At 33.1% G+C, this 71134-nt stretch overlaps 8 protein-coding genes and 2 pseudogenes across 9 annotated transcripts in view; 8 read left to right on the top strand and 2 right to left on the bottom strand.

Moving 5' to 3' along the window:
• The first annotated feature begins 8953 nt into the window (after positions 1–8953).
• LOC130956591 (CBL-interacting serine/threonine-protein kinase 8-like) lies at positions 8954–10866 on the top strand (annotated as a pseudogene).
• Positions 10867–19461: 8595 nt separating this feature from the next.
• Positions 19462–20973, bottom strand: LOC130956590 (pentatricopeptide repeat-containing protein At1g59720, chloroplastic/mitochondrial-like; annotated as a pseudogene).
• Positions 20974–23026: 2053 nt separating this feature from the next.
• LOC130958021 (zinc finger protein CONSTANS-LIKE 4-like) lies at positions 23027–24177 on the top strand. The gene has a single exon (XM_057884896.1). It carries the CDS (start codon positions 23285–23287, stop codon positions 23756–23758), a length of 474 nt encoding a protein of 157 aa, XP_057740879.1. The 5' UTR covers positions 23027–23284; the 3' UTR covers positions 23759–24177.
• Positions 24178–28914: 4737 nt separating this feature from the next.
• LOC130955850 (E3 ubiquitin-protein ligase CSU1) lies at positions 28915–31327 on the top strand. Its single transcript, XM_057882832.1, has 2 exons — positions 28915–29267; positions 30418–31327. The coding sequence occupies exons 1-2, from the start codon at positions 29029–29031 to the stop codon at positions 31091–31093; spliced, it is 915 nt and encodes a 304-aa protein (XP_057738815.1). The 5' UTR covers positions 28915–29028; the 3' UTR covers positions 31094–31327.
• A 1967-nt stretch (positions 31328–33294) lies between these two features.
• On the top strand, positions 33295–36609 carry LOC130954993 (cell number regulator 5-like). Its single transcript, XM_057881769.1, has 5 exons — positions 33295–33875; positions 34476–34539; positions 34705–34869; positions 35699–35764; positions 35920–36609. The coding sequence occupies exons 1-5, from the start codon at positions 33577–33579 to the stop codon at positions 36088–36090; spliced, it is 765 nt and encodes a 254-aa protein (XP_057737752.1). The 5' UTR covers positions 33295–33576; the 3' UTR covers positions 36091–36609.
• Positions 36610–37227: 618 nt separating this feature from the next.
• LOC130954218 (putative cyclin-D6-1) lies at positions 37228–38705 on the bottom strand. Its single transcript, XM_057880946.1, has 6 exons — positions 38516–38705; positions 38348–38434; positions 38183–38278; positions 37886–38084; positions 37647–37777; positions 37228–37556 (listed from the first exon to the last, which is right to left on the bottom strand). The coding sequence occupies exons 1-6, from the start codon at positions 38681–38683 to the stop codon at positions 37413–37415; spliced, it is 825 nt and encodes a 274-aa protein (XP_057736929.1). The 5' UTR covers positions 38684–38705; the 3' UTR covers positions 37228–37412.
• Positions 38706–44768: 6063 nt separating this feature from the next.
• On the top strand, positions 44769–47793 carry LOC130958101 (cation/H(+) antiporter 15-like). The gene is made up of 3 exons (XM_057885001.1): positions 44769–45136; positions 45219–46229; positions 46327–47793. The coding sequence occupies exons 1-3, from the start codon at positions 44888–44890 to the stop codon at positions 47617–47619; spliced, it is 2553 nt and encodes an 850-aa protein (XP_057740984.1). The 5' UTR covers positions 44769–44887; the 3' UTR covers positions 47620–47793.
• Positions 47794–48832: 1039 nt separating this feature from the next.
• LOC130956166 (equilibrative nucleotide transporter 3-like) lies at positions 48833–53566 on the top strand. The gene is made up of 11 exons (XM_057883208.1): positions 48833–49098; positions 49591–49824; positions 50774–50825; positions 50928–51032; positions 51414–51569; positions 51681–51824; positions 51985–52090; positions 52293–52468; positions 52556–52716; positions 52866–53124; positions 53339–53566. The coding sequence occupies exons 2-11, from the start codon at positions 49805–49807 to the stop codon at positions 53447–53449; spliced, it is 1290 nt and encodes a 429-aa protein (XP_057739191.1). The 5' UTR covers positions 48833–49098; positions 49591–49804; the 3' UTR covers positions 53450–53566.
• A 5777-nt stretch (positions 53567–59343) lies between these two features.
• Positions 59344–62002, top strand: LOC130956265 (equilibrative nucleotide transporter 3-like). The gene is made up of 10 exons (XM_057883310.1): positions 59344–59460; positions 59587–59656; positions 59744–59848; positions 60132–60287; positions 60378–60521; positions 60616–60721; positions 60856–61034; positions 61116–61279; positions 61363–61621; positions 61867–62002. Exons 1-10 carry the CDS (start codon positions 59444–59446, stop codon positions 61975–61977), a joined length of 1311 nt encoding a protein of 436 aa, XP_057739293.1. The 5' UTR covers positions 59344–59443; the 3' UTR covers positions 61978–62002.
• A 5292-nt stretch (positions 62003–67294) lies between these two features.
• The window catches only part of LOC130958001 (lysine-specific demethylase JMJ28), a 6082-nt gene continuing 2242 nt past the window's right edge, over positions 67295–71134 (top strand). The window contains exons 1-7 of one of the 2 annotated variants that reach the window (XM_057884874.1): positions 67295–68270; positions 68352–68488; positions 68865–68970; positions 69068–69200; positions 69280–69343; positions 69440–70148; positions 70395–70718. In XM_057884874.1, the coding sequence (XP_057740857.1) occupies positions 67572–68270; positions 68352–68488; positions 68865–68970; positions 69068–69200; positions 69280–69343; positions 69440–70148; positions 70395–70718 (2172 nt within the window). In that variant the 5' untranslated portion in view covers positions 67295–67571. The remainder of the gene's footprint in view (positions 68271–68351; positions 68489–68864; positions 68971–69067; positions 69201–69279; positions 69344–69439; positions 70149–70394; positions 70719–71134) is intronic. The other variant, XM_057884873.1, reaches the window with a different exon arrangement.

Genomic DNA, 71134 nt, shown 5'->3' with positions numbered 1-71134 from the left:
TGGTAACAAATAAGGGTTTCAAGCCCAAACAGAAAATGGTGGACAAGGAATCATTATCCTTAGGGGTTGCTCTCAATAGAATGGAAAACGCGGCTTTTTCCTCCTCCAAGAACACAGATCGAGAGCTCATGGAAGGGGTTATTCTTGATAGGATGAGTTAAGTCACGAAACAGCAATGGGAAGACTACCAATCTGCAAAGAACTCTAACAGAGTCCCTGAGGCCAATGTTAACCATAATCCCCTTTTAACCCAGGCCATTCTGTACCGTAAAACCCCTGTGTTGACGGTGGAGGACGAAGATGGTAGAGGGGCTTCAAGCGAGCAACCGGACACAGGCAAGGAGGGACATAAGAAGTCCACACCAAGGGTAAGGAACCGATGTTCCATGCAGAAGCTTTCGAGGATATGGGGAGGCAGCGCCTAGTCCTTTTAGTTGAGGTATCTTTGGTCTTGAATGGCCATCTTTTTTGTCTGGGTTCTCATGAATATTGTAGCATGGAACTGTAGAGGAGTTGAGGGTAAGGATTTTTTTTCTCTTATTAGAGATCTGAGAAAGGACCTTGATGTGAATTTTGTCATCTTGCTGGAAACCCATATTAGCGGTGTTCGGGGAGAGAGGGTTAGAAATAGACTTGGTCTAAATGGTAGCTTTGTGGTGGAGGCTAGAAGGCAGTCAGAAGGTATTTGGTGTATGTGGGATTCTAACCTTTGTAAGGTGGAGGTTCTGAGCCATAATTTCCAAACTATCCACATGAAGATAAAGGATAGGAATGTGAATCAGTGATCGCTTACAGCCGTTTATGGGAGCCCGAATAGGAGTTTTAGGAAATCTCTCTGGGAAGATCTTCGCAATATCGGTAGGGAAGTTAACATTCCTTGGTGCGTTATAGGCGATTTTAACGCCATTCTGAATGATCATGAACGGAGTGGGGGGCTATGTTACGACATGGCGGGGCTTGCCCCGACTTCAATGCTTGCTTGTCTGATTGTGGCTTAATTGATCTTGGGTAATTGGGCTGTCCGTATACTTGGAAAAGAAGATCTCTGGTGGAAAGGCTTGATAAGGGGCTCGCTATTCCTGATTGGCTAATCACCTTCCCAGGGGCTTCCACCCAACACTTGCCAAGCCTGAAGTCTGATCATTCTCCTCTCCTTCTTCGTCTTTCCTCTCAGGCCTCTCCTAATAAGGGAAGAAGGCCTTTCATATTTTTGGCCGCCTGGTTGGACCACCCTGACTTCGATAATATCGTTAACAGAGGTTGAAACCTTCAGGGGAACTGGAATACGTGTATGGAAGATTTTCAGCAGGTGTTAAAAGATTGGAATCACAATGTCTTTGCCAATATTCATTGCAGAAAATCAAAGATTTTGAGGAGGATTCAAGGCATTAAAAACAATCTCACTATGAACCCGAACCTCTATCTGGAGAAACTGTAGAGGGATCTTTGGGAGGAATATGAGGAGATCGTGGCCCAAGAGGAATTGCTTTGGCTTCAAAAATCTCGTTGTAATTGGTTAGAGTTTGGGGACCGTAACACCAAGTTTTTCCATGGCTCAACTATGGCCCGCAGAAGGAGGAATCGGATTGAGGCTTTGCAGGATGACAATGGGTATTGGGTGCATGACCGCACAACCCTGGAAAGAATGGCAACTAGCTTCTATAGCCGGTTGTACACCAAGGATGCTCCAAACACCCCTTTTGTTTTGAAAAATTGCTTCCCACCTCTTGATACAGATGACCTTGCAAGCATTGGTAGTAACATCTCCTAGATGGAAATAAAGAGCGCTCCGTTCTCTATGGGGAGCCTTAAGGCCCCAGAGAAAGATGGAATCCAGGCTATTTTCTATCAGAAGAAATGGGAGAGTGTAGCAACGGACCTGTGCAGACTGGTTGAAAGAATTTTCAGCAGACCCTTGGAGGTCTGGGATATTAATAAGACCCTTATCACTCTCATTCCGAAGGTCGAGCCTATAGTTTTTCTGAAGCAAATGCATCCTATCTCTTTATGCAATGTCTCCTATAAAAGTCATTACTAAAGTTTTATCTAGAAGACTGAGAAGAATCATGAAAAAAGTAGTGAAGCCGACTCAAAGCAGCTTTGTCCTAGGAAGGCATACCTTGGACAATATTATTATCACCCAGGAAGTCATTAACTCCATGCGGAGTAGGAAAGGCAAGAAAGGTTGGATGGTGATCAAAATCAACTTAGAGAAGGCTTATGACAAGCTGAAGTGGAGCTTTATCAAGGATACCTTGTAGGACATTGGTCTTCGAGAGCATATGGTGAACATTATTTATGCTTGTATTTCGACTGCTAGGATGAGGGTTTTACAGAATGGAGAAGCTTTAGAGGAGTTCGCCCCTCTAGAGGCATTCGGCAAGGGGACCGTCTCTCTCCTTACTTGTTTGTTCTCTGTATTGAGCGCCTATCTCACTGACAAACCCCAATTTGACGGTTTGTCTTGTATTGATTTTAGGGGATTCTATAACCTTTTACCCACATTTATTCAATGAAATAGCATGGTTTTGTATATTCTCCTTTAATTATGCTTAAGAGTGAAAACATGCTTTTTAGGTCTTAAAATAGATAAATTTAATTCTCCTTGATTCCATTAGATGCCTTGATATGTTTGCTAAGTGATTTCAGATTTAGAAGGCAAAGATTGGATCAAGGGAATGAAGAAAGAAGCATGAAAAGTTGGAGAACTCATGAAGAAATGAAAGAACCGGAAAGCTGTCAAGCCGACCTCTTCGCACTTAAACGACCATAACTTGAGCTACAGAGGTCCAAATGATGCGGTTCCAGTTGGGTTAGAAAGCTAACATCCGGGGCTTCGAAACGATATAAGATTTGCCATAGTTGCTTCACGTATGGTGGCGCGCACGCGCAAAGCACGCGCACGCGCCGTTGCTGCCACCTAGTTCACTTAAAGCAACATGTGGCCAGCGATTTTAGAAGCCTAGTGGGCCCAATCCAACTCATTTCTGATGCTATTTAAGCCAAGGATTGAAGGGGAATCAAGATACTTTTCATACTTTTCACACTTTAGAACTTTTAACCATTAGTTTAGTTTAGTTTAGAAGTTAGTTTCTAGAGAGAGAAGCTCTCACTTCTCTCTAGAATTAGGATTAGGATTAGGATTAATTCTTAGATCTAGGTTTTAATCGTTGCTTTCTTCTACTTCTACCTTTCAATTCTTTGTTGTTAGATTCATCTTCCTCTATTCTTTTGTTGTAATTTCCTTTATGTTGCTCTTATGCTTTGTTGTAGATCTACTATTGTTCCTTCCATTTTCTTTCAATTCAATAAGAGGTAATTCATAATAATTGTTCTTCTTTGCTTTTCCATTGTTAATCTCTTGCCTTTGTAGTTAGATCTCTCTTTAATTCTTGCAATTTATGTTGTTTACTTTTATTGCACTCTATGTGTTTGTTAAAATGTCTCTTTTAGTTTTAGTGTAGATTTTGTTCCTCTTGGCCTAGGTAGAGTAATTAGTGACACTTGAGTTATCTAATTCCTTTGTTGATTGGTAATTGGAGAGATTGCTAATTGGTTTGGAGTGCACTAAAGCTAGTCTTTCCTTGGGAGTTGGCTAGAACTTGTGGCTCAAGTCAATTCATCCACTTGACTTTCCTTTCTTTAGTAAGGGTTAACTAAGTGGTAGCAATGAACAATTCTCATCACAATTGAGAAGGATAACTAGGATAGAACTTCTAATTTTCATACCTTGCCAAGAGCCTTTTATAGTTGTTAGTTTACTTTCTTGCCATTTACTTCCATGCCTCTCATCTAAAACCCCAAAATAACTCACAACCAATAACAAGACACTTTATTGTAATTCCTAGGGAGAACGACCCGAGGTTTGAATACTTCGGTTATTAATTTAGGGGTTTGTTACTTGTGACAAACAATCTTTTGTACGAAAGGATTATTGTTGGTTTAGAAACTATACTTTCAACGAGAATTCATTTGTGAAATTCTAAACCGTCAAAAATCCAATCGTCACTCACCTTATCAGTATGGCAGTGAAGATGGATGTATGGAAACCTATTAAACTATGTAAGGAGGGTCCTGTCCTCTCACACATATGCTTTGCGGACGACCTTATCCTCTTTGCAAAAGCTTCAGTTGGGTAGGCTGAGATTATTGATAAAGTGTTAACTGCCTTCTGTGATAGCTCTGGCCAAAAAGTGAATAAGGAGAAGACACATATGCTCTTCTCAAAAAATGTTAGTCACACTATTAAGGATGATATTAGTCTGGTCCTTCGATTCTCTATCAAGAAGGACTTGGGTAAATATCTGGGAGTTACGATCCTCTACTCCAGAGTCAGAAAGAATACTTATAATGATATCATGATCAAGCTCCAATCGTGCTTGAATAATTGGAAGGCCTCTTCCCTCTCCTTGGCAGGGAGATCAACCCTGGTGAAATCTGTGCTTACTTCCTTACCTAGTTATACTATGCAAACTGCTTTTCTGCCTGTATCTACTTGTAATATCATAGATTCTAAATGCAAGAACTTTTTATGGGGAAAAATAGAGAATGTCAAAAAGGTCCACCTTGTTAGCTGGAAGAAAGTTAATATGCCTAAAGCAAAAGGCAGCTTGGGCATCCGGCATGCGAGAAGCTTAAACCATGCTTTTATGATGAAGGTTGGTTGGGGTTTGGTTGAGAAAAGAGATAGTGTTTGGCTAAGGTGCTGAGGACTAAATACAAATGCAGTAATGACATCATTCCAGACATAAGGAGGAGACCTAAGGATTCAAACCTTAGGAAGGGGGTCTGTTCAGCTTGGAAGGATGTTGAGAGGAACACGTCTTGGCGTATAGGAGATGGTGCAAGCATAAACTTTTAGAACCATAATTGGGTGGCAAAAGCAGGGCATTTGGACTAATACACAAAAAAGATAATTAGTCCTAATAATTATAAATGGATGTTGAATGATTTCCTCCTTGCAGGTGATTGGCACTTGGAAAAGCTTCATGAATGGATCCCGGAGGATTGGGTTTCTAAGATTGCTGCTATGGCCCCCCATCCCCGAGGAAGAATGCGAATCAGGCTGCCTAGGAACCTAGTGCAGATGGAACGTTTATTGTGAAATCTGCTTTTGAAGCTTTGAATAGGAACTCCACTGAAAATGATCGTGTGTTTCGGTATATTTAAGATTGGAAAGGGCCTGAGAGGATTAGAACATTTCTGTGCTTACTGGCTAATGATGCTCTTCTTACTAATCACAACCGAAGACGGAGAAACATCCCAAGTGAAGCAGGCTATCCAAGATGCAATACCAATGAGGAAACTGCCTTACATGCGATCAGGGATTGCCCTACAGCAAGGTTGGTTTGGTGAGTTCCTCTCCCCCATCATAGGAATCAACACTTCTTCAACTTGGATATTCGTGATTGGATATGCTCGAACCTGGAGGCTAAGGACTCCTGGTCCATTACCTTCGGTGTTGGAGTTTCTTCCCTTTGGTATTTCCGAAACAAGTTTGTTTTTGAAGGTTCTTTCACTATACCAAAAGATGTCGCTGTCTCTATTATGGTTTGCGCCAAAGAAATTTCAAACTGGTGCCGAAGAAAAGTCATCTCAAGCTCGATTAATACCAATTATGAGTTGTTCATTAGATGGCTCCCTCCTGATGGGAGTGCTATTGAAATAAATGTGGATGGTTCGGTCTTTGTTTAGACAAATAATGCTATGTGGGGGGCGTTTTCAGAGATTCAATGGGAACTTGCTTCATGAGTTTCACCTGTAATTTGGGAAATTGCTCGATCATGCACGCCAAACTTTGGGCTATTATCAAGGGTCTTCAAATTGCAGTTGCTAATGAGATGAATGATGTGATTATAGAATCGGAGTCGTAAATGGCCATTAAACTTGTCTGAGAAGGATGTCCCCTGTCGCACCCGTGCTATTCTCTACTGCAAGACATTAATATTCTGGTCCGGCGAATCCATCATATGAGTATGAGCCACACCCTCCGTGAAGCGAACTTTTGTACAAACGTCATGGCCAAGAAGGGACACCAACTTAAAATTGGTTTGTATTTGTTTGATCATCCTATTTCTGAGTTCTATTCTAACTATGTTATTTGATTGTGTGGGGTCTTACAGATTTAGAGGCTTTGGGTAGTCGAATTTGTTATCTGTTTTCCGGGTCCCTGACCCCCGCTCACCAAAAAAAGATATTAGAAGTAAAGTGTTTAGTATTTTTGTTCAATATATTCTTTCACATTTCTTCTCACTAGGAAATTATTCGTTAAGGCTATTGATGAATTTTTAGAATGTAGGGTATATTTAATTTAATTTAGTTATCATGCAATCTAATGAATCCAATATATGTAACACTTCTATAGTTGAAAGTTGGAACCCATGATTATGAAATGTGACTAGCTCCAAACATTTATTTTGTTCCTTAGCTTGTTTTATTTGATACCACTACACACCATCGCACATGGCTACTACTAGAATCTTAGGATGGAAAATCTGATGCGGTCAAACCTATTCGATCATATTCCCTATTGCATTTTCACTTTTAAGTGTAAGGCTATTAATTTCTCATTTCTTTTTTTTCCCCTTTCTTTCTTTGTTTTCGCAGCCCCTCTGTTGTTTGTTTCTCTTTGTATAATTTTGATGAGTTGCAAAAAAAATAATTCGAGTCTTATATTAGCTTCTACTGAATTTCTGTTTTCAGTAACGAAAATTATCAAGATGAATGTTGAAAATTGAGATAACATATGGCTCACTGCAAATAAATAAAAGTCTAGGAGGCAAACATATTTTAGTAATTTTAATAAAAAATTGATTAATATAAACATCAAATTATCTTAAATAAATAAATATAATTATAAATAAGGTTAATTTATGTGTGCAAATTCTGATAAATATAAATATAAATTATGTGCTTTATATGTACAAATTTTTGTAAATATAAATATAAATTATTGTTGATTAAATATTAATCTTAAACAATAATACTTATTAATCATATATATAGCATTGCTGGGAAGTAATGAAAAAACAATAAGATAAGGGGAGAGTATAGAATATATTTTATTTTTTAATTTATTTTGAGTAATACTACATTTTCTTAAATATTGTTTATTTGTTAGTATAAAAGGGTTCATAATATGGTGTAATTATGTGTGGCTAATGTTAAACCAATAAATACTACAATAGCAAGTGCTTTGGATATGTTTGGTTGAAAAGTAACGATACTGAAGTCCAATGATCCATGTTGAAAAGATATGAAGCTCTAAACCAAAACCAGCGAAGGAAGCCCACAGAAAATGGGTTATTGACACGTGTCTAGTTTGACCGTTTGACTTTGACATGCTTCTTCCAAATTAATGCCATCTTATCTGATGTGGCGAGCTTAATAGGTAAGACACTTGAATAATTTCACCTAATCCCCCCTAAAAAATGCTACAATACAGAGAGACATTAATATCAAGATTTTTGTGGTCAGGCTAAGAAAAAGAAAAACATCAAAACAAAGTGACTGTGAACTAGAATTGAAGCAAGAGTTTCCTAGACCTGATGCAGTTGCACAGTGAAACATCCAATTGAGGCCACTAAATTCAAACGTGGATGCTAAAATCACTAGAAATGGAAATAAAAATCATCACCAATGCGTTGAAATTAAACGAGAAACAACTTGTTTGACTTCATGTCATTCACAACTCGTATAGCTTCACCAACATGATCAAGGTAATTTTTCCGGCAATATCTCTAAATTAATGGATAAATAAAATATAATAATATTCGTACTCGAAGTGAAGTTATGGTGAAAATAAAAAATTTTAACTTCGTCAAATATAGAATTAGATTGGAAGAACAACTTATAAGAGATTCTGATGTCAAAATTAGCAGTGTATTAACTAATAAAATAAATTTTTTATGTATTTATCCGTTGATTGTTTTTTCCTTTTTATCATGTAGGGCTGTGTTATTTTGATATTTAGTATGGTGTTTGCTACGGTACGATGATAAATTTATACGTACCGATACGTTAAAATATGGACAAATAACAATAAGACATGTGGAATTTATTTTCCACGTCAGCATTTAATTTTTTCTTTTTTAAATATATAGTATATCACCACTTTTATTAAAATACCCTTTTAATTAAATAAAAATAAAAAATATTTATTTATTTAATTTTATAAAAAGTCTTAAACATTCTTTTTTTTTATTTGATTAGACAAAAATATCCTTTTAAATTAATCAAATTTTAAAATTCAATTAATCTTAATTTTATAGTTTCAAATAATTAAAACAACAAAATAAAAACATATTAAAAAAACAAAAAAACAAAATTGTTCTTCATCTGGATTCAAAACCCTTTTCGTTCATGCCTCTGAAGATTTCAGTCTTCTCCATCTTCTTCTCTCCTCTTCATATCCTCTTTATCTCTCTCATCTGTCTCAGTGTACGTTGCACACAAGACGCCATCGTTTTGCTGGGATGTCCTAGCCAATTACTCAACCCAGCAACCTTAACTCCACACAACCTAATCGCGAACTCATCCCTCCCATCACCCTCGAGCTCCTCCTTCCTCTCTCCGTCATCGATCTCACTCCCTCACCTCCGTTCATCTCCCGCCGCCGTCGCCGAAACGAGCTTCGAAGCCACCGTCGTTATCGTGCAGCTCTGTTCCACCATCGTGCAGCTACTGTTTCAGCTTTGAAAGCACCGTCGCGCAGCTCTATTCCATCGTCACCGGCGCTATCTCTGTTCCACCTGTCATCCCTCCGGTCGTGCCCTTGCCCCCCTCTTGTCCCCCTCTTACTCAGGATCTGCTCTGTTCTAGGACTTCTAGCTTATAGGTATTTTTTTTATAACAATTATTGAATAATTGTTGTTAGTTAATTTGTGAACTTGTTATGGGTTGAATAATTGTTGAATAAGTGTTAATTAATCTGTGAATCTTACTGTTTTATATCATATTGGAGTTCATTACAGGTGGTGAATTATTCGATAAAATTGTGAGTAGCGTAAGAGGGTCCCTCTTTGCCATATATTTGCTTAATTACCATATATGATATTGGTGATGATGAATATAGATAATTTTGCAGATACATCATGGACGTCTTAGTGAGGCTGAAGCTAGAAGATATTTCTAACAGCTTATTGATGGCGTAGATTATTGCCACAGCAAGGGAGTCTATCACAGAGATTTGAAGGTTGGTGGTGTTGAGTTGGTTCAGGAAATTTTGTGCTCATCCTAATCATGATTCCTTCTAAATTTTTTGTTTTCTCCTTGTGCAGCCAGAGAATCTTTTACTTGATTCACAAGGCAATATAAAAATTTCATATTTTAGTTTAAGCGCATTACCAGAACAGGTGAGATTGTTATCTAGTAGTTTTCATGTATGACTTCCGTACATGTAGATGAATTGATACCAATGACCTTGGTGAATTTCTTCTTAGGGTGTGAGTCTCCTTCGGACAACTTGGGGCACTCCAAACTATGTAGCCCCTGAGGTAAAACACAGCAGTGCTTGATGTTTGGTTAAATTTCAATTTCAGTCATGTGCAAATACTAACTATTCTTATGTTGGGTTCTGTTTTTTGAATTTGTGAGCTTAGGTACTCAGTCACAAGGGTTACAATGGTGCTGTGGCAGATGTTTGGTCCTGTGGGGTTATCCTCTATGTCCTATTGGCTGGATACCTTCTCTTTGATGAGCTTGATCTAACCACCTTATACAGCAAGGTATAAATTCAAACTTGTTAAATATATATTTTTCAATTTTGACTAGATTGAACTGTAGTCAAAATATTTGTCTTAAATATTTATTTTGCTCGTAGTGGCATTCATCAGTTAGTATTATCTAGAAATTTAGGATGATAATACATAGTAATGCCTGGTTTTATCTGGATGAACTTCTTAGCAAATATCATTTTTGTATTTTGTTTGGATGTAAATTTGGTTCGATCTGTTTATTCACTTTGTATTGTAGGAGTGCTAGAGCAGCAATTAGTGGGGGCTGGAAACAAATATTTTTCATCTATATTAGTCTTTTCTCCATCATTTGATAGGTGCTAACTGCAGTAGTGTCAAGCTACAAGTTTTTGTAGCTACCTCTTCTCTTCTCAAGCAGAAGCAAGAGTGTTTTTCATCAAATAAGATGTCGGATTGTTAGTAATGCTAATGAACTTTCCTTGGTTTTCTTGTTAACTCTTGTAGATTAATAAAGCAGGCTTTTCATGCCCTTCTTGGTTTCCTGTAGGGGCAAAATCATTGATATGTAGAATTTTGGACACAAATCCTGAAACGATGAGTATTGGTTGCAAAGATTAGTTGTGACTTCTATTACAAAATGAATGTTGTATGACCACAGAGCAGAAATAATTGTGTGTTTGATGTGGTTGATATTTTGATGCTAAGCATCTGAACAAATTGTGATGATGTGTAGTTCACAATCCTATGTGTGATTGTGATTTATAGGACTGTTTTCCTTTAATAGAAAATCCAATTGTGAAAAAGTTTGGAATTTTATTGAAACTTGAAAGCATCTAATAGCCTGCAATTTATGAGCAAGGCCTTGGCAGAGAAGGGGTACTACAAGAAAAAGAGTGTGGTGAGAAAGGTGATTGACAAATATGTTGGGGAATTTGAGATGCTTGAAAGCAAGCATGTGCTGAGAGTCGAGCAGGAAGAGCTTGAAACTGTGATTCCACAAGTCGGGGGCCGTGTAAAAATTGTCAATGGTGCATATTGTGGATCAACTGCGAAACTTTTGGGAGTAGATACGGATCATTTTTGTGCAAAGGTGCAGATAGAGAGAGGTGCCTATGATGGCAGGGTACTCAAAGCTATGGAATATGAAGACATTTGTAAAATAGCACAATGAGTTTGATGAGAATAATAACCAAGTGATTCTGCGACCAAGTGATTCTGTGTTAAGTTGATTGAATAACATTGTTTGTTCTTATGTATCTGTCTGTAGTTTATCAGTTTTATCTATATGTGAGATCAATCATGTCGATATTCTTCCCTGTTATAAGATTGAATGCATGCTTGATTGGCAATGGAGAAACTTTTTACTTTTCGGTAGTAAGAAAATTGCGGGGAGATGGTGACCATAAGCTCCAAACTACAATGTTATACGTGCAATTAAATGATTAATGAACTTCTGGATTTAGAACATAATGGTTCAATGTTCACAAGGTTGAGATGTTCTTCTGCTTACATGTATATACATTGGATTATTCTTATATCAGTTGCACATATGAAGAAAAAGGATATGATTATGAATTTATTTTCTTCTGCTTCACATGTATTTTTATGGACCAAATAGCGAGCTTTTATCGACAGTATTTATTTATTTATGTACTTCAAATCGTCTAACAGTTTTTGGATGGAAGTTCAAAACACAACAATAATAAAAAGTTGAGTCCTTACATATTGGACTAAAATCCTCCCTACTTGTAAAGCTCACAAGATCACAACGATTTCTTAATTTTCAATATATAACAAGGCACCAAAGCCATGATAATGATACATTAAAATAACATAAACAGTAACGGCAACTGAACATGCTTCAAATATACAACCAAACTTCTAGGAGGCTACCTAGTTCAATAGAATGAGACGCATGATCAAAAGATGTATCTCAACTCTAGAAGCAGACAATACCCCAAATAGCATGAAAATAACTATAACTATAACCATAACCATCGTATGGCAGTTTTTTGCTTTCTCTGAAGATCCACTGATGAGCAACATACTAATTGTATCCAATATGGTCTGCTCTTGGCTTTCCTCTTTTCCCTCTTCATTTCCGTAGGATATCTTGCCGGTGAGTTCCATTCTTTTGCAGCGTCGTTTATCAGAGCTTGAGATGAAGGTGAATCAGGACCTAGAATGGAGTTAACAGTTGTCAATCCAGAACCATTATTTTGTGGAAGTTTACCTTCTTTCTGCTTGCCAAGTTTTCTTCCAATTTTGGAGAACTTAGGCTGTGGCTGTGAGCAGCCTCACCTAAGAGGCTCTTCAGAGGGGTGTGCTCCTTAGGGGTGCTCCAGTTTGTGACCTTTGCTATTATCTCTTCATTCTTGTTTCTCGCTTGAGACTCATTCATGACCTGAGTTTGAGAGGTAAACCAACCAGCATGAATAAAGTGTCAACAAACAGTTTCTAGAATCCTCATCTCCGCTTTTGTAAAGAAAATATTTTGATAATATTGATAGCAACATGAATAAAGAATGAGCATAGCATGTTGAAGTTTGGGTAGCATGAATAAACTTAGAGCACTTAATGATAAATGCAATGTTTACTTTTATCCCAGTTGCTCCGGGGAAATATATTCTATTTCTATCGTACTTTTCAAGCTATCATTTCCAGCAAACTAACTCCTCCTCTACAACCTATACCAAACATATATGCCAATTCATAGCCATTGAAATCATTTGATAAAATGTGTATGCAAGCATCAATCCGAAATACCAATTAACAAAATACTCACCAATAAACTCAACAGGGATAACAGAACATTTCTTTGCTATGGTAACATTAGGATCAGGAGTGGACGCAACGGCATTAGCAGTTATATGCTGGGTTCTCTCAAACCACCACAAGCTTGTCTGGTTAAGAACCTGCAAGTGGGAATAAAGAACATTGAGTGTGATCCATGATCAACCAAGTAAACTGTTCATACAAAGAACAAGGTTAGAGAATAAGAACACAAAACCTGTCCCTTGAAGGGAATTGAAGCAAGGATTCTATCAAATGCACTCTGGCAATCACTGTAACCAAAACAAGGTACTCTCCACTATCATATATGTCTCTAACCTGTGCCATAAGACCACAAGTAACCAAATTCATCAATTTTTCAAATGATTTTTTTTAGTACAATGTTTTCTGCTTTTATATTACTGTTGCAATTTTACTAGAAATCTCGACTTCCATTCATTTGTATTAATGAGTAGATAAATTGAAGAGGGATTAAAGAAGGAAATATGCACCTTTCCCCTGGTTTTGGAGGTGAGGGCGAGAACCGTATGGTGAAGATTTGTTTCGGAGAGGCAGTTGAAGAGGGAGGTGGTTCTGATGGATTGGAGCACTTGGTTCTTGTGTGTGCTGTTGCGAAGAGTGTCGAGCAGAGCGGCGTGTTCTTGTTGTTGTGGTTGTGCGGCGGCGGAGAGTGTGGGGAAGTTGTTGTTTGGTTTGAAAGTGAGTGCGGAAGAGGTTGGGGGAGGCGGAAGAGCGGGTGTGAGGTTGATTTTGAAGGGGGTTTTGGGAGGGTTTAACACAGCAGCCATAAACATGGATTCACTCATCGCACTGCAGGCTTCAGGTACCGTTTATTGCAAAGAATAATGCCACTTTTTCAACGCATAAGCAACAAAAACTAAATTGAATCCAATTCGAAACTCAGAATGAAAATTAAATTGAATTTAGAATCGCACCGGCATTCAACAAATTAAATAAATTAACCATCAATAAAATTAACTCATGAAATTAGAAAATCAAAAATCCGGCAACAATATTATTTCAGAAAATAAGCAACTCAGAATAAGCAAAAATTAACAAAATCATTAATTCAGTATCATTATCTCAGCAACTCAGAATCAGCATTATTACAAAACAAGCAAAAAATATATTGAAGCAGCAGCGCTTACCGGCGGCGAGGGAGGAAAGGAAGTGGCGGCGACGGAAGAATGAGAAGTGATGGCGACAACGGCAGTTCCACCAGGCGGCAAGGGTTCGGCGATGAAAGTGGGATGGTGGCTGGGTATCGAAGAGGGTTTAGGGATGGGTTTTTGAGTTCTATACTTCTTTCCAAGTTTTCAGAGGGAGAAAGGGCCAAAGGGTATCTATCGAGGAGGGGATTTTGATTTCTGAAAACAACAATTGTTATTTTAGGATGGGTAGTGCTAGGGAGCCAATGGCTTAAGTGTACAATGTGTACAATGGGCTAAATTTTTGGTCCATGAATAAAATGAACATCACCATACTAGCTAGAATAACCATCCGATACCAAGGATAACTATCCGGATACCAAGGATAATAAACATCTCAATAAAAAATTAAACCTGACAGGACAATGTAACACTAATGGTCATATCTCTAATACTTCTTAAACCTCCATTGTACACATTGTACGCTTAGGCCATTGGCTCCCTAGACTTTTTCTTTTAGGATTTGGATTCTCTAAATTTTGAATTTTTACTTTAGAGGGTAAAGTATGATCTTCTACCTTTGAATGGTTTCTCTCTCATATTTACTCTTGGCCCCACCTATAAAATAAATGGTGAGAGATCACACTTTACTCTCTAAAGTGAAATTCAAACTTTAGAGAATCCAAATCCGTTATTTTATACTTGTAAATAAGGTTCTAAAAATCGAACCGATCATCAAACCGCTCTAGTAACTGGTTTATTGGTTTACGATCCAATCGGTCCAACCGATAGTTCAACCGAAAAAATCGCTATAGAATAAAATAATAAATAAATTATAAATAAACATCCTAAAATATCTTCCAAATTTAAAACACTACACAAAAAATCATCAACCAAATTCATATGATCTTATCAAAATACAAACTCAAAAGTTAAATAGTAAAAAGAAATATCTAAATATTAAATTTTGACTTTGAGGGTTAACAAGATCACTTAACACCTCATATTCTAATTTAGAAATGTCAGGAGATAAAGGATTATCAATTTTAAAAGAATGTTGAGATAGAAAATGTTGATCATTCTGTGGTATTATGCTAACTGAACATGAACCTGAACCTTGCAAGATGACCTTTTCAGTTTAATCTTAGGCAGCGTTGCGTTCATCTGTTGTAAGAGAGCTCTCTTAGCAACAGATTCTTCTTGCTGAGCAAGCCATAAACGGGATCTAGTGTTGTTTCCAAGTTGAGGTATCAACATAACAAGTAGTCATTGAATAAGAAAGCATAACATATCACCAACTACCTATATACTTTGGCATTTATCTTTATGAACTGATCTATACCTTTAATTTTTTAAAAAAAAATTGTATCTAGTAATATTCTAATACGTGAAAGTTGGTACTAGATTTTTTTACCTGTCAACGAGAACAACACACAATGATATCTGTTGTTTTTTATTTGTGCAATCATCAAACAATTCTGCTAGACTCCATACCGATTGCTACAGATAAAGAGCAAAAGAGATCGAGTATAGTAAAGCTGGTAAATCAACTTTCCCCATTTTCACTTTTATGACATTTTTTTTAGGTTTCAAATATCGGCCTTTATTTAATTTTTTTCCTATATAAATAGGCAAAATATTTGGAAGATATACTTAAGTATGACTCGTTCTATAAATACAACACTCCGTTCAGGCCAAGAATACTTGATTTTTCATTTGTGGATATGCTAGAAACAGGAGAACAAGCTCTTGGCTTGTAAGGAATATCTGTATTTGTATTTTCCTCTTTCAAATTTTTATCTGCAAAAGCTAACTGCGTCTTATTTAACACAGTAATGATTGTGAGGTATGGGTGGCAACCTGGATGACAAGCTACAGGAAGACGTATAGTTATACAATAAATGTAATTTTCTTTTGCTAAAAAAGATAGTACTTCAATTGCTAATGTGTATGGTTTTGTTGGTAACCTAAAATATTTATATTTTTCATGTTAATGATGGTACAAGGATGCGACTCGCGTTGGATTTGATTCTAAGGCCCCACAACTTGATGCTGCGTAATGTCATTGAATCTGCTACCAGGAATTAATGTAAGTATAAACAAAAGGAGTCAAACAAAAATTAAATAATCGTAATTGTCATGTAATCATGTTTAGTTTATATTAACTACTAAGACTTGTTAGTTTCATCTCTTTTACTTAAAAAATTATTATGCACTATATTTTTTATGGACTCTTGTTGAAAATTAATTTTTCTGTCTTTCGTTCGATTTTAGTTGGATTTTGGTGAAGTTTAATTTTCACTCTAGCATTTAGATTCCTTAAACCACTTCTGTGTTGTAAGCTTAATTGAAAATTTGATACTAAAATATATTAAGCATTTTAAAATAAAAACAACATGAAAGAATGGTTATAATCTATCTTCTGAAAATCAGTTCGGACCGACCGGTTGAACCGATTGAACTATGAATCGCTACAAAAAACAACTCGGACAAATGTTAAAACCCCCAATTTCAAAAACCGCAATTAAACCGTCGAACCGGCCAAGAACTGGTCGGTCAAACTGAACCGTCACCTGGCCGGATTTTTGGAATAAGAAAAAAATGCAAAGCTCTGAAAATGGTTCGAATCGACTGGTCGAACCGGTCAAATCGTAAACCGAAGAAATAAGCAATTCAGACCAAGATTCTGAAAACCGGTTCAAACCGTGAACCGGTATAAAAAACGAATCAGTCATATATCAAAACCGAAAGATTCAAAAATCGTCGTTGGACCGTCGAACCGGTCAAAAACCATTCGGTCGAACCGAACCGGGACCCGACCAATTTTCTAAACTTTGCTCAAAACGGTGCCGTTGGTTAGAGGAACCCTAACCAGTAACCAAAATGCGCAGCACCTTCTTGGCCTCTCCTCTCTCACAGTGTCACTCAGCCGCTCTCCTCCTTCCTCTCATCGAGCTCCTCCTCACTCCCTCACTTCCCTCTCTTTGGCCTCTGAACGAACACACTGAAGAACGCAGAGAAGACAGAAGAGAACTCGAACGCAGCTTGGAGGAAGCACCGAAGCAGCCATCTCTCGTCGCCGTTCCTCAACGTCCAGCCACCGCCGCTGCTACAGCTTCGGCGCAACGTCGCCCTTGTTCGCCGCGCATCCGCCTCCTTTTTGGCCAAGCTTCTGCGTCTGTTTTTTGGCCAACCCTTGTTCTGCCCTTTTTGGCCAACCCTTGTTCGAGCTGCTTAGCCCTCTGTTCAGTCCTCTACGTCGCGTGTTCGAGCCTCTGTTCCGCCATTGTCTGCCTCCATTCAGCCATCTCCGTCGCGATTTAAAGCTCCTCCCTTTCCCTGTACTGTTTGAATTTCAGAACGCTCCATCCTACGGTGATTTTTTCCTTCTTCTTGTTCTTTCTTGTATTAATTATTCAGCTATTGTTTTTTTTATTGTTGTTTTCATGGTTAGTATGTTTTCTAGTTCTTATTTTGTTGTTAGTTTGCTGTAGTTTAAAATGTTAATTGTTCTTGTTATTTTGATTTTCAGTTTTAATTGATCTTATTAACTTGTTAATTTGATAAATTATTGTTTTGGTGTTGTACTCTACCTTTTGATTGTTATATTGTGTTTTCCTGTGGTTGATTTAATAAATTGTTCATTGAGTGGAAGATGAAAACTTGCCATGGTAAAATTGCTCCTGCCATGTTAAAACTGCTCCTATTGGTTTAGTATGGCTCAATCCATGCTTCTAAAGAGATTCTACCACCATGCTTGGACCTTCTCTCTGAGGTTGGTCCTGTGATGATTAAGGATGTAAATCTTGTGACCCACTTTAGGAATTAACTTTTTAGTTTCTTTTTTAAATTGGGTATCGAAATTTTGTTTGTTGATCCTAGTAATTTTGTTTGTTGATGTGTGAATATATTATTTCATATTCCTCACTAAGTTGTAGTGATCTGTATGCCTTTGATCCCATAGCCTTTGTATTGTTGCATATTGGTAGATAGAAGGTATCAAATTTTGTGACATATCTATTATGTTGCTGATCTAGAAAATTGCGTAATTTGCCGTGGTGGAGCTGGTGTTTCCATAAGTTCTTTTCTTATTGACTCGTTAGAATTTCCATTTCTGATAGTTAATAACAAAAGTAGAATTTCTATTCTGAAAATTTTGTCTCTGGTCTCAATTTTTCATATAGTTTCTTTTGGAATTTGTCTTCTCTCATATATAGTGCTAACTTAATTATATGTATTTAATGCTTTCATTGTAAAGATGTCATTATTAACTTGCTTGGGCATTTCTTGACAACCAATATGCGACTTGTGTAGATCTTCGGGATGATAAGCAGTTTTTTCAAGATCATCCTGGTGCAGTGCCTATCACCACAGTGCAGGTACTTCCTAGCTTTCTGTAACTCCTTGTATGGTACGGTGTATATATGTATTAATCTTCACGTTATTCAGCTATTCATATAAACTATTATATATTTATATTACTTACTCTTCCTGCAATTTTAGATTATTTAAGAAGCACTTTTAGTAATCAAACATTAAACAAGTCTCTGAAATTGCTGTTATCCCGTCTTCACATGCTTAGCTGTAATATGATGAGGTGTGGTTTCTTTTTCTTCTTTTTCTGATGTACTTTTATTGTACTTTGTTTTTTTATGTCTTATTGTACTTTGTTTAATCTGAGTGGAGGATATACTTTGGAAATTCATCATAGAAATGTGAGAATAATTGATACATTAATCCAAAAGAATTTATATAACATGATTTGATATTTGCGCATTATACTTCAATTATTTCCCTAACTTTTATTTTTCTATTATGCCATTCCAGTTGCAAAAGATTTTGAGGCACAAGGTTTACTTTGAGTAGCGAGATTTGTGGAGTCTTGAATCAATTACATTAATGCAAGGGCCATGTACTTAGAGATCCAAGCGGGTTCAAATATCAATTATACATGTGAAAGCATTTAAGATGCTGCACTACTAGACCATCTTCATTGCGTTGAAAAAGCACAATTCATTAAGGTCTTACCAATCTTCAATGGAGGTGCCCTAAATTTTGCATTGGCTAGGATCATATCAGCATATTGTCCCCTTCTTCTGGTAGTCGTTGTTTTTGGGCTTCCTATGTATTTGAGCTATAGTTATAACTTAGTCAATTCTTCATGTGCACTACTATTGTTTCATTTATTTCATTTCATTTGTATTGGGGTAAATTTTCTTTGACTATGCTATTCTTAGGTGTATCAGTGTTAGTGTATGCTTTTGTATAGATTTTTTTTTTATTTATTACAATACTTATAAACAGGCTTATTTTTCTAATAGAAAAGGTTCTGTTTATGTGTGTATGTCTTATTGGGTGAGATTCTAATTCACAAATGACAGAACAAAACAAAACAGAGAGATGCAAACTAAATTTATCAATGAGCGTAAAGTTACAATTTGAACCTAAAAAAAAAATAAAATTCAATTCTCTGGTACAATGTTATATCAAACATTCAAACCAATTAGTCACCAAAAAAAACATTCAAACCAATTTATGTTACTGTTTGTCCGTTGAATTTGTGTCAATGGAATGCATGTGGCCGGCAGTTTCACTGGTATCAACTAGCTGGCTATTATTAGTTGAACCAAATCATTCATCATTCGTGTCGCTTTTAATATCCAGAGAGATTTATGATTATAATAATTGCTGTGAAGATAGGATTCTCTGTTGTCACATGAAATTTTAAGAAATCCATAACATCAAACCCGGGCCAATAAATTTTTTTAACGATATATTAGTTCACCATAGATTTTTCATTTATATATGATTGTGCATATTTTTCGTCACCAATAATCCTTACAAGAACAGTTTCCCTCTTTAAAATGATGGAACCGTGCACGATCTCTCATAATTATCTCTACATTATAAATTCTTGATAGTAATCTTGTAACACTGTGACAATCATTACACACTCTAAGATTCTAGAACACTCTTATTGGCATGCCTGGTCTTGACCTTAGTAATCCAAAAGCTATAGCTAATCTCTCACTATGCAACCTCATAGTATTCTTTTTTCCCTCATTAACCTCATCAACTAAAGGTGCACCTGAATAATCAGGTACATACCCGGTTGCTTCTAGCTTCTCCTCAATTTCACTCATAAACTTGTATATATCTTCACTTTGAGGATGTAGTGTCCCCAGCAAAAAATTCATGAGTGACACCATCAATCTCTACCAAACTACAACCAGGTTCTTTATTCACACCCTTATTAGTCATTAGTTTTCTAAGCAATCCAACATCATTCCACATGCTAGCTGAAGCATAGATTCTTGACAATAGCACATAAGCACCACTACTATATGTAGCACTTCCCTCTGACTCAAACACTTTCTTGGCCAATTCTTCACTTAGCTCAAGACTTGCATGTTGCTTGCAACAAGCATCCAACAGACTCTTCCAGATCACGTCATCCGGTTTCATAGGCATTTCTGAAACCAAGTTCATAGCCTCTTCAATGCGTCCGGCTCGAGCGAAAAGATCAACGAGGCATCCGTAATGCTCTAATCTTGGCTCAATTTTGTACTCCCTGGTCATTATGTCAAAAGACATAACCCCTTCATTAACCATTCCCCTGTGATTACATGCACTCAAGACACCAACAAAGTGATTGAATTCGGCACGAGTCCCTTTACCTTCACCATTCTTGCATAGTAATCCAACGCCTCCTCAGCCATGCCATGCATGGCAAGCCCCAAAATCATTGAATTCCATGAATTCACATCTCTACAAGGCATGCTTTCAAAGACTTGTTTTGCAAATCCCACTAAGCCACACTTGCAATACATATCCAACAAGCTAGTGTTAACCAAAACATCACCAATCATGTTCTTGTCACTCCTTTTCAAGACATAAGCATGAGCCCACAAACCCAAAGACAAAGCACCCAATCCAGCACAGGAACTAATCACACTTTGCATGGTGTAACCGTCAGGATCATGAATCCTCTGCATCTCACAGAACATTCTCAATGCAGTGTCATACTCACCAGCACTTGCATAAGAGTCAATCATGATGTTCCATGAAAACTCACTTCTTTCGGACATTTTCTCGAACACCTTGTGTGCCAAGTCTAGAAACCCACAAGTTGCATAAAAATGAATCAAACTGTTACAAATATGAGTATCCGATTCAAACCCAAGTTTCAATACATGAGCATGCACCTGTTTCCCTTCAGAAAGAAAGAACAAGTAAGCACATGCCTTTAATACAAAAGGGTATGTGTAATTATCAGGAATAACCGCTGCACTTTGTTGTTCTCGTTCCATCATTAACATTGCTTTGTAAAGTTCCATGGACTTGTGTTTTTGGTCTGCGGCGACGGCGGCGGGAGATGGACGGAGGTGAGGGAGTGAGATCGATGAGGGAGAGACGAAGGAGGAGCTCGAGGGTGATGGGAGGAATGGGTTCGCGTTTAGCCGTTGTGTGGAGCTAAGGTTGTTGGGTTGGGTAATTGGCTAGGGCATCTCAGCAAAACGATGGCGTCGCACTGTGCGCGACAGATGAGAGATTCAAGAGCAGAGAGAGAGAGAGGATAGGAAGAGGAGAGAAGAAGATGAAGAAGACTGAAATCTTCAGAGGTTGAACGAGAATATTTTAAATCTAGACGAAGAACAATTTTGATTTTTTGTTTTTTAATATGTTTAACACAGAAGAAGAGCAATTTTGATTTTTTTGTTTTTTTAATATGTTTTTGTTTTGTTGTTTTAATTATTTGAAAGTTGAAATTTTAAAATTAGGATTAATTGAATTCTAAAATTTGATTAATTTAAAATGATATTTGTGTCTAATCAAATAAAGAAAGGATGTTTAAGTCTTTTTATAAAATTAAATAAATAAATATTTTTTATTTTATTTAATTAAAAGGGTATTTTAGTAAAAGTGGTGATATACTATATATTTAAAAAAGAAAAAATTAAATGTTACGTGAAAAATAAATTCCACATGTTTTATTATTATTTGTCCATATTTTAAATGTATCGGTACGTATAAATTTATTATCGTACCGTAGCAAACACCATTTAGTATTTATTATCGCACATTATTTGTCGAAATTCAGCAGTTACGGAATATGGTAGTATATCCATTGTGGCATCTACCTATTATTCCATAAGGTCATTTACAGAAATATAGACAACTAATATTTAAAATGTGTTTCAAGACAGAGACATAGAACACATTGTTTTTAGGACAATATTTTATATTTTTGTATCTATTTTTTTACAAAGTACAATGATGAACACAGGATTCGGACATTTTATTAAAAAAATTTTCTTTTTTATCTATAGATATTTTTTATTATTCTATTATTATCTCTTCTAATTTTTCCTAATTTTAGCTTCTTCTCTACATCGTAGTTCTTCTTTCTGTGCGTTCTTTTTTTCAAATACTCTTTTTATTTTTTTGTAAAATTTCTTACTTGACTGTATAATTAATTTATTCCTTTTTATCGTTCATTCTCTTCTCTTCTCTATTGGCATGTTGTATTAAAGGAGACTTAATTCATTTTTTTACTATGTTATTTTATTTATTCTTAATTTTGTTACTTTAATACCATTTTTATTTTATTGGTTTATAAACCAATTCTTCTTGTAATTTTCTGTACTCTTACATACTCTTATTTTTTTATTAAATTAATTTGTACTTGATGTAAACAATTTAAAATCATATGACTATTTTTAGTCATTTCGCATAATATCTTAATTTTGTCCATGTCTATCCAAACATAATACAGGATATTACATTAGTATCTTGTTCATCGTATCCAAATACAATACACAAAAAATAATTTTTAGTGCCTCTATTCTATCGTCTCTATCTTAGTGTCATGTCCTATCTTGTCTCTAAAAACAAACGCAGTTTTAATCATTTGGTCTCTTTTATCTTGAACAAATAAGACAACACTTACTCTTTTTACTTTTTATAACTTTAATCATTTTCTTAATTCACATCAAAAGTTAAAAAAGTTGACATTTGTTTGAGAATAAGATGAATAAAGATTAGCTCAAAATAAATCTTTTTTTCTCAATAGAAAACTGGAGTAGAGCTAGATAAAATATTAGAGAAAAACTAAAAATATTTACACACTAAAATAAAATTTTAAAGAAAATTAAAATGAAATTTACATATAATTTATATATAAAAAATTAAAATTAGGGGTCATTACCCTCCTTTCTCACTATGTGGCTCCGCCCTAGATAAAAAATGTGTACTTTTTATTTAAAAATGTTTATCAACAATATCTTTAATAAATACTCCTAATAATAATTTTAGTCCCAACCAATATAGAATGGATTAAAGTGCTAAGTACATTAACTTTTAAACAAAAGTCTTGAGTTCAGTGTTGGAAAATGAAAAGTTATCTGTATTAAAAAGATTCCCATCTTTTTAATGAAATTTCATCTAAGGCAGATCTAATTAGTTGAGTTTTGATAATAGCCATGAGATTGCTACTTTAATTCCCTAATAATCTATACAAAAATTGCAACTTGCTCTACAGTCTACACCTTTTATTTATGTTATGAATCTTCTTTCTTTTCCATATATATAGGCACTACCTTGTCTTAACAAGATAGAAAAAAAGTGGCAACTACTTAAAGGTTTGAGATGAGGAAGAAGTGTGAGCTGTGTAACTGTGCTGCAAACTTGTTCTGTGATTCAGATCAAGCAAGCCTTTGTTGGGAATGTGATGCAAAGGTTCACAGTGCAAACTTTCTGGTCACAAAGCATCCAAGGATTCTTCTATGCCATGTTTGTCAATCACTAACACCTTGGCATGGTTCAGGTCCCAAGTTTGTTCCCACCATGTCACTTTGCACTGATTGTGTCACCAAAAACAATGATACCTGCAACCACCAGAATGATGATGATGTAGAAAATGATGGTGTTGATGGTGGTGAGGATGAAGATGAAGATGAAGATGAAGAAGAAGAAGAAGAAGAAGAAGAAGAAAATCAAGTGGTTCCATGGACATCATCAACATCAATGCCTCCACCACCAGTTTCCTCTTCTTCAAATAGTGCAACCACTACTTCCACCAGGTTCTCTAATGGTGCTGAAGAAGAAGCAATCTCCAACTGACTAATAAAATTCATGCCTTTTTCTACTCCTTCATGTTCATGTTCAAGTAGAGGCTCTCTGCTGTTAAGTAGTATTGTTGTTATTATAACTCATATAATATATGCTTTGATTTTTGTTCCTCTCTTAATATTATCTGCTTTCAATTTTCGAATAATTAAACATTATTTTAGGCTTGTCATCATGTCAAATAACAAAGATCACAAGAGGAAACGCCTTCAATGATTGATGTATTGATCTCTCAAAGTGTTTTAGAGAGTGTTGCTTGTGAATTCAGCTTCTTCCAACTGCTGAAAGAGAATGCTTATTATTATGATGATGATATTCTGATATCATATTACAGGTAAAAAAATCTTTTATTTCTTTTATGATTTTATATCCCAACAAAATTTCACCGAAAATACTAAAATAAAAGGGAGGAAAGTCTGCACCAATCAGTAATTATTCCATGTGATGTAATGATCATGAATCATTGAATCTGCTCTGCTTGAGTAGTAAATGCTGCCACCATTCAATATGTTTGGTATGATTGAAAATTCTGTAATACTACTGCATATTCTGAATATTTTCACAAATCATTGATGCTGGTTTTCTATTTGGTGTCATATATACAAACCATACAAGTAATAATTATATACGCAGTTTTGTTCATATTATATAGCCTACTACTTACATAGTTACTTTTTGAATTTTGTGTTTATAATTTGGTGTTTAATTTATATTTTATGATAAAATTTAAATATTTAATAATTATTTATTTTTATATTTTTAAAATTAAATATTATTTTTAACTTATTTTAATAAATTAGACAAATACTTTTAGATACCGTAATAATGACCGAAATTTTTATGGTGCTATTATATATCAAGCTAAAATATGCAGACAAAGTTAGAAAAAAAAATCACTGTTCAAAATTTCAGTCAAGGGTAATTACTACTCTAGTTGTTGTGCATCTTGTATAGGTTGTCCCACTGACCCACCTATGACTATATCCAAATCCATAAAATCATAATTGCCACAAGTTCTTGATCTTTCTCTTGTTTTTATCCAACTGCTTGATTTGAAAATATTATTGAACCCTTGGGGGGTTTTCTCCTTTTTCTTTCTTTTTTCGACTGTGCAAATATTTATATTAGAAATTATTTGTGGTAAGCAGTTTTTAGTAATTTTGATTAGTATTTAGTCAACACAAATGTTAAGTTATTTTTAATAGATAAATTTTATTAATTTATATGTATAAATTTTAAAAATATAAATATAAATTGTATTAATTTATGTATACAAAATTTGATAAATATAAGTATAAATTATTAATTTTGTGTGTGTAAATCTTTGTTAATGTGGATACAAATTATTACCAATCAAATACTAATTTAAAATAATAATATTTATTAGTCATATAGCATTGTTTTATTTGTATTTAAATTCTCTATATGACAATATTTATTCTTATTTTCTTGTTTTATAAATTTTGAATTGTCACAATCATAGAGCATTGAACTTGAGGTGCTGAGAAAAAGTTGCCAATTTGCATTAAATATGCAAGTTTCATTTATTAGCTAAGTAGTTAATCAATACATGATGGTTTCAACTCCTGTTTAATTTGATGTTATCTAGGAGACATGATTCTCCTTGAACCTGAAATATGAGAGGCTGCGAGCAATAATGAATATCTTTCAAAATTGCATGCTACAAATTTACGGGCTTATGGCTGGAGGCTATCTTTCTGGACACTAAAAAACAATCACACAGATGATCTAACCTTTGAAGGATGCGATGATATTGCCAAGAATCTTTTCCAACTTTTATAAAATCAAAGAATTTGTATAGATAATATACACTTTTTAATTTAGATGTGGAAGGAAAAATAGTATAAAACGCAGTTATGAAATATATAGGTGCTTTAAATGTGGTGTCGAACAAAAATCGGACGGTCCTATTTTTGGATACATAAATCTAAAGGTCCGATCACTTTTAAATTTTGGCATTTACAAAAAAATCAGATGATTCAATTTTTTCATCCCTTCACATTCTCCATAATAATGCACAACACAAACATGCTTCTCATATAAAAAAAATGAGCCTTCGATTGTCACCTGATACTAAAAAAATCTGATAATCACAAATAAGTGTATAATATTAATTGAAAAAAAAAAAAAGAAGAATAACCACCTGTCATGTGATTCATTCACAAGTATGGAATGAGTTTTGAACCTGGGAAGAGGCATGTGGGGCCAAACAAATCCGACAGCCCCACGTGGCTTGTGAAAGCATAATGAAATCTAGTATAGTATTTTATAAGTTGCAAGTTGAGCATGGATGGTGCAGTCACAATTCACAAAGAATGTTAAACTAAATCTAATAAGAAGAAGGGTTTGGTAACAAGATTTGAAGGAATCAAGGAAAGGAAGAAGAGGATGAAGGGTAGGGTAGGTACTTTTGTGGCTGTCATTGTTTGCTTTACCTAAAATTTACCACCACGGACATGAGAGAGAGAGAGATTACTTTTTGTGTTGTGTGATTATTCCTTGGATTCTATTAGCTCCAAAACCGTTGGTGTTTCTGACTCTTCTTGTGATTGTACTATTTTTGTGAACCATAGTGGGATGAAAGTAGAAAGATATTCTGATTTCTACATCAATGGCTGTGGCCTTATCTTCAAATTATAGCCACTACACTCCTTCCCTTTGCTACTCACTACTCACACAAGTCAAAAGTTTTGCATCTTGTGTTTCTGCTAATACACACGGGTCATCTTATGTTAGGTAACCAATAATATTTTTGAATAATATGAATAACCACAAATTAAATCAAAACATATTACAGTCTCAAATTATTTATCTGAATCTTAATATTAGAATAATCATTTGCATAACTAGTGAAATAAACATTCGATATATCAATTGTTCACATTATTTAATATTTTCATTGTCTACCTATACTTTTCTAATAATACACTAAGGGTGGAAACTAAATCCTAACTAATTTTGTATTTGTTATACGTAGATTAAAATTAGTTATTAATATAAAATACATATTATAAATAAGTTAAATATATATAATAAATTAATAACTAATTTCAGTAATTAATTTTAGTGTACAAATAATATCTTTATTTTTTGATTAACTATATTCATATGAACAATGGAAGGCTCAATGATAAAAAATAAAAAAATATTATGCACACATAAAAATTAATCATAAAATTAGTTACTATATAATTTTATATAAATGTGTTATTTAAATTATTTTTAATATTATATTATATTTTAATATGTATGTGTTATTTATTTTAAAACATATAAAATAAATTATTAAAATATCAATGAAAAAATAAATTGAAATATGTCATGCATGTATATTACACGATAGTTGGCAGAATCTAACAATGGCCTACAAGGCTACAACCTTTCTTTTCTCAAGATAGTTTATTTCTATTTTCTACCAGCATTTCAGCCTCGATTTATCTATTTATAATATATAAAAACTAATACCAATTTCCTCTCCAATAAATTTAAGCCATTTTTTTTTAATGATGTCACATTAACAATTTTAATTATTTGACAAAAGATTAAAATCAACCAATCATTATTTAATAAAATATTTTTAAAAAATAAAAATAAAAAATTTTTATCTATTATTATTCAATTGAAACATCAAGTACTAATTAAATGTAATAAATATACATTAAAAATGTCATAATAATTATAATTATAAAAAATTTCAGTTACAAATATTCAAATTCTACAACTTATACATGTTAAGATTTTTACTACTCTTTATTTCTTAATCTCTTATATTAATTGTCAAAAATTTCTTAAATTTATTATAACATTTTTATATGTTTCATTTTTTTAATTATTTACAAAAAAAAGCATAAAAAGTAGAAAATTAAAATTTCAAGGGTTAATGAATGGTAGGAAATTACAAAAATATTTTAATATGCAAACATATAAATAGAATGCAAATAAATAAAAAAATAAAAAATATTTTTTTATAAATAAATTAATTATATAAAATAAAATATAATTGATGATAAGACATAGTATTTATATGACATGGTTGTTGAATATTATTTATATATATATATATATATATATATATATATATACCATTCTCATTGGCAAGAAAATACTCTTGTGATTATTAAGTGAAACATCTCTCAATTTATGTATATGTGCTTGTTTGGGTGTCATTATTTTGATAAAAAAATATTTTTTTAATAAAAAATATCTTTTTTTATTTTTTAGTGTGTTTAGCAATTTTTTAGTAGTAAAATTAAAAACACTAGAAAAATAAAAAAATATTTTTTGAGAAACTGTAATTTAGTGCTTGTTTGGACGCCATTATTTTGTTAAAAAAGATTTTTTTAATGATAAAATATCTTTTTTTATTTTTTAGTGTGTTTGATAAATTTCTAATAGTAAAAGTAAAAGTACTAGAAAAATAAAAAAAGATCTTTTTTGAGAATCTATAATTTATATCTTTTTTTTAAAAGATCTTTTTTCATGAAAAAAAAGATGTTTTTCATGTAATAACTAAACAAAAAAGTACTTTTATATTATTATACCCAAACATAATTGATAGATAAAAAGATCATTTTGTATGAGATATCCAAACATAAAATTACTTTTACTTTTTCATAAGATCTTTTAAAAAAAGATAACTCGAAAAAAAGATCTTTTCTTAGAAGCTCACCCAAATAAGCCCTTACATTTTTTTTAAAAGATCTTTTTCTTAAAAAATATATTTTTCATGTAATAAATAAACAAAAAAGTACGTTTATATTGTTATAGTCAAACATAATTGATAAATAAAATGATTTTTTTGCATAAAATATTCAAACATAAAATTACTTTTATTTTTACATAAAATCTTTTAAAAAAAGATAAATAAAAAAAATATTTTCTTAGACCCAAACAAGTCCATATTCTTAAATTTTAAGTTGATTAGAATGAATAAATAAATAATAAAAATAGTCAATTTTGGACTAACAATAAAAAAGGAAAAGTAGTGAAAATAATATTGACAAAAAGAGTGTAGTTTAGAAAAGTCCATAAAAGAGGTCTACGAAAACCAATTGGCCCAATAAAAGAGGCCCTTTGGGCCCATTGTAGACAGACTCTTTCCTTCTGCAAGCTACCAACCTGAGAAGTCAATAGATATCGAAGTGCAATTGAAATTGAAATCCCAAATTGTAAAACCCCATAGTTGGAATCGACGCAGGTGAGCTTGAAATTTACGATTGTGATTAGCGGAAGAGGAAAAAGAGATGCCTCAGAGGCATTCGAAGAACAACAACGACCTCGCGTTCTTCACGTACGACGAGAAGCGGAAGCTAGGGTATGGGACCCAGAAGGAGAGGCTGGGCAAGGATTCCATCAAGCCCTTCGATGCTTGCTGCCTCTGCTTGAAGCCCTTCATTGACCCCATGAGCTGCCACAAAGGTCATGTCTTTTGTAAAGAGTGCATTCTCGAGTGCTTGTTGGCTCAGAAGAAAGACATTCAAAGGTCTCCATTTTCAAACACTTCCTCTTTTAATTTTCGTTTTTTTTTTCTTGTTTATTTGGACGGAAAATAAGTTTCTGATTTGTTGGATTCTTATTCAAGTGGTGAGGCTGGATCCTTCTTAAACCCATGTTTGTGATGCAATGCTGTTTTGTGAGGGTAATTGTCTTTGAAATTCTGTGGTTGGAATTGCAGATTGTAGGATATTTTGCTGATAAGTTCATGTGTGATAGGATTTGGAAGGCATGCTTATGACTGATGAGACAATTTGGTGTTTTGCAGCGATTTGTTATTGTTTGGTACATTTGTATAACTTTACTGTACTGTGTTTCAGGATGCGAAAGAAATTGGGAATAAAGGGTTATTTAGTGAACTGCATTGATCGTTCATTTTGTTAGGAGTAAAGATTTGGAATTGGATTAGTGACAATTTTTTTGTGGAGTTAAGTTGGCTTTTAGATCTATTACAACGGGTAGCGCTATGTCAGGCTTAGGAGGCTGGTCTCATTCATGAGTATCGGTCGTCTTTGTTTTTTGCAAGGTGTTGATTGAAGGTTTTGTTCACTTGTAGCTTTTTGTTTGAGATTTGAGATGGATTGGTTGAAATTTTGAGAAATGCCAACAATAATACCTTTATGAGTTTGTAATTTGATTAGGCATGAGAAGGTTGGCTGATGATGACAATAGCCTCCAATCATTAATTACAGTGTCTTGTATTATACCTTTGCATGTGCTTATTGAACTTTCAACATGCTTGATGCTTGTATGCTATTTGATGATTGAAGTTTAAGTTTTATTTGTGGTTTCACTTTGACCACTATCACTAGCTTTCGACATGCTTTGCTTTTTTTTTTTCTCTTTGGTTTAAATTGAGCTTTCCTTTTGTCATCATGTTGATATAAATTTATAATGTTTAGATCATTTTCACAATTGCGTTTCTCTAGTCCTTTCAGGGCCTTAACTTGTATTGGATGTTGCACGAGTTATCATGTTAAACCATGTGTTCTTATGCTAGACAAATTCCATTGATTACCTAAAACTTTCAATGATATCTTGCATTGGTTTATTCGTTTATGTTATGTTTTTCCCTGTGGTATGAATACCACAATATGTTGTTATGCAGTGATGTGCTTATGATATTTACAATAAAACAGAAAGCTTGCAGCCCATGCTGCTCAGCAGAAGCAAGAAAAAGAAGAAGAGGAGGAGAAATTGATGTTACAAAAGACTAAAGAGCTCGATGCGTTTGATCAGCAAAATCATGGTGCTGTACCACAATACAGTGATAGAAATTACAGCCGTGATAAGAATGGTTTCCATGGAGCAAACAGTGTGAAGGTCACATCCTATGAGGAGGAAGCCCTGCGGACAATGAAGGCGTTTTGGCTGCCTTCTGCTACGCCAGAAGCTGCTGTTAAAGTAGATGCACCTGATACCAGTACTATCTGTCCAGAAGGCAGGGAGAAACTGAGGTTAAAGACACTTTTCCCTGTCCACTTCACTGAAGATACTAGTGAGCAGAAAAAGCCCAAGGCTCTTGATAGGACCTACCTTTGTCCTAGCTGCAAAGTTACTCTCACCAACACAATGTCACTTGTGGCCCTTAGTTCATGTGGGCATGTATTTTGCAAGAAATGTGCTGATAGATTCATGGCCGTTGATAAGGTCTGTCTTATTTGCAACAAACCATGTAAAGAGAGAAATTTGGTCAACTTGGAGAAAGGAGGTACTGGATTTGCTGGTCATGGTGATCATCTTGAGGCCACAGACTTCAAGCATTTGGGAAGTGGTTCTGGTTTGGGCTTGGTAAGACCGGCAACGAAGACTTGAACCCAATTGTCTAGCTTGTAGGTTCTATGACACTCCAAATCAGAAGAAGAAAAACTGCAATAACTTCTCTTGATGAAGTTATGTCGCCATGATACCCATCATTATATGTCCTTATCATGATGCCTCTATGTTGTGTATTTTGTTTATTGTTTTCTGTTTTTTTTACCAAGTATTAAACCATGATAATTTGAAAAGTCAGTCATGATAATTTTAAAGAGCAGCTCGTTTCATTAATTTTTGGTGCTTGGAAATGTCAAATGTAGTGGGCGAGTCTTATAAATGTTCTATAATTCTCTTATGAAGAAATGTATGGACCATTTGGCACACTGTACAGTTGGTATTAGGTAAGCGACCTACGTAGCATTATTTGTTGCTCATTAAATATTGTTGTAACAGACAGCTATAAAATTTTGATTGATAGCTGTTTACCTACTATGTTCGGTTGTGGTACTGTAATAATCTTGATTATTACCATAGTTGACAATTTGTTTATTGAATTTATACCGGGTCATTAGCATGAAAATGACAAGGAAGCTCAATAGTCCCTTGAACATTCAATTTACTACTATCAAATTTTAACATGGTCTTTTGTAATACTTGGAAACCATTGAAATAAGATTAACGCTTGTGTAATTGCAAATCTAATCTAATAAATCTATATTCTCTCTTTCTTTAATGAAAAGACATGCATGGTCTTGTGACCTTGTTCCGTTGGGTGGGGATTAGGATAAACTGGATAAGGAGTTTGGCGAGTCAAATCAAATCCCAATCCCATATGAACAACAGATGCACATGCACGTGAGCTGCTTCATAAATGTGAAGGACTTATCACTTACGTTGTAAAGTGCAAACAGGTAAACGGCATTACCAAAACGACAAAAGACAAACACCATCCTAAGAAAAAGCAGAAATAACCCTACTTCATTTCCAACAACCAAAGGCCCAACATGCTTGCGGGGACTCCTTCAATATACTTACTCAACTAATTCACGTTTATTGTGCTACTAAAAATAAAAAAAACAATTATAATACCAAAAAAATAAAAATTAATTACTTACTATGTATAAAAAAATGTACTTAGTATTTTATAAAAAAAATTATACTACTATAAATAAATTTCATTAATTAATATATATAAATATACATAAATATATAATAACTATTTTGATGACTAACTAAAATATCTTTTAATAACAAAAAACAGCTCAAGGTAGCTTGCATGGTTGGAGAGTGGTTAGTGGTACCTCACGGCAAGTTGTTCCTTTCCTTACCCTTGATTATGGTCTATGGATGGGTATGAAGAGTGAGTTTCCCACGCATTAACTTCTAATCAAACCTTACAAACTTGCTTCCGGAGGAAACATTCTTTTACCTTGAAATTGAAATTAACTTCTAATCCGGAAGCTTCAGTTTTAACTTTTAACTTTTAATAAGCAAACAAACAAATACACCGTAGAATATAGTTGCCGGAAAAGAATATTATATTAGTAGCAACTAGCATCGCTTTCTGATTAACTTTTAGCCTTTTAATTAAATGCATAACTTTGGACTTTTTAAAGTAAGTTCCCTGTTTATGGTTATATACTTGTATTCCATTAACCCAATCACAATCTCTAATGCCACTTCCATCCACGCAACTTGACAATTTGACAGTAATCTTGGCTTTGTATTATGCTACACTCAATAATAATAATAATAATAAAGAAAAGTCTAGGGACCAGCAATTTTATTGCATTTTGGCCAGCATGTAACTAGCAGAGAAAGGTGAGTCATTGGATGAAATTTCACACCAATCTCACACCATCAAATCATCATTGATAATTAGTTGATGACTACCAATAACAAATATTACTGGCCCCTAGCATTGCTCTATTATTTTCAATAAAAGTTAATAAAGCAAACTTACCGGGAATAGAAGCAATTAGTGCGTTTGAGCTGTTCTTAGTAGATTATTACAGTAAATCTTGCTGCAAATCCAGATAGTAATTAGGATTAAGATGAGGATTAGCAATAAAATCTTAGCTAAATTGTAGGGAGCACGTGGGAACAGCAATACCATCCGAAATGGGACGTTTGCAGGTCCCACACACCATTATTACCCGCCAACAAAGGGATCGCTATTCTTATAATAATTTCATAATTAATCATTAATAATTAATGATTCAACTTAATTTTTTTATTATTTGTTATCTGAACTAAACAAACATGACTCTGTATTCATTGCATCATCTACACATAACATAACACACTCCCAACCCCCAACAGCAAATCAGCAATCACAACACACAACATTTTTTACTCTCCATCTTTATCAAAAACTGTATAAAAGTTTTTCTTTGTTCATTTATTTATATACCCCATAAAGCAAAATCTCAAAGGGTGTCCTCAAAAACCGAGATTTTATTTAAAAAGGAGAGATTTTTGTTGAGGCAAGTAGAGAAAGGTGCAAGCTTTGTTTCTGGGTTTTCGAAAGCGAGCAGGAAATGGTGGATTCGGAGAAGGTGGTGTTGGTTGAGGAAGCAATGGAACGGGAAAGGATCAACGGTGGTGAAGAAGATGAGAAGGAGAGGCTCTTGGAGGGTATGTCTGTTTTGGATTTTGACATGCTTTGCTCCACCGTGGCGTTGCAAAGTGCTAATGGTAGCTGGGGGAAGCTTGGGAGAAGAAACCTTGATGATGAGGAAGAAGATGAGGAACAACATCTTGGTGGGGTTCTAAGGATGTGGGAGGGTGAAGTCCTTGATTGCTTCGATGACCGCCGCATCGCTCTTGAATCAGCATGGTAAGTTTCTCTTCATTTTTTCTTTTTTATTTTTTTGGGTAGATAGTTCATGCTTCGTTCATTGTGTTTATATGTCTGGTTTTGTAAGTAGTTTAGCTGATTTTGATAGAAATGACTGATAATTATTTATTTATTTATTTTTCAAGTCTTTTGCTTCTTCATCCTTCATATACGGAGGGAAAACCCTTTTGTGATTATGGTTTCAGTTTGAGACTTTGAGGAGAAACAGAAATTATTAGCTGTAACTGTAAGCTAGTGAGTTCAGGTTGCACTTTTGTGCTTCGGGTTCCATTCCATTCACAGAACTCCATATGGAAGTCCAATATTATCAATTTCCATGTTTTCTCAAGTGGGGTGAGGGGATTCTTTTAGACTGAGATTTGTTCTATGTAACTGTGATGTACTGAACTACTGTTGGATTATGACTTATGAAGGGAAATCAGTTTGACTTGTTTTCTTATGGATGCCTTTCTGGTCAATCAAACACTAAATTGCCAAAAGATAAACAAGGATAATGTATCTGTCAGAAGTTTGTCTTTATTTTGCAAATATTTGTTTGATGCACCATGCATATAAGTAATAGCTAATATTCTGTTTCAGCTGTCCTTGTTACCGATTTGGGAAGAACATGAAACGAGCCGGCTTTGGTGCATGCTATATTCAGGTATATTTAGATAGCTTGGAAATTCAAATAATTGATCCAATCATGAGTTAAAACCTTCAGAAATGGAATGGCTTTTAGGATTGCCAATTTCTGTCTTCATCTTTTTAACTTTAGTAATATAGGTACACTGCTCTGACATTTAAACTTCTTTCTTTTCCATTGCAGGCTGTAGTTTATTTTCTTCTTGCTTTAGGTGCCTTCGCTAACTTCATTGCTTTTATTGCCACAAGGCGTCATTACTTTCTTTACCTGGCTGTTGCCTTCACCATTTCTGTTGGAGCAATTTTAGGATTCTATCGAACACGTATTAGAAAGAAATTCAACATCAAGGTGGGTATTTGCCTGTAATTATTTATTAATACTTAGTTATTCTTTGGTAGGTTTTGATAGAGATTTCTCTCTAAATTTTAAGTTTCATTATTATTGGTTGATACTAATCATGAAAGTGTTGCATTTTATTATACCTTCAAATATAATATAGCTTTAATGCTGATTGTGAGGTACATATAGTTATTTGCATAGATGGAGTAGGGACTAGCTTGTATGGTTTTAATCTTTTTTACAGATAGCAGACTGGTGGTATATAACTCTCTTAATTTTTGCATTCACTTTAGAATGACGGTTGTGTCTACTGGAGTTATGGATATTTTGTCACATTGCTTATTAGATTCTGACATATAGGATGTTGTAAGTTTCTTGATACGATCTAGCTACATTTTTAACTGTAGGTTATCACTCATTAGCAGGGTTGTGCCTTTTAGTTCAATGCTGTGAACAACTTTCTAGCATCTGATCAACGAGCTTGTGTTGCCTTGTTAATCTTTCTTAAAGTACAATTCATTTGAGTTACTGATGATGGTGTAGATGGCCAATTTAATTTTGCATTTTTTTCGTGCATGCTAACTGTTGGGTTATGATAGTTTGAATTAGTCATCTGGCTTCCTAACATTGTAATGCATATTGAGTTTTTTTCTTTTTTCTTTTTTGTTGAATAAAAAACAATCTATGTGCTTTTGTTTTAATAGTGAGACAACGCTTAGTTTTTGTTGTATGTGCTTATATATTTTCCTCTGTTGAATATTTGCTGATTATTACTAACAACAACATAATATGGCTAGATTCATATATCTGATGTATTATTTGTTGGTGCCTTTTGCAGGGTAGTGATAGTGCCGTGGATGATTGCGCTTACCATTTTATCTGTCCTTGTTGTACATTATGCCAGGTAAATACAGAATTCTTTCTCTCCTCAACTCCATTGTCTCGATTGACTTTGCTGTGGTATGAGACAAATCTTGATCATAACCAAAATGGAGGCACATGTAAATTGTTGTCATACATACTTACATAGTATTGAATACTGGTACATTTATGGCACAGGAATCTAGAACACTGGAGATAAACAACGTTCAAGATGGCACTTGGCATGGCCGGGGTGACACGATATGCATAGGTGGGTTTAGTGATGGGAGTAAAGCACTGTTTGAGTTGCATCCCCCTCCTGTTGTGTCCATCATGCCAACTGATGAAAGTTGCATGGAGAAGAGCTGAATCAGTCTTGAATCTTGGCCAAGAGATTAATGCAATCGTGGTGGCGACAAAGACAGTTCACACTAGGACTAAAGTGCTATTTGACTAAGTGGAAAACATGTCAGTCTACAAATGTGCAGAGGATCTACCATTCTTAACTATTGGGGTCTTATTTTTGTCAACCCCTTTAGAGCTGGACTAGAGTTTCTAATATGAAAGAGTTACATCATTTAGTTATGTCTTTGTCAAACAGATTGTTTAAACTCATTCATGCTCCCAAAGAAAAGAAGGGCGTGATTCCAAGCTGTTCAAGTTTATCGACCTCTTGCTATAGGATTAGTTAGTTCTATTTCTAGAGCAGGGCAAGGGAAGGGGTCTAAGTCATGTTTCTTACTGAACTTACACATTTGTTAGTGAGATGAAAGAAAATAGAGAATGAAAAACGACCGAAATTCGTTTTGAAGTTGTCTTGTATGCAATGTGAAGAAAATGAAAAGATAATGAGTTTGTGTTGCATGTTACAATTTCTTTCTTTTTTTTCATATCCATTAAGATGATGTTGGATTAAGCTTTAGTTGATTTTTAAGTGCACCCCATATTTATGAATGACCGCAAATTGTTGAGAACTTTCGGTTGGGACAACAACCGTTTAACGGCTGATATTTGCTATCAAGCTATTGTTGACAGTTGAAACTCATCATCATCTGCACAAACGTGTTCTGTTCAAATTTATCTTTGTATCAACTACTTACACGTGCCATCTTTGTGCATCAACTAGGATAAAAATGAATCATGTTGTTAAATGAAACTTGGCTGGGATTACTTAGCGGCAATGAAATTCCTTCTTTTGGTATCAAGTTATTGATGATGCCAAGTGTTGTGCAAATAAAAGTTTGATAGATCTGCATCTTAAGTAAGGTGTTTACTTTACTTGATTATCTCTCAATTAACCTGTTTAACAGATATAAGTAATACAAGAAAAGATGTCAGGTTCTTTGACAACTTGGTAAACTTCTAATCAGATTCAAATTTACCCTCTAGTGTCTTGTTCTCTTTCATTGCAATGGTGCTACACTGCTACTACATTACAGGTTTTTCTCTAGTTACTCTCCATATGGTAATTATTTTAATGATTTCTGGATTTTGATTCTATGCAATAGGAACCAGTAAAGTATGGATCTATCCACTCCATTGTCCAAAGCCTTGTCATCCTCTCTGCTGGCTTGAGTTTTGGTCTGAGTTGAAACACTGATATGGACCACAAATGATGGTTTTTCTCTCAGCTTCTTTGCTCCTTCACAACTTGAGAAAAATCTGGAACATGTGTGGGCGGCGGAGGCTTATTAGATTCTCCGCCGCTTGATGCTTCTCTCCAGCACGCTCACCGGAGTTTCAGTGCTTAGAAAGCTTGTATCAATGGTTGACTCGTTCGCTTCCGTCCACATAACCATCTCTTGCATCAGGTCAATGCACTTGGTCAATGAATCCTACAATAACCACCATCAACATATTGGTTCTAATGCCAAATAAGAATCAAATATTTTCTTCAAATGACATTTGATTGAATGCAAACTCACCTCATCTAGATTCTCACAAGCTGCAATTGAAGCTCTCAGCATAGTATATTGCTGCGGACATAGTTCGCGAGATGCAGAGATAAGAGCAGATGCTGCAATAGTTGAAGGTTTATACTCTAAAAGCTTAATGTCTGCAGCCACATAATAAGATAAATGCAAGTCACAGTTTCATTGAAATTGCACATTAACATTAGATTACATTTCATAGTTGAATATATAATTGTATACTAGAAGAGTACCATTGTGAGCATTGAAGATTATCTTTGTAGCTTGCTCTTTAAGCACTTGCTTCAGTGATGGATCTTTGAGTTCTGTTGAAGAGATGAAGAAATGCAAGAAAGGAAAAGGTGTAATTGACCTCATACGCCATTCTAGAGCGCCAAGAATAAGAAGTTCCATCTTCCCAACAGTTTGAGCCTCAAAGATGCAACCTTCTATCTGTTTCATTATGAGCATGGAATGTTCAAGTTATTGTCATTTGTTGAACACATTTCTTTTCTGCTAACTCTTGTAATTACCTGAATCCAAAGCTTTACCTGTATATCGGAAATTGATAAGGGTGTGTTCTTCATCTTTGAAGCAAGAGAAAGACAGGATATGACAACAAGTTTCAGTAACCATGGCTTCTCCATCTGCAAAACACAGAGGATTAATGTACACTTGTTACAAGCTTAAAGTGAAATCATTACATATTTTCTTACCGGAATTTCTTGCCTCGACATGAAGCGATGCAAGTAATTTATAGCTAGATAAGCTACAGAAGGGTCCAAATTGCATGAACACTGGACCTGAAATAACATAACAAACTTTGACAAATGTGACATTGAAGAGAGTGTAGTGAGAACACTATATATGGAAATAACTTCCACCTGAAGTATGAGAGAAATGGCTTCGCAGCGAAAGGAAGTGCGAAAATGTGTTGAATTCAAGTAGTTTGGGGCCGGCATGTGATCAGATTCAGAAGCAAAGAGTTCTGTTATGGTATAAGCTTGTTGTTCCTTGAAGCAGGATAAAGGGTCTTCAAGATCAAACTCCATCTTCTTAGATTTTCTCTTTTACCAACACTGTGTTCTTCTAATGTCTGTGCATTGCTATTGATGAATTCAAGGGAAGCATGGGAGAATGAAGTTAGAGACAAAAAGTCTCAAAGATGGTAAATGCAATGATGGAAAAGAAAAAGAGAAGGTTCACTTTCTGTGCTGATAAAGTGATTCTGCTGGTCTTGTAAGTTGACACAGTTACACAACTATTCACAGATACATGTACACATATATTATTATAGATTCTTTGTTCCTTCCTCATTCATCCTCAAGTTTGTTCACATAAAAGTTAGGAAAAGGTTGAGATGAGTGAGAGAAAGAAAGGCCTAGAGAATTCAATAAGGTTTGGACTTAATATTACTAGCATTAGCATTTACATTTTGTGTCTCCTAGCAAAGATAAGGAAAAAGAAAAAAGTTATTATAAGTTCAAATACTTAAGAAATTGATCATAAATCATGATAATATAGCATGTGCGCTGGATCTGAGATGAAAGTGACAATGTTTTTGTTAAAATTAGGAGTGTTACCGTTGCTAATACAAACCCAGACACATATAGGGTTTATACTTAGGTCCCACCTATATATCATGATGTTGATAAGTTTATACCATCAGATCTTACATACTCTAGGAAAAAATATATACCATCTGGTTGTTGCATAATAATGAATGTAGACCCTTTTTGTTTATACAGGTTTGTGAGTATCACATTTTGTGTTGGGTAATTCAAATGAATAGTAAAGATTGTTCTTTTTAAAATAGAAAAGAATTTAAAAATAAATGGTGAAAACTCAAGTAAAGTCGATTTCACGTGAAGTTGATACCTCAAAGCCGTTAGATGAAAATTTAGTCAAATCATCTAACGGCTCTCAAGTATCAACTTCACGTGAAGTCAACTGCACCTGAGTTTCCACCAAAATAAATACATTACATCCAATACAGATTCTCATAACAAATTTATTTACAATCTTTACTCTTTATCAAAGAAATTTCCTTTCTACTTAACAAGACTATTGATAAGTGTTACATTTATACTACTCATTACAATATAACTCTTGGCCTAATGATAAGTGTTCTTTCTAACAAAAAGTAACTGAATTATACTTAAAGAGTAATTGAAAAACATGTTTAATTGGATTTATGAGCATGAAAGAGCAAGTGGTCCTTTGTATAATCCTGTAATGAAAGAAGATGGTGGTAGAGACAGTTGTGATATATGTATTCTCCCTCTCTTGTCCTGGAAAAGTTCTGCTAAGACATTGAGGCCCTCCTCTGCTGAATCCATCACTAAGTACAAGCTATTAACCTCATAGTAGCAGCTGGCAAAACTTACTTGTCCTATTAAAACCTTTGTTTTTCAACCTTCACTAATTGTCAACAATGAATATATACCTCTTTGTGTTTATTATTAGCTATACAAAAACAAATGTGTCATAACATTCTAATTATGTATCACTGCACACCCTCTTTTTAGCTTTTGGCACATACCCTTTTGCTTGGAAAGGGAAAAAAAAAAAAGAAAAAGAAAGAAAAGTAATGAACCTCTCTAGTCTCTATTCTATATTTTTATTCTCCTCAATGATACATAGCCATGAAATCATGAATGAAATGTTTACTACCTTATTCCCTTTGACCCATCATCTGAATCCCAACAAGAATAATAAAAAGGAATCCTTCCTCTTTTACCATTATGGCATGCATGCAAACCTCAATAAATAATAATAACTTTGACCACTAGTTTTGATACTACATACTATTATTGTTATTAGGCACAGAACATAGTAGTGATGATAAATCATGCAAATAGTGATTCGGCATTTGTGTTGACGACATTTTAAGGCCAGAGATGTTCACATGATAGATGATCAAGAAAGGGGAAGGAAGTGTTGTGTTGTGTCAGAGAAAACGTCCCACTTTTTTAATTGACTCTCGTCTGCTTTGAGAATTTTATGTGCCATTGGGGGTGTAGAGGGACATCATCCAATTGTCTTTACAAACAACATGTGACTTGTGCTTTGCATTCATCCAATTTAGTACTGTCTAAGCATCAAATCTTACACCAATTTCACAAAACAGATACAACAAAAGTAATAATAATAAATATACAAGATTGCAACACTAACCTTGGATTTTGATTCAGTGGTTTAAACAAATAGTTGCTACTTGCTACCCTCTTAATCAATATACCACAGGTCAATGTGTGAATGTATGTATTCTTAACATAGAAATTTTTATTGTATTCATTTCTTGAAAAACAATAATGTAATTTGTATATAAAAAATTAACCGCTTAAATGGTATAGTCCTCCATTCTCAATTAGAGGTCTCGAGTTTGAGTTTCACTTTTAACTTTAGAAAAAAAAATCTGTTATCCCATAAAAAATTATTATATTAGTATAAACAAATTTTATTATTGGTATATTATAAGTTTGTTTATTTTTTTATATTAAGTTTCATTATTACTCTGATAGATGATTATTTAATTAAAAATAAATATATAAATATACACAAATATACATTAATTAATTTGGCAGTTGACTTTTAATATGTATGTAACAATTTTGTTTAGAAAATATTAAGAAAGAAGAATGATTTTTTTATATTAGTATATTTCCATAGGTATCTAAAAGAAGAAAAAGAAAATATAATAATAATGGTAAAAATGAATGAGTAGTAAGACTACTAATAACACTTTCTACTTCTATAAAAGAAGATAGAATATTTTACAATTATACTAGGTATATATTAAAATTAGTTAGTTATCAAAATAGAATACATATTTAAATATAAAAAATATATTAAAAATGAGTTAAATTATGTATATATATTTATACACAATTATATAATAACCGAACTAATTTTAATATTCAAATAGTATTTTTGAATATTTTATTACCTTTAAGTATAGAAAAAAAATCTAAATTCTACAACCATATATTGATTATCATAATTAAAAAATTTATCTAAGGTAGAATTTCACTGTCAAACGAGTGATGGACAAGATAGTGTTACCCCCACAAGTATATATAACTCCAACCTTTGAAATTATTACTGCCAAGCACTTTGTGTATTTTATGAATCTATATTTTTAAAAAATACTAGATAAATAGATTATTTTTGTAATTAAACTTAACTACATTTTTTCTTCTTCTTATGTATTTTTTAAAATTATTATCAATGTTTAAATTATTAGAATAATTTAATTAAATTTAATTACTAAAAAAATTTATTTATATAATATTATATCGCAGGAAGGAAGAGATATTGAATTATTGATGGAGTAGGGTCTATTTTTGGTAGAATCACTGGTTAGTTAAGTTATATGAAAAGTACAACAATAACACGCATGCTAGTTAAATAACTGAAATTTTAATCGAGATAGATGATGAATCTAGAATGAGTATCTGGCTGCATTGTAGATAAAGTTTGTCTTATAATCCAATCTTATGCTTTTGTGACAAATCAACCACTTTACGGGGAATGGTGCCTATCACTTCTTTATATAATAATAATAATATATATAATTAGTACAATTTATTATTATAGTTAGCAAATAATATTCAAAAATATTAATTAATATAAACTATAATTATTGACTTTTAAATTTTTCTAATAATAATTGTACAAAAGAGCTAGAGAGAAGAAGGTAGAAATTTTTTTTAAAATGATTTTTAATTAAATTTTTATTTTGATAATTAAAAGTATGCAACTCCGACAATATACAGTAGTGAACGAGGGACATGACAAGAAGCAAAAGGTTTAAAATAAAAAAGGTGATTATTTAATTATTAATTTTTTAAAAAATATATATATAATTCCAAAGAAAATGAAAATAAAAATGTTGATAAAACAGAAAATTAAAAATATAACCATTCTTAAATCAAGATAATAAAACTCACATATAATACATAAAGGTTATAAATTCAATGTGAATTTTATTATTTTACAAATTATTCATATTTAGAGGAATATTTTTTTTTGAAAAAGTATGAGAAGACAATAAATTTAATGAATAATATAATTATGCATACGGTAACTTCTCTTTTCTACTTATGATTTTTTTTATAGATGTAATATATTTTTATTTTATTAAACCAATTTTAAAATAGAATATTCATATTGTTTACGAAAATTATTGTTTATCTAGTAAAACCGTTTTTTTTTCTATATTTGATTGGCAAACATGAAATAAAATAAAGAGAAGATATTGAGGGGGTAATGTAACTTTCAAAGCTTTTCTGTACTCCTTTGTTTGGTCTTGAATTTATGTTGTAGCGGGTGTCTTCATCTTCTTATGGAATGGATTCTGTTGTATGTTTTGCATTGGTGCAAGAGAAAGAAACCATGAAAGCTCATAGCCTATGACTCAGTATTTCTGAGTTTTCAGCTTCTATCACGTAATTGGTACCCCAATGCATACTTTCTTCTTCCCATCGCTCTCTCCCATCGTACTTGCAATATTCCATTTTCAATCACACATATTATTTAATGACGTAGAATTAATTTCTTAATTAAGAAAATTTTATTTTCTTTGTTTAATAATAATAACAGAGAAATACAGTCCATATATATGATGCATGCAAAGAAAATTATTGGACATGCATGCTTTCTGATTGAGAATACATATCCCGTGTCTTTTATACGTACATTCTTTTAAAAGTTTGTTTGGTTACATCTTACATGTCACGTTCTGCTTTTAATTTGGAATAACCTCCCATATCAAACTTTAGGCTGCATTATAAGGTATGATTCCACCAAAAAGAAAAAGAAAAAGGAAAAAAAGGAAAAAAAAAAGAAAAGAGATTTATATGCAGCGAGCTCCTATGAAGAAAAAAGATCGCATAATTCTATGTACGTCTCACCCTGCTCTAATAAAGAAAAAATGACAAGAGCTGTCGTTGTATATAGGTAAATTCTTTTAGCGATTATTATTTGATATTTAATTTTTACTTAATTTATTTTTTTAATAAATTTAAAATATTTAAAAATTATTAATTTATATATTTTAAAATTAAATATTAAATTAGACATTATTTTTTAAATACCGTAATAATGATGTATATATATATGTATGTGAAAGAGAGAGGATCTTAGACTTATTATTTTAATTAGAATGAATGGGTTAAATTTTGACCATTTTATACAATTATTCAATCACTCGTATATGTTGATTATTGTAAAAAATAATTAATTTTATTAAAATAATAATATATAATTAAATATATATAAAAAAATTTCTTTTATATTGCATTAATGTATCAAAATTAAATATTTATTATTATTATTATTATTATTATTATTATTATTATTATTATTATTATTATTATATATGCAAATTAGGCAGAAAATTCAAATAATAAATAGTTTCAACTAGTTAGACTTAGACATGAAATGAAGCCTTTTCAAAATGAGTACCCTTTTCAGTATTTGGTACAAGGGAAACGAGTGCAAATTATGACAGAATAATTTTAGCTAACCAATTTCTCTGATAAAACAACCATGCTATTATTTATAAAAAAATAAGTTATTAAATTAATTATTTTTTTATATACAAATATATAATAATTAATTTTTAATATTTTTAATTAATGTTATATTTTTATGCATAAATTTATACCTATTTGTTTTTTCACAAAAATAATAATTAAAAAACGTTAGATAATAATTTTATTATAATTTACATATGTGATATTAGTTAAGTTACACGTGAAATATAAATGGTGAAAACTTAGATGCAGTCCACCTCACGTAAAATTGATAATTGAGAGTTGTTAGATGATTTGACTGATTTAATTAAATTTTCAGTTTTCAACTATCAACTTCACGTGAAGTCGACTGCAACTGAGTTTTCACCCTTGTGAATATACTTTGACAGTTTTGACGGAGGCGTAACGGATTACGGATTTGATGGGAAAAAAAAGTAAACTGATAACGATAACGATAATAAGGATCGAGTTAGTCAACGTTGGGTTTAACGAAAATAGAAAGAAAAAGAATTGAGGTGTGTTCCTCATCTTCATTACGTATTAGCAGCAAATCTTCATTCAAATTAATTCCCAGAAAGAAACCCAGGCAATAATTAAACCTCCGATCCATAGTCCTAATTAAAATGTGTCTCCACCTCCTTCATACCTAACAAAAGGAGGTAGGAGAAGCTTAACAATTCATTAGTGGATTGGATCGGATAGCAAAATTAAGAAAAGATGGGTAGCGCGGCTGCACCAGCGCCGGCGCCGGCAGCTGCAGCGGCGTTTAACGAATCGGACAAATCAATGATTTGCTACATACCAACGATGACAACAACAAATGGTGTATGGCAGCAGGGTCTTAACCCTTTACGTTACGCCCTCCCTCTCTTCGTCGTCCAGTTAACCTTAGTTGTTCTTGCCACACGTCTCTTCTATTTCATCCTCAGACCCTTTCACCAACCCCGCGTCATCGCCGAGGTTTTGGTACGCATATAGATTCATATTATTCTCCTTAATTAATTAATTAATTAATTCAATTACGAACGAATTGCATGCATGCATGCAGGGTGGATTGTTGTTAGGGCCATCGGTGCTAGGTCAAATCGACGGTTTTGGGACTAGGGTTTTCCCTTTGAGAAGTATGTTGATGCTTGAGACAATGGCCAACATTGGCCTCATATACTTCATGTTCCTCATAGGGTTAGAGATGGACATGGATGTAATGAAGCGCACGGGCAAGAAGGCGGTTTCTATAGCCATTGCCGGCATGATTTTGCCCTTCGTGGTGGGTTTCACTCTCTCTCACATCGTGGAACACAACCACACGAGCATGGAATCGGATACTACCCGTATCAGCTATATCATATACCTTGGTGTTGTGCTATCTGTGACTGCATTCCCTGTGCTTGTTAGAATGCTTGCTGATCTTAAGCTTGTTAACACGGAGCTTGGCAAGCTTGCAATCTCAACTTCTTTGATTAATGACATGTGTGCTTGGGCTTTGTTAGCTGTAGGCATTGCCTTGTCAGAGAGGAAAGCTCGTTATTCTTATGCTTCTCTCTTGGTTCTCTTGTCAAGTCTTGCATTTGTTGTTGTTTGCATTCTTGTTATTAGGCCTCTGGTGTCATGGATGATACGTAAAACCCCAGAGGGACAACCCTTCAGTGAAACACAGATATGCATTGTGCTTACTGGTGTTATGATCTCTGCTTTTATCACTGATGCACTTGGGACACATGCTGTGTTTGGTGCATTTGTCTATGGTTTGGTTATTCCAAATGGGCCACTTGCTGCTGCTATCATTGAGAAGCTTGAGGACTTTGTTTCTGGCCTTCTGCTGCCTCTCTTCTTTGCTATCAGTGGCCTCAAGACTAATCTCACCTTGATCAAGGGAGCCGCTAGATGGGGATTTGTGATCTTGATGGTTCCTCTTACTTGTATTGGCAAGGTCCTTGGTACTCTTGTTGTTTCTCTCCTATTCCAAATACCTGTCAGGGAAGGTGTAATTCTTGGTCTGCTTATGAATACTAAAGGCTTCATTGAAATTATAGTGCTCAACGTTGGCTGGGAACAAAAGGTATATTTATATGATGCATGTTATTAACTTATTATTAACTAATTCATGTATACCCATCATGCATATTATTGATTTAATTCATTATGTATGTATGTAGGTATTGGGAGATGAAGTATTTTCAATCATGGTTCTTGTAACAATTCTGATGACAGCAATCATTTCACCCACAGTGGCATTGATCCACAAGCCAAGAAAAAGACACATATCATACAAGAACAGAACAATGCAAAGTACAGGAACAGATGCAGAGCTAAGAATCCTTGTGTGCATTCACGTCCCTAGAAATGTCCCAACCATAATCAACCTCCTCGAAGCAACCCACCCCACAATAAAATCCCCCATTACCGCAAACGTCCTCCACCTGGTTGAACTCACCGGCAGAGCCTCCGCCATGCTGGTTGTCCACAACACCACCGACAAAAAATCAGGCCGCCCCGTTAACAAGACACAAGCGCAAACAGAGCAGATCATCACAGCATTCCGTAACTTCGAAGAAAACGTGGACTGCGTCTCGGTTCAGCCACTGACTGTGATCTCCCCATACCCCACCATGCATGAAGACATTTGCAGCATTGCAGAAGACAAAAGAGTGTCTTTCATTATCATCCCTTTTCACAAACAACAAACGGTTGCCGGAGAGATGGAAGACACCATCCCTGCGTTTAGGCTGGTGAACCACAACCTCATGCAAACCGCTCCCTGCTCCGTTGGGATCCTCGTGGATCGAGGCCTCAATGGATCCACAAGATTAGCCGCCAGGCCCACGTGTCATCAGGTGACTGTATTGTTCTTCGGAGGACCCGACGACAGAGAAGCTCTTTCCTTTGGGTGGAGAATGTCAAGGCACCCCAGGGTTCGCCTCACCGTCATGCATTTCGTTCCTAGAAAAGATCTTACAGTTAGCAATAATGAAGAAGATGATGCTCAAGGAACCGAGAGAGATAATTATAGCAATAATAATGATAACTTGTTAGATGAAGAGATCATGTACGAGTTAAGGTTGATAGCAGAACATGATGATTATGTTGAGTACTTAGAAAGAGTTGTAGGGAACGGAGAGGAGACAGTAGGGGCAATAAGGGCAATGAAGAATGTGAATGATTTGTTCATAGTTGGGAGAGGGCAAGGGGCATCACCATTAACAGAAGGGTTGACGGATTGGAGTGAGTGCCCGGAGTTGGGTGCCATAGGGGACTTGTTGGCTTCTTCAGACTTTGAAACATCTGCTTCGGTGCTTGTGGTGCTCCAGTATGTTGGGGAAGGTCCAGAAGGAGAACAAGTCATGGTCAAACAAAAGCCATGGCTTGCAACTCATGATTTCTACCGAAGCTTGATCAACAGACGTATGTCAAGAAGAAAATATGGATCCCAATCACCAGCTATGTATTAATTAATTAAAGCTTTTCATGTATATATGTATATATATGCTTTTTTTGTTTAGCAAGGAGAGAATTTTTGATGCAATCTTTCTTTAGCGGAGAGTTAGGAAATGTATAACCACTTTTCAGAATACGTAATGTGTAATATTATACTTCACATTTATTGATGTATCATGTTTGTATGTGCTCCTGTCACGTTTATAAAATCAACAAATTTGTTCTTTCTAGTTTCTAATGGTTTTGAGATTAAATCATGTTATAAAAAAAAAACATGTATATTCAAAGAAACATTTGAATTTTTTAAACGTAATACTAATAGTCAACTGAATTTGATTTCTGATAAGATACTATACATCCATATAATCAAGTTGGTCCAATACAAAAAAAATCAATACCATAAAATGAAACATGAAATATACGCACTCAACACACGTAAAATCGCTCTTGCCCAACGCTTCTTCTCCACCACCTTCTTCTTCTTCTCTTTTCACGCTTGTTTACGCATAGAGCGTCTTCTTCTTCATTGCAGCAGAAGGTTTACGTTGAACAAAGCACATTATATGTAGCGCGTGTATGACAAAAAGGTGGAGACGGCGCGTGCGGAGAAAATTACTTGGTTAACAACTATATAAAAAATATATTTAAAGATAGTATCACTTAACTTTTAGAAGAACTAGTATATATTTTTATAAATAAAAAATTAGAAAAAGTAAATAACAAGAAATAGATGTTGTCATTTATATTTGATGGAAAAGTCTAGAGGGCCAGCAGTTTTATTGAATTTTGGCCAGCATGTAACCAGCAGAGAAAGGTGAGCCATTGGATGAAATTTCACACCAATCTCACACCATCAAATCATCATTGATGGCTAGTTGATGGCTAACAATCACAAAAATTGCTGGCCCCTAACATTGCTCATATTTGATAATGTCATTATTTTATTACATTATTGTCAATTATTCCTAATGAAAATAAATTTCTTATAACTGTAAAAAACATAAAAAAAAAATTAAAAAATCATTTAAAAAATTACACACACAAAAAGTGACAATATTAAATTTAACAGTGATAATATCACTACTCTAAATAATAATTCGTTAGTAACAAGTGATTAACCCTTATATGTGACTAAATGATAGCACTTAGCGCATCGTTACTATGAAAATCAACCACTAATTAATTTGCAAGGCGTGAGCTTTTTCATAACAAAAAATGGATTCACCATGTGTGGTTGGAAGAGTAAACTGGAGCTAATTTTGAGAGAGAAGTTAGACTAGAAGAGAAACCAAAGAAAACAAAAAAAAAAAAATCTCCGTCACATTATCGTCACCCTATAGGAAAATCCCTTCTTCATTCGTCCGCACCCTAATCTAACCCTGTTGCCCAATTCACAGTAGCAGAGACAAATCTATTGAATCATTCTTCCGTTTTGGGGCTTCACAGATGTGTGCACCTTCTTCCTTCCACGCGCCACCACTTTTTCATAAATGGTAATTATTGAATCAATCACTTCAAAAGTTCATAGTAACAAAATTTTAAATTAGGTTAACAAATTAACAGAGTTTTAAATTTAAAATTTTTGAAGGTGGTTGATTCAATAGTAATCATACATCATTTTTGACTAAATATATTTTTTTTCTTTTAAAATAATTTTGTTTTGCCTGATTTATAAATTATTAAGCTCGTTTCTGACGTACGCGTAGTTTACCTTTTCATTATAAAGTCTTAAATCATTAGGTCAACATAATCATTATCACTTGAAGAAGACAATTAAGAAACTTCCGAAATATATTTTGTATAGTTTGACAAGTGTTCAGATTTAACCTAGTAATAAATTAATAATAGTATTTTATTTTCAATTCAATATAGTTCTTTTTTTTGTCGTATGCCCTGTATACAGTATTCCAAGTCAACATCGTTCTTACGTTTTATTATTTATTATGATAATATAATAATGATTACATATCCACTTTGAAATAAAGGAAAATTTGATTCAAGGATATTCCAATTTTGCTTCAAGGACAAAGTTGGGGATAACGAAGATGATGATTGGGGCACAAAACAGATCCCTTCTTAAGGATGCAGTGGCACTATGACACCAACATCAACATCAACATCAGATCAGTAAGATTTTCTAAATAATCTGAGTCTATCTGATACCCAAGCACCAAATGGTGTTTGCCTCCTACATCTACTATGACAGCAAATACTAGTAGGTACGTATGTACATGAAGTTATTTTGTACTCTTTCATCTGCATTGTACCATGCTTATTCATTTCTGAGTTCTAACTTCGAAAATTCCTTGGAAGTTGCTTTCTTTTGCAAAGTAGTAGTAACTAAGTCATTCATATGAAATAGACAAGGTAAATAGAAAAAGTGTTGGGTCAATAAAGCTGCATATTTTTATGATTAGGATCTTGAATCATGGATTTTTTTGTGTTTTGATTGTGCTGGCTTAGCCCATGTATATACGTACTCTATCTTTCTTTTGGGGGCTTCTTGTGGCAGTTTCATGTTATGAACAACTTTTTACATAAAAGAGAACACTAATTTTGATATCTTGGGATAATTAAAAAGTATTTTTTGTGGATTCCAAAGTATTGAAATGAATTTGCTGTAAATTAATGGACCTCATACTCAACTCTTGAGAGAGTAAGTGCTGCATTTATGTCCTCTAAAAGAAAAAAAGATTCAAATTTGGGACTTCAATGTTAAACTTCCACGGTATTTGTGCTGGTATATCGAGATATATTGTATGCACCAACTAGAGTCAAGAAATAATTGAAAAAGAAAACAAAAATAATGATAAAACCAAGATTACAGAGGAGAGAAATAGATACAAGGTGGGCTGTGTCTATTCTTTGTCCACCGCTTCAAAAATAAGCATTTTTATCTTCTTTTTCACTGCATTATATTAGTGGCAATAAAATCTGGATCTATGATCTCATGCAGACTATTCAAAAGCCTCATTACTAACCGATTCGTGCCAAAATATTTAAGTTGCATTATTGGTTTTGTACTTTAGTCTAATATTTTTCAAATTTTTATCACCGAATACTATTCAAGTACTTAATCAAAATATACTCGTGCAAGGGAGTCAAATTTCTAAGCAATAATAGTTTCGTTGCTTAATATTGATAATGCTTGATGGATTCTTTTTGAAGTGGAACGACCATGGTTACCAGTGATGAAAATGAAGAACCAAGAAGGCTTGAAGTAAGTGCCTTGTCTTATTTTCAAATTACTAGCATGCATAATATTTCTCAAGAACAAAGTTTGTTGTCATATCTTAAAGTTTTGAATTGATTGATACAACAGGGGAAACAAAAAGCGATGGCAGTTTGCTTCATTCTTGGACTTGGGTCCCTAGTCTCTTGGAACAGCATGCTGACAATAGGAGATTATTATTACAGTGTCTTCCCTGTAAGTAACTGATGGTCTTTCGATTTCTCACTCTGACTTTATAAAGTTCCTGTGTAAGAATAAATAAATGGTTCTCCTACAAAGAAGGGGCAAGGATGAAATATCTTCTGGTGATTGAGCAAATATTCCTGAAGTATTTATTGAGTGAAGTTACAATAGTTATAGTTGAGAGGAAGAAGGCTAAATTTTGGTGCAATGACTAAGTAAACCCTGTCTGAAAAATGCAGCTAAATGATGCAATAGGCTAGTGATTTCCTGTGCAAACTCATGATTTATCACTTTTCATTATATATGTGTACTTGAAATTGTTTGTGACAATTTGTCTACTAAAAGGTTTGGGGAAATTAGTTTTTCTAACTGAAGTATTCTTTTGAACTGAAGAAATATCATCCTGCAAGGGTACTTACCTTGGTTTATCAACCATTTGCAATTGGAACACTGCTCATAATGTCATACTACGAGTCAAGGATCAATACTAGAATGCGGAATTTGGCTGGATTCATACTTTTCTTTGCAAGTACTTTTGCTGTGCTTATTGTAAGTACGCCATTTCAAATTCCTTGAATTGTAATTTCTGATGTTGGTAATTCATATGCGAGATGTGATATATATTCCTTGGCTCACTTAGATTAAAAAAACTTTTGACAGTTGGATCTAGTAACATCCGGGAAAGGTGGAATTGGACCCTATATTGGTATATGTTTGCTAGCTGCTTGTTTTGGAATAGCAGATGCTCATGTTGAAGGTGGCATGGTAGGAGACCTGTGTTTTATGTGCCCAGAGTTTATCCAGGTTGGTCCTGTATTTGATTTCTTGAATGCTTTTCAGCATTGTCCTTAATGCTCCTTTTAAAAAATATGTCTGTGTGTATGTATATATCCATTGAGGACCTACAGTTGCTGCTTTGGCCTTCTATCACTTTTTACTGAATGATAATTTAAACATTTTGCAGTCCTACTTTGCTGGTTTGGCTGCATCTGGGGCTCTAACTTCTATTCTGAGAATACTGACCAAGTTAGCTTTTGAGAAATCTCATAATGGACTTCGCAAGGGAGCTAGTATGTTATTCTTATTTTACAAAGCTCATACATATTAGTTTCTTGTAATTGATTAATTGTTTCCCCTTGATTATGTAAGAATACTACGTTTTGTTTTAGTGTGTCAATTATCAGTTAGTATTGCAGTCCATGTTGCTCTAGAAAAACTTTTGTTTTGTTTTGTTTTTCAAAATTAAAAGGATTGGTTTCTTATGTCTTGCAGTCCTGTTCCTTGCGATCTCCACATTCATCGAGTTTGTGTGTATATTCCTCTATGCAATCTACTTCACCAAATTGCCCATAGTGAAACATTACCGTGCAAAGGCAGCCTCAGAAGGATCAAAAACTGTTTCAGCTGACCTTGCTGCTGCTGGTATTCAAACAATGCCAAACGATCAAGTAACATAATTTTTTTAACATGATCATTCATTATTCTCTAGGAAATAATGCTATTATGTTTCTCTAACGGTTTTATCACTTCTGTAGGAATCACAAGATATCAAAGAACAAATGCGATTGGGAAACAAACAATTATTGCTTGAGAACCTTGATTATGCAGCTGATTTATTTCTTATATACGTACTAACACTGTCAATCTTCCCGGGATTCCTGTATGAAGATACTGGATCACACAAATTAGGAGCATGGTAATTGCTCATTTAAGCCTAGTGTTCTGCTAATCCAGTTGCTTTTTCTACTTGGCATTTTTGTGTCTTACTGTTTTATCACATGGACTAACCAATGAAATTGATAGGTAGAAGAGTTCACAATTTAATTTTGTTCGTGATCTTTGTAGGTATGCAATTGTTTTGATTGCAATGTATAATGTGATGGATCTGATATCAAGATACATACCCCTTGTAAAATGCCTCAAGTTGGAATCAAGAAAGGGCCTGCTAATAGCAGTTCTTTCGAGATTCTTGCTGATCCCAGCATTCTACTTTACAGCAAAATATGGTGACCAGGGATGGATGATCCTACTCACCTCATTCTTGGGACTCACCAATGGCTATCTCACGGTGTGTGTTCTTACAGTAGCACCAAAAGGTTACAAGGCAAGTATATGCAACACATTATTATTCATAATATTCTGATGTTGTATAGTAGCATTAACTTTCTTTTATTTCTTGTAACTCTGAATATAAAAAATTTGATTACACTGCTTTACCAACTCTACACTCTTACACTTTATAACGTAACAATGTCATAACAAAAATATGTGGAGGTTTAGAGTAGTGTTCTGAACTTGTGAGAGTTTGTGTTTTGCAGGGTCCTGAACAGAATGCATTGGGTAATTTGCTTGTGTTGTTTCTCTTAACCGGCATATTTGCTGGGGTTTGTCTTGATTGGTTGTGGATCATAGGTAAAGGTTCATTCTAGTTTCTAATGCTCCACCAACTATACCTCTATATTTAGTTGTATTTTTATATTCCTCACTCAGGTTCTCTGGTCTTGTAAGTTTGGAATCATCATAATTTGTGTTAATATATACGTTAGACTTTGTTTAATCATATGTTTATTCACGTGATTACCGATTTCGTACACGTTACTAAATAGATGAGGAAAGAATAATGCAGAAGAAATTAATTTTGTCAGCAACATCTAGTTGACTAGTTGTGTTACCCTATAAATTTAATTATTTAAAATTAATTTGTCTTTATATAGACCAACACTTGACAGATCAAAACAGACAATTTTTTAAGGGTTGAAAACCCAGCCACGCTCTACAATTGTGATTGATATTTAATACAACACAACTCAAAAAGCACATATATTCATTATTGCGGCTACCTCGCTCAAACTTGACTAAGTGTACTATAATTGATTAGTTTTTTCTTTCTTTTTGGTGATTGATAGATAGATTTTAGAAATCGATATTATCCACACTTCGCAATATGATCTATTTTTCTGTTTAGGGATAGCAATACTACTCGAATCTGCGAGTACTCACCCGTCTCGTACTGGGGTGGGTTTTTCGCGATGCGGGACGGGTTGAGTTTAGGTCATACCCGCCCCGATATATATAATATATATAATTTTAATATATAATATATGTAATATATGTAAAATAATTAGTAAAATGATTGATAATATTGTATCATATTTAAAATTTTATTTTAATTTATGTTATGTATATAATGATAATTATATAAATTTTGAAATTTAATTTTATTTATTGAATTTTAATAATTATGGGGCGAGTAGGGACAGAGCAGGTATCCAGAGGGCGGACGGAATTGGATAGAGCAAAAACCTACCCCTACCCACCCCGTTGTTATCCCTATTTCTGTTTCATTTTCATTTTGATACACTTAGATATTTCTACTGAATAAACTGTAAGATGTTCTTTATAGAGTTGTTTTTCCTTCATTATATTTGGTGAGCTCAATCCTCTTTCCATGAAATAACAGCCAACTTTATTTATAATAATCTATATTAGGTTTACCCTCTTAAAATATTTATATTATGAATTTCGCTAGGAAGTCAATGGAGTATTTGTACAATGTGTACAATGTGTACAATAGATTATTTATTTAGCTTAATATGAGTTAAAAAATGAACATTTAAAATAAAATACTACTAATTTCTTAAACACAATACACTCATGCTATCTAAAATAACCATCCGAATACCAAAGATAATAAACATCTGATATCATACTGAATCGAACATCCCTAAACTCTTATTGTATATACTCCATTAACTCTCGATACTTCCTCTTATACTATATGTTAAAAGTTTAGTATATCGATAGATGTGTGTATGTGAAAGAGAAAGATCATTAGTTTGTTTTTCATTGTGAAGAGTAGGGGTGTCCATGGATCGGATCCGATCCGCATATCCGCGGTGTTTATCCGGATCCGATCCGAAAATTGCGGATATGGATCCGATCCGCAAGGCTTTCGGATCGGATCGGATCGGATCCGCACACTAATCGGATCGGATTGCGGATTTTGTGTTGGTATCCGCATATCCGCGTATCCGCAAAATTAAAGAAATAAATAAATAAATATTCTTTTTATGTTTTATTTCAATTAATAATTACCATATATGTTATATTATTTTAATTTATTATTTAAGAAAAGTATGTTTAATATTATTTTAAGAGTAAACATATTTAAAAGAATAGAAAAAATGAATTTTATTGATTTTTTTAATAAAAATAAGCCTTTAAAAATATTTTTGTGTTTTGCGGATATATCCGATATCCGATCCGATCCAATCCGCAAATGTGCGGATCGGACCCAACCTTAAAAGCTGCGGATATTGGATCCGATCCGATCCGATAATTTTAATGCGGATCGAATCGAATTTTTGATCATATCCGATCCGATCCGATCCGCGGACACCCCTAGACCGAAGAGCTAAACGTAATTATGGGGCATCCATATGATACTATCGTATAGTAACAAATTATGATTGATCCAATTGGAATCCAAACTTACATATGTTGCGCCTCAAATTATCCCAAAAATATGACCAATGGATGGTTAAACTCTCCAAAACGCTTTATATAATACTATAGCGATAATAAATAAATATGATCATTTTTTTTACTGTAATTTTTTTATATTTCGTGAGTCATATTGAACTCATCCTTAAACACTTTTTGTTAAGTATGAAATACTGCACATTTTATTAATTTATTAAATCTAAATTTTTTATTTATTATATTTTATTTGAATGATCTAAATTTAAAAAAATAACTTGTTAATCAGGTTAATTATTTTTTTTATAAGTTTTGAATTTTTTTTATAAATTTTAGATATTGAACTAAAATCTAAAATAAAAAAATAGTATATAAATATTAAAATTTAAAAGTAACATATTTGTACAAAAAAAAGTAATTAGACTTTAAAACTAAAATAAATAATACAAAAACTAAGTTTTCATGCACCAAACCCAGAAAAAAATATATATATATTTTTTTTTTTTTGCCAATGAGTAATAACTCAAATGGCATAGTCTCTCCATATTCAATTAAGAGATTGCGGGTTCGAGTCTTCTATCTTTGGTATATATATATATATATAATATTAAATATGAACACAATAATAAAAGATTTTGTATTATATAAATTTAATTAAAATATATATACTCACGTAAAAAACAAACAAACATATAATAATTTTATTTTGTGATACTACTAAAAAGTTGTTGTTTCGAGTTGTAATCTAAAATCAAGGTGGGTTTTAAACTTGGACATGAAATCTAAACTCTTAAGGTTAAGGGTTCTAATTTATTTGTTGTGACGATCGACCCGTGTGGCGATGCTATGTAGATTGAACTTGTCTATTTAAATGCAGCTTATTTTATAATTTATCCATTCTTTATTCAAAATGTGGGCTAGACCCATGTTTATGTACGTATGAACAATTGCTTTGTTCTTTTTAAAATTATTACGAGAGAATTTTAATTTTTAGAGTTCACATTTACTATGTCTAATACAATTAAATAAATTTTATTCTAAAAGCGTATTTCAATGTTTTTGAAATTAATGATAAAAAATAATTTTTTTTAAATGAATTTAGTGGGTATTTTAGTCTTCCTACAATTTAATTTTAATTTATAATATAGTAAAAAAACTTAAACATAAAAAAGCATTTTAGTCCGTTTAATATTAATCCTAGAATACTAACTTTTAATAATATTAAAAAAAGTATTTAATCCTTTTAAAAAATTAAAGTATGATTATACCTAAAGATTTAAATAATATGCTATTTTCACCTATTACACATGTGTTTTGTTGTTTTTCATCATAATTATATTTTTAATAGAGACAAATTTATTAACGTTTGATTATTTTCATCACGACCTTAAAATTATTGGTGATATTTTTATTATTTTTGTTGGCACTTAGATTCTTAAAAATATTTTTAGTAATTTATTTTTATTTTTTTATTTCTTGGTGACATAGCTTACTTTTATTTATTTTATATATTTTACATGTTAAAGAATTTAAAATATTTTATTTTTTTATAATTTATTTTTAATTATTAATATTAAATTTATAATTCTAAAACTGAAAATATAAAATTAATTTTTTAAATTCAATAAGCGACGGCGGTTTTGAATCATCGCTTCTCTCAAATGGTCGTGTAAATTAGATTTTGTTATAGTGAGTGTGTTACATATCTAATTAATCTGTTTTAAAAAAAAAAGCTAATAAAAAAATTAGTATTGATTTTTTCTCTACACAATACATTTATTTGTCAAAATCATTTTTTCACAAGATCTACATTTTAAATATTTTATGTATTTATCTTTCATATACTCATATATATGATAAGGTAGGTTATGTTAAATAATCTATATTATATGACTTCAATTTATATATGTGTATATATGTATATATATGTTATATTTTATTACTGATTAAATTCAAACCAAATAAAAAATAAAGTTAAATATTTATGTTAACTTTTATCATATCTTGATGATATTTTAATTGTTCTTGCAAAAAAAAAAAGAAGTTTAATAAAAAAATTCATATAAAAAATATTGATATAATTTTTTAATAACAATTTTTTTTATTAAAATAAGTTACTTTACTATATTTTAAATATATTATTTGGAATATTTATATTATTTTAAATAATATATACTATTTTAAAGAACATTTAAAATTTATTCTTTTGTATTAATAATCTTATTAAGAATATATTATTAGTTTTTTTAAAAATAATAATTTTTTTTCTTTGGTTCATCAAATAATATGGCAACAAAAATATTTTACATAGCTGACTCTACTGAATAAATATTATATTTATTTATTTCTATATTACATACAAAATAAATAACTAATGTTCAAAAAATTAATTACATAATTTTATCTTAGTAAATTATAATAAACAAATAAAATGCAATATTGCATATATTTCTTTTTCATACAACAAAAAATACTTTTAATTATATATTAAATAGAATAATTATTTATTAAACTCATTTTTATATAAATAAAAATTTTTTTAATTTTATGTCTATAATATTTTATACTAATTAACTTTAAATTTTAATTACTTTTTGAATAAATTAATAAAACAGTAACACGAATAATTATATAAATATAATTTTATTTAATTTTTCATTATGTTACCATTTACGTTAATTGCCGCTCTTTGCATAGGTCTAATGGAGTCGATTGGTATGGGTGTGAGAATCATGGAGCGCCTTTATGAAAACAGGGATTCTTCTATAAAATTGGTTTTGCGTTTAGAGTTAACCAGCGACAGACGTTTCCCTCTTCCATGGTAGAGATTTTTTGAACAGAACAATGGAGGAGTTCAGCTCATTATGACCAAAAAAAAGAAAATAATAATAATAATAAATAAATTTAATTTATTTGATAACTTTTAAAGAGTGTTGTACTCTCTATTTTATCTGGAGTGCACTACCTTTTGCTGTCATATAAAAAAAAAATATTAAAATTTTATCCAAATAAGTAACAAACTCCCACATATTTAACACTTATTTAGGTAGAAAGGAGAGATCTCAACAACTTTTCTAACAAATAGAATGGTCATTCACTAATTTAAAAAGTAGATATATATTCTATTCAAAATAAAACAATTTAAAAAGTGGTTATATATTCTATTTAAAAGTGGAACAATTTAAAAAATAGTTATATATTATATTATAAATACACCAATATCTCAGGTTTATTCAAAATTCAATCATTAAACGATTTTATCTTTTTATTTTCGTTGAAGAAGATATCAAACAGACCATTCAAAGGTGTTTAGTCCTCACGTTCAAGCTAAAAAACAACCAGGTAACCCTCGAAATATCATTCGCCAATTTTGAACCCGTTTAAGGTTGAGATAGTTTCTTTTTCTTACTTATTGGAATTATAATTTAAAAAATATAAATCTCATAATAAATAAATTAATGAAGTTTTCTACTACTATTGAGCAATACTTGACTTTTCCATGAATCATGCTACTAAAAGCCTAAAACCACCAAACTAATGATCCAAGTGGATCATTATCAACAGCGTCATAAATCGTTCATTATTGATTAATGATTATTGGTTACTTATTAATATTACTATTGAACATTGACACTATTATTAGCTAGGAAGGAATAATTTATAAAATGAAGTCAACAATTGATTAACCACAAGTTTGATGAGAACAAGGGAAAGTGATTGCATTGTTTCATTAAACCAGATCCCTGCAGAATCAGAATAATAAGAGATTGCTGCCGAAATGGTTCACTACTCAATATTGATAGCTATCAATATATTAAAACACAGTCCCAAAATGCCATTGAATCCATTAAATAATATATCCATTCATTCATTTTCCTTTATGATTAGAACACTTATGTTTCCCTGTTCATCTAACTACATTGTCTTTGTCCTCATCCCTATATATGGCAACAAATACCAAGTAAGCGTAAAGCCTTAAAGTTCTTCTCTTTTCTGTATTATGTATACATGTTACCTTTATCATAATCAAATTAGGCCATTGGTGAAAAAGGGCTAACAGATATCACTGCAACGTTTTGTTTTGCAGTAGAATGGCCCTGATTGCTGCTGATGATGTTGATAATCATAAGGATAATGGAGCACCAAGAAAGCCTGAGGTAAGTGCTTATTCTTATTAGTTTCATTTGAACAACTGCCTCTTTTATTGCTCAAGAACAAAACTTGTTGGTGTATCATATAAGCAGGGAAAACAGAAAGCCATGTTAGTTTGTTTCATTCTGGGACTTGGCTCACTTGTTTCATGGAACAGCATGTTGACCATTGCAGATTACTATTACACATTGTTCCCTGTAAGCAACTCTTATTCTTATCAATAATAGTTGATATACAGATTTTTCAATAAGCACAAACAATTGGCAACATGGATAATGGATCCTCAATTGATCTTGTAAGGTGTGATCTTACACGATACAAATAGATTTTGCAGATAGAGCTCATCTTTTAAAATTTCAACCTTATTTTTATCTGCCAAACCAAACATACTCTGATGTAAGAACAAGATTTTTGGTAATTACTGCTTGAATTGAAGGTTGAAAAACTTGGTGATTCTAACTAATGAAACCTTGTTTGAAGAAATATCATCCTTCAAGGGTACTTACCCTGGTTTATCAACCATTTGCACTTGGAACAATAGCAATAATGACATGGAACGAGTCGAAGATCAATACTAGAATGCGTAATTTGGCAGGATACAGTCTTTTCTCTGCCAGCACCTTTTTAGTTCTTGTTGTAAGTACACTGTTTCTAGTCTGCAGCATCTGAAATTTCTGGTTTTAGTCCTTGGCGTATATATAAGTCTTGAGAATCTGTTTGTGACAGTTGGATCTAGCAACAGGAGGGAAAGGTGGTATTGCACATTTCATTGGTTTATGTGTGCTTTCTGCTTGTTTTGGATTAGCAGATGGTCTTGTCCAGGGTGGAATGGTTGGAGACCTCAGTTTTATGTGCCCTGAGTTTATCCAGGTTCATCTTCCAAACAATTTCTTAACTTACTTTTAATGCTTACCCTTATTCAGTTATGTATATATATCTCATTTTTACCCTTAACTTTATGCAGTCTTTCCTTGCTGGTTTAGCTGCATCAGGAGCTTTGATTTCTTTACTTAGAGTGCTCACCAAGCTAGCATTTGATAAATCTCATGATGGACTTCGCAAAGGAGCTAGTATGTTCAAATTGATTTTGTATCTAAATACTTTGATTTAAACCATACTAGTTAGTTATTGTAAATTTGTTATAGTTGGTCCTTGTTCTCTGAAACTAACTAAAGAATTTGCATTGCACACATATTTTGTGCAGTTCTATTCCTTGCTTGCTCCACATTCATTGAGTTTGTGTGTATTTTTCTATACGCATTCTGCTTCCCTAAATTGCCAATTGTGAAATACTACCGGTCGAAGGCAGCCGCCGAGGGATCGAAAACTGTTTCGGCTGATCTTGCTGCTGTTGGCCTTAACACAAAGCCAAATGATGATCAAGTAATATAATTCATACCATTCACAATTACATGTGTTTATTTTTTTCATCATGTGTCATATAATGTTTTTTTAATCATGTAGGGTGCTGATGATGATTCCAAACAAGTAGAAAGGATGAGCATCAAAGAGTTGTTGCTAAAGAACCTTGACTATGCAGTTGATTTATTACTTATATATGTAATAACACTGTCAATATTCCCTGGATTCTTGTATGAGAATACAGGAACACATCAATTAGGCACATGGTAAGTGGCCATTAATTATATATGTAAATATGATAATACTGGATTATATGAAATGACAGGATGGATGAATGAATTGTTTGTAGGTATCCAATTGTTTTGATTGCAATGTATAATGTGCTGGATCTGATATCAAGATACATACCTTTGGTGAAATGGCTCAAGTTGGAATCCAGAAAGGGAATATTCATAGCAGTAGTCTTGAGATTCTTGCTGATCCCAGCATTCTACTTTACAGCAAAATATGCAGACCAGGGATGGATGATCCTACTCACCTCATTCTTGGGACTCACCAATGGCTATCTCACAGTTTGTGTTCTTACTTTGGCACCAAAAGGTTACAAGGCAAGTTTAATTTATCCTACCTAGTCCATAATTTTATGTACATAGCTATAACTACTAAGGTGAAAACTCAAGTGCAGTCGACTTCATGTGAAGTTGATCGCTGAGAGTCGTTAGATGATTTGACTTATTTAACTAAATTTTCATGTAACAACTATCAGTTATCAACTTTACGTAAATTGACTACACTTGAGTTTTCACCTTAACATAAAGATATATCTATAACATAGTAATATGTTGTGTTGCAGGGTCCAGAGCAGAATGCATTAGGCAATTTACTTGTGGCGTGTCTCTTAGGAGGAATATTTGCTGGGGTTGTTCTTGATTGGTTGTGGTTAATTGGTCATGGTAATTGGTAAATTCTAAAAGTTCACCTTATTCTGTTGTAATTGGATAATTGGTAATGGTGAATTCTAAAAGTTCATCTTATCAATATTGGATAATTAATTTGACTTGATTTAGTAGTTAATTTACTAATTTGTTTAAATAAGTATTGGATATTCGAATTTTTTTTTTATATATGCGATAATTTGTTCGATTTTTTTTTATATATGCTACAATCCGTTAATTTAGATTCGTAACGGGTTAATCTTTAACTTGTTGGACAGGAGATATTGTGAAAAAAAAATGAATATGAGATGATTAATGTGATTATCAATAAATATATCACTCCTCTACTTAATTAAATATTTTCAATTTTTGTCTGTTTCTATTGAGACAAAATTTGAAGAAAAAAAATTATAAAAATAGATCTATCTGTTATTTTACCCTATGTTTATTTTTAATATTTTAAAACTGATGAATGATTTTATTAAATTCTTTTATTTCTGATTTGATAGTTTTCATGGATGTCAGTTTATTTTATTATTATTTTACATTTTCTTAATGTTGATTTTTTAAAAAAAAAAAAAAGAATACTTAGGTTGTCCATAATTCATAACTAAGAAGCTCACAATGGTAAATAAAAGGATCTTATATATATTATATTATTATTCCATTTTATGAAAATCAGTCACATGTTTTATGGTAGGGATAGTAACGTGGTCATTATCTGTCTCTATCGTTTAACTTTTTGGGTGTTATCTAACCCTACATAACTGACTAACTGTTCATTTGATTGACCACACGTATCACCAACTAAGTCAAATTAAATTCTTATTACTTTTATTTATTTATTTATTTTTAAAAAAGTGACGTAGAATTTATTATTTTTTATTAATATTTTTAGTTATTAATTTAATTTTTTTAATTTAATAATTTAACAACATACATTTAGTTTATATTTTTAAATATTAATAACTAATTAATAATAAAAAATAATAAATTTTATTCGTCTCTAATATTACTCGTAATTAAAATTGAATATTTATACCTTTTCATTTTTTCATGTTCCATTTTTTCCGTAAAATTTATTTTTCAAAAATAATAAATAAATAAACTATCCCAAAAAAGGATTTTTTTTATTACATAATAATATCAAGAGACATTTAAAGTAATTATATACATAAAAATAATAATTGAAATATAAATATATGTTATATTAAATATTATAGTTAAACATACATATCAAATTATTTAGTTATTGTTTTTAATCTTCAAGTAATTAATTACTAACATTTAAACCATTTTCTTTTGGCATAAAAACAGGTTGTATTAGTACATAAGCATCATTATTCTCCATTAATATTTCTCTTTTATTTTTTTGTGAAGTGATGTAGAATACGCACGTTAGTGTATGGTTGTTGAAAGCGCAGACAAATATAGCGCATGTTTGAGTTCCCATAATTGGATAACTACGTTTTTAAGTTGTTTCTAAATTCTAAATTCCTAATTAACTACAATAATCCCACGGTTAATGTTTGAAACAGTGCGCAGTTTTTCTCTTTTCTTCACACATTATATAGTTCATGCACGTAATAAGGTTCATTAGTAATAAGATATGCTTTTCAACTTTCATTTTTCTTTTTTTCTTTAAAGTTGAGAGTTCCTCAAGAAACCTCTCTGGCAATTTTTTCCATTGTATTGTTCCTTTAGTTTTTAAAATTCTGAATATTTTTTGCTTTTTTCTCACTCCAACTTAATTCCGTGAAGCAAGTTTAATTTTTTATTGCTTTCATTATTGTATATAATATCAATAACCCTTCTTCTGCATATATCATTTCCTTTTGAGGTTTTGTTTGAAGGTTTTATCAGTTTTTGATAATCATCATCTTCATATATTAAAGATACATTACATTATTATTTTTATAATATAATGTTGGAGCTAGTAAATATTTTAAGGTGCCAGAAATTGGTGCAAAGTCCAACATCATTTTGTAGGTTGATAAGGTATTTGCACAAGGAACCAATTCCAGTGGCATGGAAAAAACCAGGAATAGGGTGGACAAAGTTGAATTTTGATGGATCATGCAAAGTGGGAAGTGGGAAAGCAAGCATTGGAGGTGTGGTTAGAAATCACAATGCAGAATTCATGCTTGGCTATGCTGAATCCATCGGAATAGCTAATAGCACCATTGCTGAACTCACTGCACTTAGAAGAGGCCTTGAATTGGTGCTTGAAAATGGTTGGAACAATGATATCTGGCTTGAAGGTGATGAGAAAACATTGGTTGATATTATTGTGAGAAGGAGGCAAGTTAAGTGCATGGAAGTTCAAAAGCATATTAGTCACATCAATTCTCTTCTTCCTGGGTTTAATAATTGCATTGTCAGTCATGTGTATAGGGAAGGGAATAGAGCTGCTGATAAATTTGCCAAAATGGGGCATCAATTGGATCATCCTAGAATCTGGACACATTCTCCTCCGGATGAAGTTTTGCCTATTTTCCATGATGATGCTCAAGGTATACCTGTTATCAGAAAGAAAGGAATTTAATCATTATTCTGTATATTACGATGAAAATTCAGGACTTTACGTGAAGTTGATATTTGAGAGTCGTTAGATGAAAATTTAGTCAAATCAATCAAATCATTTAACGACTCTCAAGTATCAACTTTACGTGAAATTGACTGCACATGCACATGAGTTTTTACTGTATATTATATATTAATTCTTTTCAGGCAAGATGGATGTATATATGTATGTATGTATGTATGTATACATGTAACAGCTAGGTGTATATATATGATAGTATCTTACCTCTTTTTGAATGTATATGTAAATGATGATCAGCTTTACAATTTACAAAGGAGGTTATTACTTAATAGCAGAAAATTTTATTTTGGGGATATTAATTGTAAGGAACAAACATAAAATTATTATAAGTTTGTTTAGATGAATAGAGTTGTGTAATGACTATTCATTTCTTAATGATGACACCAATCAAAATGACTTATGCCGAAAGTATAGTATGAGATTTATCAATTCTTACTTCACCGCCTACTTGCTTGAACCTACATACACTTTATTATGAAGTGTAATTTTTCTATTCAAGACTGCAAAAAAAATACTAAACCAATCTCCTAAGCAACATGTATCATTTATTTATCTTCAATTATTCTAGAGAAATATTTAAATATAATTTGTTATTTTAGTCAACACTTTTAATTATTAATCTAATTTTTTTAGTCTAGTAATCTAATAACATATTTTTAGTTCATACTTTTTAAATATTGATAACTAATTGTTAATAAAAAATAATAAATTTTATTGACATTCTAGTATTTCTCGTTATTCTATATGTGTGTGATCGAAATAATGAATGAAACAATCCCGTTAGATAATCAACAAGAGTCTAACCAATAATAAATCAATAAGTATTTTTAAACTGTACTTCATACTAATTAATTATTATTATTAATTAGTGATTATTTAAATTTTAGATGAAATAGTAGTATATTACATGATTCTTTTCAATACAATTGATTGTTGCAATTTATATCATAGTTAGAATTCTGAAAATATATATATACAAATAACAGTAATGGTAAAACTTGCAACGGATATATACATAAGAATTTAAAGTGTGATATATATGAATGGCATGTATAGTACATATAACAGATGTGCGCTGATGATGTTTTAATGCCAAATGATCTCATTGATTTTACATACACACAAGCAATCACACGACAAGAATACTTATTACTTAACAGGAAATTAGATTAACTTAATTGATTCGGTATTATAAAATACTAATTAGATTATTTGGAAACTAATTAAATTATTTAAAAAATCTAAAATCAATTAACGAAAAAAAAACAAAAGTCAAAATAATTGTTATCTCAATAAATAAATATAGTTAAAAATCAAGTTTACTCTTTTGGTTTAATTATTATTCTTGTCCTAATTAATATATTTTTCCTCCTTCTCTGTGCATGCATTTCAACTTGTGAGTTGTGTCATACTTTCATAGGTTCTTCATTACTAGTTGTCAAACTTAAAATTTCTCACACTTTTCACTTAGTGATGTCGTTTTGACAGGTACATTTAGGTAAGTAGATTATCTTTTTCAACATCAAAATGAAAGTACAACTATGCCAACTCATCTGAACCACTTGGCTTTGGTAGCCTATATACTAGTACTTGTACTTAGATAGTTATATGTACCAAACTAGAAAAATATGAACAAAATAAGTGATGCCATCTTTGAATTCATTGCAGTGATGGCAAAATGATAAAATGCAGAAGGCTTGAAAGCCATTTTCACAAAGAAAAGAAATAAAAATTTTAGAAACTCTTTAGCTTCAAGCTATACTTAAATTATTAAACTTTTAATAATTAATTAAAACAATTAGAGATTTTAATCCAATCATACTTCTTCACTGTACTACTATAGCTAGCTAGTTAGTTTACTTGTTATAACTTATAACACTATAGAATTTGGATCTTATAAAAAAAAGTCATGAAAAAAATAAAGACAAAATACTTGACTCAGTGTGTCATGATGACAGATTCCCTTCTCATAGAATCAAATGCATGGTCACAGTGCTCTTCAGCATTCAATTATAGACACGACAATATGGGTTTCATCAAATTTTCCACTTAATTACTTAGTATTCTTTTAGCCTATAAACAAGCACATTTAGTGCTCTAATTACACAACTGAACACCGAAAAATAAGCAGGGAAATATTTTTCCTGTCATCAAAATCAAAGACTGAAAAAAATATTAGGAAAATCAAACACAACTGACCAATTTATCTCTAGAAAACTTGAGTTTTTCTATTTTGAACAAGTATATTTTCACAAACTATATAATGCTAGATATAATTTAAACTTGTATGAATGAAAAATGAAAAGTATATTTAGGTATCAATGCATCAGTTTCCTACTTACATACCAGAGATTGCACAGAATTAGTTTTTATCAAAATCATTAACTGTAATTTGAGAAATAAAAGAACAAAAACATAGACTCACATTTACATCAAATCAGAATCACATTGGTTCCTGCATTGCAAATTACAAAAATCAAAAGCTGAAAAATATATATAGGACTACTAAATTTTAACATCATCAACAATCACCTTAGATTATTTTTCTGTTACATAACCCCTCAATCCAATTCAGAAACAAAAAGAATCAGTAAAGGAAAGAAATATAAATCAATTGAAGAGAAAAAAAAAAAGTCTCTAAAATCCAAAGCATGCAGTTTTTCACAGAATTGCTTGAACTGAATCAGAAGAATGACCAAAACAAAAAAGACATCAATGATTATGGAAAGCTTTGATGAAATCAATGATCACAACCGTTCCTGTGTTGAAGATTATGAGACTAAACAGGACTCCCTATTCCTCATTAATTACGGGAATATGCCACTCCTTCAATAAATCTCTCACTGTTTTTTCTATCTTTCTGTCCCCAATAAATAAAACTCTCCTTCGGTCTCAACTGAAACCCCCAAAGAAAAATCTAAAAAAAAAAAAAAAATTCCCCTGTTCTCCGCGCTCTCTGCAAAACTTTCCCGAGAAAAACCCCAATTTTCTCAGGAAGAAAAATCGTATTTTTTTTTCATGGGAAAAAAACGGAATAAGGTGGAAGAAGCTCTGCCGGACAACCTGCGGTGCAGCCGCACCGACGGTCGGCAATGGCGGTGCCGGCGGCGCGTGATGGACAATCTCAAACTCTGCGAGCTCCACTACCTTCAAGGGCGCCACCGCCAGTACAAGCAGAAGGTTCCGGAGTCACTGAAGCTTCAGAGAACAACGAGCACCAAGACGGAGGGGCAAAACAGCATCACTTCCCAAAACGACCCCGTTTTGAAGAGCACTGAAATTAGGGCGAGGATTTCAAAGTTGATGATGCTCAGGAGGAAGAAGAGGAAATTATCCGGAGGTTCAGAGGGTGGTCCGATTAAGAGGAAGAGTAAGAAGAAGAAGAAGAAGGAGAAGCGTGATGCGCATTTGGAACTGCTAAGGATGGTTCTGCAGAGAGAGGTTGAGAAGAGCAAGGGGAAGAAGAAGGATCAGAGTGAGAATGGGAATGTGGAGGAGGATTTGGAGCTGCACCATTACTATGATGAGGGTGAGCTCAGGAGGGAATTGCCCAATGGTGTTATGGAGATTGCTCCTGCTGCTTCAACCCCACATGATTACACCAATGTGGGTTCCCATTTTGATGTCAAAGTTGGAATCTTTGATCATGGCAGAGCTCTTACACCCCGTTACTTCAGGTCCAAGAATGTTGAGAGAGACCCTGTTGGCAAGTTGCAGGTCTGTTTTTTGAAGGGCTCTTTTTGTTTTTGATTTTTGTGATGTTGATGTTTCTGATGTTTTCTGTTTTTGTTTTTCAAGGTTGTGCCTTATGGAGTGAACTTGAAGAAGGGTAAGAGGAAGAAGTGCCATTGGTGCCAGAGAAGTGATTCCTGGAATCTGATAAAGTGTTCTCGCTGCCAGAAAGAGTTTTTCTGCATGAATTGCATTAAAGAAAGGTTGGGACATGATTCAATTTTATTTACTCAAACTTTGGTCATGATGTTCTATGGATATACGAAAACTTCACTTCATGTTGAATTTCTTGCTTTGTTGTTGTGCTGATGTCATGATGTGCACAGGGAAACCTTCAGTATCTATACTGTATAGGCTGTAGTATAATTTGGACAATGCTGAAACTTTAAATTTCAGTAAACATTATTTGATCAGCTAAATGCATAATTGAGATTATTTAAAATGCAATTCTCCAACTCTTAGATGAAAAGATGATCAGTAATGATTTGTACGAACATATTTGCCAATAACCTCTGCTGCTTGCTCCTTTTGTAATGATCATCAAAATGTGAGACATTTTATTTGTTGAAATAACTTCAGGTATTTTGACACCCAAAATGAAGTTAAGATGGCATGTCCAGTGTGTAGAGGAACTTGCACTTGTAAAGATTGCTTGGCTATTCAACGTAAAGACAGAGAAAGTAAGGTCTGATATCAAATAGTGATGCTCTCTTCTGTTTGATCAGTTTTTGTGTAGTAGCACATCCCAACACTTCAATTTTCCCTATTTTGCCATTTGTCAGGAATATTTAGCTGGTAGAAGCAGAGTTGATAGAATATTGCATTTTCATTATTCAATCTGTATGCTGCTTCCTGTACTGAAACAAATAAGTGAAGATCAGCATATTGAGCTGGAAACAGAAGCGAAAATCAAAGGTAGTAACTGTTATTATTCTGAAATTAATAATTTCTGGATTGAATTTTTTGCATTACAGCACATGCTTTTGTGTTGCAGGGAAAACAATCACTGATATTCTCGTCAAGCAGGTTGAATTCGGCCGCAATGAGAAGAATTACTGGTAAGCTCGTCTCTGCTTATGTGATTGAGAAAATTTAAATGATTTTCTAATATTACTTGCTGATGAATGAAAATATGTATGCAATACTTGTCTCAGCAATCACTGCAAAACACCCATCCTGGATCTTCATAGAAGCTGCCTTAGTTGTTCCTATAGCCTTTGCTTAAGTTGTTGTCAGGAATTAAGACAAGGAAGAATCTCTGAAGAAGTTAGCTCTTATTTGTCCAAGCTACCTGACGAAATACACAGTTGTACTGCTGGTGAAAACCACCTTTTGGATGATGAGGCCATTTTACATGAAAACTCAACTGGCTCTTCAACGTTGCCTGAATCGTCGGGGTTTGATGGTACCTATGGTGTGTCATGTCCATCTACAGAGTTAGGTGGTTGTGGCGATAGCCATCTTGATTTGAGATGTCTTTTTCCCTTAAGCTGGATTAAAGAGATGGAAGTAATGGCAGATGAAATAGTTTGCAGTTATGAATTTCCGGAAATTTTGGATAAAAGTTCATCCTGCTTACTGTGTATTGACAGAGATCAGCAGCTGCAAAAGGCAGCTCAAAGAGAAGATTCTAATGATAATTGTTTGTTTTATCCTACGATTTTGGACATTACTAGTGATCATTTTGAACACTTTCAGAAACACTGGGGGAAGGGCCATCCTGTAATAGTGCAAGATGCACTCAAGAGTACTTCAAACCTCAGTTGGGATCCACTCATCTTGTTCTGTGCTTATCTTGAGAGGAGCATTACAAGATATGAGAATAATAAGGACTTACTTGAAGCTTGTTTGGATTGGTGTGAGGTCAGTATAAATTAATTGTGTATCTTACGGTTTCTTCAACTTGATACTATCACTGTTTGTTGCAGAAACAAAAAAACCCGTAGGCTAAAGAATGCTTAGTGCATATGCCCACTGTATGTTTAAATCCACGATCCATATTCTTCGTAGTGATGAAGCTCTCTTGAGCCAGAAGACCATTGTTAAAAGTGTAATATTCTATTTTATCCCACCAAAAAATATATTAATTTCAGTCCTTACTCTGGGCAGGTGGAAATCAACATTAGGCAGTATTTTACAGGGTCCCTCAAAAGTCAGCCCCAGAGGAATGCTTGGCATGAGATGTTGAAAATAAAAGGCTGGTTGTCTTCCCAGCTATTCAAAGAAGAGTTTCCAGCTCATTTTGCTGCAATAATTGATGCCATACCAATTCAAGAATACATGAATCCCATGTCTGGTTTCCTCAACATGGCTGTAAATTTGCCACAGGGGACTACAAAACATGACATGGGACCATATATCTATATCTCATACGGCTGCGCTGATGAAGAAACTGATTCTGTGACCAAACTATGTTACGACTCATATGATTTGGTTTGTTCCCTTGTTACATTGCATTTGATTTCTCAATAGTAATACATTTGTAAGCATTTTTGTTTATTGAATCTCTATTCTAGCATGGAAAAGTGATTTCAAAATATATATTTTTTTTTTGACCAAATTGTGATGTTCATCTTTTATGCACATCTCATGTTCTGTTAACTCCGAGGGTATTCCTTCCTCTGGAGTAATAAGCATCCTCCTGGAATGCTTCCTACTTGGTGAAATAGTGTGTTCTTTTGCTCCTTGCATGTATGTCTCTTGCAGATCTGTGTGTGAAATAATATTGAACATTCAAAATACAAATCATGCTACTTTCTATATTGTTGCTCAAAGTTTTTCACAAAAGTTTTGTGGAGTTTAATAGCCTTGGAGCTCTTCATTGAAGTCAACTGAATACTCCACTAAAT

This window comes from Arachis stenosperma, chromosome 10 (assembly GCF_014773155.1).
Source record: "Arachis stenosperma cultivar V10309 chromosome 10, arast.V10309.gnm1.PFL2, whole genome shotgun sequence".
Taxonomy (NCBI): Eukaryota; Viridiplantae; Streptophyta; class Magnoliopsida; order Fabales; family Fabaceae; genus Arachis; species Arachis stenosperma.
The sequence above is the reverse complement of the archived record's forward strand: the minus strand, read 5'-3'. Positions and strand labels throughout refer to the sequence as shown.

Coding starts and splice junctions, on each gene's coding strand:
- LOC130958021 (XM_057884896.1), top strand. CDS start 23,285: ATGAGGAAGAAGTGTGAGCTGTGTAACTGTGCTGCAAACTTGTTCTGT.
- LOC130955850 (XM_057882832.1), top strand. CDS start 29,029: ATGCCTCAGAGGCATTCGAAGAACAACAACGACCTCGCGTTCTTCACG. Junction 29,268..30,417: donor CAGAAGAAAGACATTCAAAG/GTCTCCATTTTC, acceptor ACAATAAAACAG/AAAGCTTGCAGCCCATGCTG.
- LOC130954993 (XM_057881769.1), top strand. CDS start 33,577: ATGGTGGATTCGGAGAAGGTGGTGTTGGTTGAGGAAGCAATGGAACGG. Junction 34,540..34,704: donor TTGGTGCATGCTATATTCAG/GTATATTTAGAT, acceptor TTTCCATTGCAG/GCTGTAGTTTATTTTCTTCT. Junction 35,765..35,919: donor CTTGTTGTACATTATGCCAG/GTAAATACAGAA, acceptor TTTATGGCACAG/GAATCTAGAACACTGGAGAT.
- LOC130954218 (XM_057880946.1), bottom strand. CDS start 38,683: ATGGAGTTTGATCTTGAAGACCCTTTATCCTGCTTCAAGGAACAACAA. Junction 38,085..38,182: donor TATCAATTTCCGATATACAG/GTAAAGCTTTGG, acceptor ATAATGAAACAG/ATAGAAGGTTGCATCTTTGA. Junction 37,778..37,885: donor AATCTTCAATGCTCACAATG/GTACTCTTCTAG, acceptor ATGTGGCTGCAG/ACATTAAGCTTTTAGAGTAT.
- LOC130958101 (XM_057885001.1), top strand. CDS start 44,888: ATGGGTAGCGCGGCTGCACCAGCGCCGGCGCCGGCAGCTGCAGCGGCG. Junction 45,137..45,218: donor GCGTCATCGCCGAGGTTTTG/GTACGCATATAG, acceptor GCATGCATGCAG/GGTGGATTGTTGTTAGGGCC. Junction 46,230..46,326: donor ACGTTGGCTGGGAACAAAAG/GTATATTTATAT, acceptor GTATGTATGTAG/GTATTGGGAGATGAAGTATT.
- LOC130956166 (XM_057883208.1), top strand. CDS start 49,805: ATGACAGCAAATACTAGTAG. Junction 50,826..50,927: donor AAGAACCAAGAAGGCTTGAA/GTAAGTGCCTTG, acceptor TTGATACAACAG/GGGAAACAAAAAGCGATGGC. Junction 51,570..51,680: donor GTACTTTTGCTGTGCTTATT/GTAAGTACGCCA, acceptor AACTTTTGACAG/TTGGATCTAGTAACATCCGG.
- LOC130956265 (XM_057883310.1), top strand. Junction 59,849..60,131: donor ACTATTACACATTGTTCCCT/GTAAGCAACTCT, acceptor CCTTGTTTGAAG/AAATATCATCCTTCAAGGGT. Junction 60,522..60,615: donor TGTGCCCTGAGTTTATCCAG/GTTCATCTTCCA, acceptor AACTTTATGCAG/TCTTTCCTTGCTGGTTTAGC.